Below are 72,089 nucleotides of genomic sequence, written 5' to 3'. Positions count from 1 at the left end.
TCTATTTCTTGAAGCAATCTTCTACTATACCTTAGGACAACAGACAGGGCCTAGAAGCAGCTGCATTTCAGAACAGGCATCCCAAAGCCAGTGTAAGGCCCACCCTTTCAGCCCCATCTCTGGAAGAGGTCGCATCCATCTTGAGACATCCCCACGGCTATCTCCAGTTACCTCTGCTATTGCTGCAAATGGATTTAGTTATTTTCTAAAGTTCTTTTCTCTATCTCTGTAGCAGAACTCTTTATCCATGTCCCTTATTATGTGATTCAGAAATACCTTACAATATAGAGAAGATGGTGTTGAATTTTATTAAATAATCTTTCCACTTTAATAATAGTAATATTTTGCTGTGCCAACTTATGTACCTGCTATCTACTTCCTGTATTTGCTCCCTTATCTCTTTTTTGGTGTGATCAATGGTTGCCTGTATTTGCTCTCTTTTCTCTTTGTTGAAGTGATCCGTTTTTGCCTGCATTTGCTCATTTAGGTTTTTCTTTAATTCACAGATTGTCTTAAGTATGTACATTCTGAACTCCTTCTCTGACACTTCATCCAGTGCACTGTTCACGGGGTTCTGTTATTGTAGTGTCCTGGTTTCTTTGCAGCACTTTTCTCCCTTGTTTTTTCATATTGTCCATGTGTCTTCCTCTCTTGCAGTGTGAATCTGAGATATGACAGTTTTTACCCTGTAATCTTGTAGTATCCATGTAGATTATCTGTACCTCACCTTGGGGTTGGGCTTTCAGACCCTGCAGTGTCCCAGGATAGATGCTACTGCAGACAGAACTGGAGATATCAGTGGGGATGTCTCAAGATGGATGCGACCTCTTCCAGAGATGGGGCTGAAAGGGTGGGCCTTACACTGGCTTTGGGATGCCTGTTCTGAAATGCAGCTGCTTCTAGGCCCTGTCTGTTGTCCTAAGGTATAGCTACTGCATGGAGAGGGCTATGGCAATGGCTGCAGTGTTCCAAAAAGGAGGTGGGTTAGGCCTGGCTCCTAGGAGCTGGGGGGTTGCAGGCCTATGTCTTCCCTGGGCCTGGGCTCCCGTGGTCCTGGTCCATGGCCTGAGCTCCTGAGTGGTTCTGCTGGTTGGAGGAGTGAACCTAGGCCTACCCTTGGCATGGTCTCCAACACAGGTCAGCCCATTTGCATTATTTTTGTGGAATATTTTTCTTTATAGTTTTAGTACAACTTAATTAAATTTCTAGAATTTTTCTTGCTTTTAGTAACTTCTTATACTAAGGATATTCACTTCTTTTTCTGTAGTATGAGTAATAAAAAAATTATAAAAATTATCAGTTTGCTAATGTCTTTTTCCTTTTAGTGTTTTTCTCATGCAAAATTGTTTTTAAGTTAAATGTATCCATACTTTCTCTTACTATTTTTAATTTGTATTTATAGACAGAAAAGTTGTTTTTATTCTAAAGTCACAAAAAAATTCACTCATGTTTCAAGGTAGTACCTGAAAGCTTTTGTTTTTCTTCTTTTGACTTTATAAGTCTCTGATTCATTGGAACTTAAACTAAAATAGAATGAAAAAAATCATCTAATTGTGTATTTTCCATAAAGCATATTACAATATCCCATGTTAAAACCTCCTTTCTCCAGTAATTGGAAAAGATACTTTTATTATATACAGAATTTCCATAAACAATTATTTTTAGTCTGTATTTTTTTGTTATTTTTTCATTAAGTCTGTTTAAAATTCTATTCAAGGACAAAAATCAAATAATTGTAGTTATAAAAAACATCAAAATATGTTCAATACTTAGCAAAGCTAGTCTTAGTCATTTCATGTTTCTATTTTTTCCCTCCGGGCTTTCACGGTAATTTCTGACTATTTAATATTTTAATAAAATATATAACCAACATTTTTGCTCAAAACAGGTTTTAGGTTTTTTTGTTATGTCTTTCAGGTGTGAAATGATATGTATCTTCTCTACACAGCTTTGTGACATCTTTTCTGGAGTGTACACCCAATATTTTATCTTCATTTATGTTATTTCAAAGTGGTGTTTTCTTTTCCATAATATTTTCCATTAGGTTTTGTTTGTATATTGGCTATTGATTTTAGTATGTATGTTATAATATTCATTTATTAAGTTGTTTTTATTATAGTATTATTCTATTTTATTTGGAATACTTATATGGGATATAATCCGATCATCTGTGAATAAAGGCCTTTTTACCTCTTTCCCTACAAATTTCGTGTCCTTTGCTTTCCTGTCTGACTGTATCGGTTTGTATCTCCATCACAATCCTAAGTGGTGCTGGAGGTAAATTGCTACCTTTTTCTTGTTCCCAACATTAGTAGGCAAGCCTCTAATGTTTCCACATGAAGGAAGATGTCAGCTGTGATGGATTTAGTTATTTTCCAAAGTTCTTTGCTCGATCCCTGTAGCAGAACTGTTTATCCACACCCCTTATTATGTGATTCAGAAATGCCTTACAATGTAGAGAAGATGGTGTTGAATTTTATTAAATGATCTTTCCACTTCTGTAATAATAATAATATTTTGCTGTTTCCACTTACACCCTTGCCCTGGAAACACAGAATTTCAAGACAATGATTCACTATAATATGAGATAATAGAAGTAGATTGGCCCAAATGGTCCCTGATTCTCTAACTTACCCTCGTTCACACCCAGGGGGTTTTGAGAATCATGCTGCCACACCTTTATACCAGACCACACTGTGGCTCCTGATGATGACAGCAATTATGCAAAGGCAGAGAGTGATTTGCTGCAGGAAAACAGGATCAGTTTTAAAACTTAATTTTAAATATCTACACATTTCCAAAGCAGCACTTTGAATCGTGTGGGTCAGGGGAAAAAAAATGTATTTTTGGCACAGGAAAAAAATCTCAAGCAGTACGTGATCCTGCTTTTCATTTTCAAGACCTCTGCTCCAGCTAAGTATCTCGGAAATGAGTTGTTTTCTTCATGTAACCTTCCATTTCCCTTTTGAGTTTTCACTTTTCCTTGTTCTATTGAAAATGAGATAGAAACAATGGGAAAAAAAATTTCTACATATTTTCATTTTCAGTCCAGGATTAGAATCAGATTAACTACGAAATGAGTTCCTGAGGTTCAAACTCTGCCTCCTCCATTCTTTAAAAAGAATACCAACACTCACTGCTCCTTGTTATTCATTTCCTTTCACATAGGTGTAGGGGTCACATTTTACCATTGACAGAGGGCATTCAAATATACCCATTGCTTAAACCTTCCTATTATCTCTAAACAGGAGTTTTTCTTCTCCTTTCCCAGCACAGGAAAAGGTTAAAGAAGAAACAGTTGGGCCACGCAGCTAGTTAGTTGCAGAGGTGAGATTCAAAGATAGGTCTCTGTCTTTTCTTTATTGTTCTTCTGTGCTCCTTCCTTCGAAGCAGCCAGAGATGCCTGCTAGTTTCTGTCCAAGTTTTCATACCTAATCAATGGTGGAGCCATCATCACAAAGAGCATTTGCCTTTTCACCATTCTTTGTGTTTGGATAAATCCCTCCACTCCATGAGTCTGTATGAAGACAAAGACCAGTTCTCAAAGAAATCAGGAAAGGCCAAATCATCATTTTCACAGTCCTATTTTCAACAAAAACGTGAGGGGATGAAGGGTGTATCACCCCATCAGACAGGGTCTATGAATCTGCACTTAGTTCTGCAGTGATCTTCCATGTCGGGGAATTCATTCCAGCACAAGAGATAGTGCCCAGGGGAACATGCAGGTGAAGTATGGTGGCTACACGGTCCCTCGACATTGTGGAAAGGGCGGTGCCCAATGTCTAATGGCAAGAGTGTGGTAAGCAGCAACGCCAAGCCAAGCTGGTCAGTGTGGACTTATGTGCCATGAAAACATGCAACTCTTTGTGTCGTGCCTACACCACAGTCTAATGTGAGGTGGAGTTTGGGCTTAGTGCTCAACAAAGTTATTTAGGGACCCAGGTTCCTTCCATCTAATAATTCAGTCACTCCCTGTGTATTTCTTGGGCTGCCATAACAAAGTCCCACAAACTGTGTGGCTTAGATGATAGAAATGTTTTTCCTCCCTGATAGAATAAAAGTTCAAGATCAAGATGTTCACACTGGATCGATTACTTCTTTTATTATTTTACATTTTTTTATTTGTTCTTTTTAGATATATATGACAATAGAGTGTATTTTGACATATCATATAAACATGGAGTAAAACTTCCTATTCTTTCGGTTGTGCCTGTTGTGGAGTTACCCTGGTTAGTGTCCATTTATGAACATAGGAAAGTTATGTCAGATTCATTCTACTGTCTTTCCTATTCCCACCCTCCCCCTTTCCCTTTATTGACCTTTGTCTACTCCAAAGAACTTCTGTTCTTTCCTCTCCCTCCCTTACTATGTGTTAGCATCCACATATGTAAGAGAACATTTGGTCTTTGGTTTTCACAATCTTTTCAATAAAATAGGAAAATTATTTCGGATACCTCAACTTGTAGAAGGCCTATTTCTTGTGCTTTTACATACTGTATTAGTTTGGGTTTTCTAGAGGAAGAGAATCAACAGGAAGTATAATTATAAAAGAGGGACTTATTAGGTTAGCCTACATGACCAGAAACTGGATAGTCCACAATGGCCGTCCACAGGCTGGAGAGTTGGAAGAAACCAGTAGTTACACAGCTCAAGAGGCTAAAGCCCAGAAAAAGAGGTATCAATGGTGCTACCATAATCCAAGACCAAAGGCTTCTGGAGAATCTTCTTTGGAAGAGTAAAGAAGTGAGAGTCTGATATCCTCAGAGGATAGCAAAACCACTTAAGAAGGATCATTCAAGAGGAATTGACCTTGCACCTGCTGCTGCTTCCTGTTCTTCCAACTTTAATTCCATCCAAGCCATCATCCTATTTGTTGGTACTGCCCACACTTAGGGAGGATCTCCATTTCAAGTGGCTGTCCCACATGCCAATCATTCCTAGACACACCTTCATTGATACACCCATAATCATCTTAATCATTGACATCTCATAATCCAATCAAGTTGATGATTCAAATTGACCATTAACATAGTCTTCCATCTGTATATGTCTGTGTCCTAATCCCCTCTTCTTATAAAGACAACAGTCAAATTGGCTTAGGGCCTACCCTAAATGACTATTTTAATTTAATCATTTATTTAAATACTTTATCTCCAAATACATTTATATCCAAAAGTATGCAGGGTTAGGAATTCAACATGAATTTTAGGTGGCACAACTTAGCCCATAAGATCATGGGACCTCAGAGTCTTCCACTGAGCCTCCTATCTCAGGCCAATAGATGGGAGAAAGAGGAGAGTGGTGGAGAATTATGAGGATTGTTTAGGGCCCAAGTGAGAAGTACCTCACATCACTTCTCACATTCCATTGACTAGGACTTAGTTTCATAATGTTCCACATAACTTAAGAAACATTGATCCTTTATAGGAACAGAGCAGTGTCTTTCTGATTACTGCCTCTACCACACAAAAACATTAAAGCCCTGTCCCCATAATAACAATGGTAATATTAGTAATAATCTTTCTCTTCAAGGGGATTTTATTTGCCTACTTTTCTTTTTCCAAAATGGCAAGTTTTTCAGTGTTTTCAAAATATTCTTTCAAAGACTTTGAATGAACAGTTTTCCAGATGCTACAAAATTGTTTTCTAGAAACCATAAAGGGATACAGATGACACTAAGATCTCCAAGTCTGAACAGTGTCACCAACAACTAGGGCCAAATATCAGAGGAGAGGGTAGAATGATCAAGCTAATGCACAGATTCCCTGCTATGGGCTCACCAGGCCTGCATATTCATATGCTGAAGTCCAAATCCTCAGTTTCTCAGAATGTGACTGTATTCAATGAGGTGATTAAGTTAAAGTAAGGTGAATAAGTTGAGCTCCTGGAACTTATAAGAATTTTGGACATGCAAGGGATATCAGGATGCATGCACCCACGAAAAGCCAATGTGAAGACACAGTGAGAAGGCAGTCCTCTACAATCTCAGCACAGAGGTTTCAAAAGAAAAAAAAAACCAACCCTGTAATTGCTTGATTTTGAGCTTCAAGTCTCCAGAAATGTGAAGTGGGAAAATATATCTATTGATTCAGACAATTTGTCTGAGGTATTTTGTTATTGTAGTCTTAGAGAATTCATGCACTCTATATTTTAGCCTATTTTGCATTGATACAACAAAAATCCTTAAAGCTGAACACTTGATAAAAAAATAAATTTATTTATCTCACAGTTCTGGAGGCTCAAGAGCATGGTGCAGGCATCTGCTTGGCTCTGGTGGTAACCTCAAAGCAGGTGGCATCATAATTGCAGAAGAATATGTGGAAATGAAATTAAGAGGAGATCTCAGGCCTGCCTATAATCCATTCTCATAGAAACTAATACAGTCCCACAAGACCTGACCAACTCCAGCAGGACAGCATGGACACATTCATGAGGTAGAACCCCATGACCTAACCACCTTCCCCTAGGAATCTGAAGGGTCTGAGGTCAGAACCTGGTTCAAGTCTCTCCCTATGGCTTCAGAAATCCTTCTTCCGCCCACATCTCTTCATCTTCCCTACATGCATGTTGCTATGTCCAAACTCTCGTTTATATAAGGACACTGCTCATTTTGGAATGGAGCTCACACTTATGACCTCAGTCGAACTTAAGGTACAGACCAAATACCCAAAGAAGGTGAAAGAAGGTCACATTCTGAGTTACTGAGGGTTAGAACCTCAGCATGTGAATTTATAGAGGGGACACAGTCGAACCCATTATACCGTATTTTGCTTTTGTTCTTTCTGGTTCTGTGAATTGAGCCCCAGGATGCTTTTCCACTGAAATATACCCAATCTATTTTTTTTTTTTAGAGGCAGGGTCTTGATAAGTGGCCCAGGCTGGCCTTAAACTTATGACCCTCAGCTTCCCAAGTCACTGGGATTACAGGAAGGTGCCACTGCACCCAGTTTATTTTTTCCTTATTTTCTGATGATTCCCAATTTTCTTCATTTTTTTCATGAGTTTTAAATCATATCAGTTTTGTACAATTTTCTTAATAAAAGCTTTAAAAATGTTAGCATCCTGTACCTCCAGTTAAATATACTCTCATACTCCATTATATTTATATTTTTTCCTGGCACTTATCTCCTGGCTCATACTGTAAGCTATTCTACAGTTTTCTTCTTCCTCTTAGTAGACAGTGGATGACTTCTGAATAATCTAACTCTGACCCCATCCACTGCTTGATGCTGGTCTTTAGACTTGAATAGGAAAGTGTTTGTGCACCTGACTCTTCATTAGCCAACAATTGAAGCAGCAGTTTAAATAAAAATAGTTATAATTAATTTGTATTTTTGTCTTTAATTGTGGACAAAGGTACATGATACTGAGTGAATGATTTTTCTAAAATGGATTATGCTAAGAAGAGCGGGGGGCAGAGGGAATAGCTGTGTGCTGGCCCATGAATCCTGCAGACCTCACTGCCATGTCCCTCTGACCTGTAGAGTAGAACTATGTCTGTTTTCATCAGCTTTTTCATTGCTGTGACTAAAAGACCTGATTAGAAAAATATTAGAGGAAGAAAATTTATTTGGGAGCTCACAGTTTCAGAGTTTTCACAATTTCCATAAACAGCAGATTCCATTCCTTGGGGCACAAGGTGAGACGGAACATCATGGCACAAGTGTACGGCAGAGGAAAGTGGCTCAGATGACATTCAGGAAGCAGAGAGAGACTCTAATCACCAGATACAGATATATACCCCAAACTCACCCCCAAAGACCACCTCCTCCAGCCACACCCCATCACTTTAGTTACCACTCAGTCAATCCCAGTCAGGGGATTAATTCACTATTGGGTTAAGACTATCACAATCTCATCATTTCTCCTCGGAGCCTTCTTGCCTTGCTGCACATGTGAACTTTTGGGGGACACCTCACATCAAAACCATAACAAAGTCCTAGACTAGTCTGAGCAAGCTACTGTGAGAAGAGGGTCCGTAGGGGTGACTTCAGCATGGAAGTGACTTTGGCGTGTTTGAGGTTCACATTGCCATGTGCAGAATAGCAGAATAAAATGACCAGGGCTATCTTGGTATGAGGATAAGAAGCCAACTGGGAATAACAGCATGAAGGAAGAGAAAGGTAGGGAGAAATAGCATTCCATTAACATAGTGGTTCTCCCCAATCAAGAGAGACAATTCAAAGAAGGGCAAAAACTCCATGTGCTGGCCTCATGGAGGTGCGGGCCTCTGCCTCACACTTTACACTCTCCTTCTGGTTCTGTGATGGTCAGAGAAGATGCAGAGGCTCCGAGCAGTATTTTTATATAAGTTTTCTTACTTCGATGCATTAAGGCACAGGAATCAGGAGATGACTGCTCTTGAAGAGACAGTTGGCTGTGCTCACAGGTCCCGAGAGGAGGGGGCACACCACACTTTGTGGGGGTAGGACACGTGGAAAGCACCAGGTCAGCGAGAAGGCAGAGGGAAGGGAGAGCTTGTGGGAAAGAGCCTTTGGGTGGTTTCTACAGAAAGTGCCACGTCAGGTAGAAAGTAGGACTGGCTGGTCAGGATGATTTCAGTGAGCGCTGGGACTACACTGTCCAGCCCCATTAGAGGAGGGGTTGAAGGTGTGGACTGTAAGTTGGTTTGTGTGAAAGGTGAGTTTTACTACTTCTGGGAACTAACAGATTCTAAGAAGGACTGTTTTTTAGAGTCCCCAAGGTCCATATGTGAAAGAATAAAATACAGGAAATCAAAGACTTGGTTAACACGAGGAGTCAGGTTCTGCAACACCCCCTGTGTTCCCATTATGGCCACTGAAATATGAATGCCATTAAGCTGCCCTGTTCCCTCTCACACTCATAATGGGCACTCAAGGCAGGTATCCCCAGCCCCATTTTATACTGGAGAGACACAGGCCTTGCACAGGTCAGACATTACCCCAAGTTCATGCAGCAAAGTGGAAAGCAGCTTAACTCACCTCTTCGGAGTCGATGGATCATTTGTTTTTCACCTACAATTTTATGCCCAGGCTGTTTGCTTACAATTTCCAGGGACTTTTAATATCAAACCTGTGTGAAATATATGGGAATCACAGCTTGTGTGACAGCAGAGACAGAAGCAACACCTGTATGGCTACCTGGACCTTCCTGTGCTCTTCTAACAGAGCCAACAGGAACCAGGCTCCAGAGCTGGCGGACCACAGGTTCTTCATTTGGGTTTGTTTTATTTTATTATGTTTTATAAGTTGTTGGCTCAAAGATTCTAGAAGTTCAAGTCCAAGATTACACAGCCTGCTTAGACCTCTGGTAAGCATAGCATATGATGGTGTGAGCACATGTGGTAAGTACTCATGTTTCCAGCCAGGAATCAGAGAGAGGAAAGGCTGACTCTCACAATAATGTGTGTGTGTGTGTGTGTGTGTGTGTGTGTGTGTGTGTGTGTGTTTGGTCCTAGGGATTGAACCCAGAAGTAGTCTATCACTGAGCCATATTTCTAGCTCTTTTTAAATTTATTTTTATTTTTGAGAAATCATCTTGCTAAGTTGTCAAGGTAGACCTTGAAGTTGTGATCCTCCTTCCTCAGTCTCCTGGTTGCTGAGATTACATGGCCTACAGTGACTTTTGAAGGCACATCCCCGACCTAAGGATCTCCCCTTAGGTTCTACCTGGTAATGGTGCAGAGCACCTGCAATACTGAGACCCAGTCTTCACAATGAACCTTTGAGAAAGATATGCAAACCATCCCACTGTTTGACTTCAGGAGTATGGCCTTTATTTGAAACAACTATCAAACTGAAATCATGTTTTTCAAAACTGATTTGAGAATTAAATGAATGTGTAGATGTCAGGAGCTTATTTCAGTGCCTGTGACAGGTCAAGAATTCAGAACTTTAGCTGCTGATAATAATGTATATTGGGGGGCAGCCTCTACTGAGAGTCAATAATAATACTTTTCACTTATTTATGTTTTTATATTTAACTTTGATTTTAAAGAGAGAAATTTAGTTGTTGTCTTCCTAGACAATGCAATTTGAATTTTGTTCAGGATTTTCCTGAATTTTAGAGCCAGCCTTTGGTTCGACCTTTTCATAGGTTACAAATAGAATGTAGAAAGCAGGGTTCACAGATCATTTAGTTACCGCTGAGAACGCAGAGTTAAAGATATACATATTGGTATTGTGGAGACCTGCAAGCCTTTGGCAGAGAGAGCATGAAGTCTGAAAGCTGATGAGTCCCAGAGCTACTTCCTTACAGCAGAAAGTGCCAGGGACTTAAAAGGAACAAAATTGAGCCTGTGTCTTAGCGACTTGCCTTATACTTGCTTGGAGAAACGCTCTTCCACTAAGCACAATGACTTCATCTGAGCCTGCCTCTGCGGTGTGTCTGATTCCTTCATGTTCTGACTTTGCTAGCCTACAGGGTTGTGGCTAAAGCAACATTCTGTAATGTTTGAAGGGAGGATAATTACTCTCTTGTTAGCCAGAAACTGAGGAGAAGCAGCTTCAACTTTGCTCAAGCAAACTCTTCCTTAGGGAATCTTGAATGTTGAAAAGTACTCCATAGAAACTCTGTTTCTTAGGACCCCAAGTCCACGCTGGTCTGTCCCATCTTCTGTTGTCAAACTGTATTAGGTAGATATAAGAAACAAAACTCCAGCTTTTCTATAGCTTAGAGAGTATGGAATGGTAGTATATAGGATGAGCAATGAAATCCAGTATTTCAACATGGACTCCAATCAAGATAGGATTATTTCCAAAAAGGAACTTAAAAATTTCTCTTTTTTTCCCCTCACAGTAACAAGGAACCAAAAGGAACTCATTGTATAATGGGAAAGATAGGTAAAGACAGGAGAGATTACAATGATGAGCCTGTGTCTGGAAGGCACATTGGTCTGTCCTGGGTGAAAAACTCACGGACTCAGGGCCTCTCACACTGATTCTCTGAAGTAGCTGTTGTGTAATTGCTGTAACTGTTTTCTGTCTTTCTTAATTCCTTGTATAGCCTCAAAACAAATAAAACACCATAATTATTCACTACGTCCATGTGGATTCCTATGGTTTAGGTACTGCCCAACCTCACCTCCTCCCATCCCTCCTCCACCCACACCTACTCTGGCCACAGGCTTCACAATGTGTCCCCCTCTAGCTCATTCCAGTTTCTATTCATTCTCCATATTTCACTTCCTCCAGGAGTCCTTCTCTGAACCACTGAACTATGTCACATGTTCACATGTATTCAATGGGCTCCAACCAGAGCCACTGAACCAGATATATGTGGCATATACACACACAGTATGAGTACATGTGCGGATACACATTCATACACATGCATGTGTATATGTATAGAGCATGTGTCTGTAATTGTGTGTGCGTATAGAACTGTTTCTAGGAATTGATTTATGCAAATAGTGCCTTAAGCCGAGCTAAAGGCAATCACAAAGGGAAGGTCCAGGTAGAAAAGAAGGCAACTTAAGGCCCAGATGATGCTTGGTCTATTTGATTATCAAGGTACATTTTAAAAGCTACATCCAACCAGAATAATTTCTGTAATCTCTCCTTTGACAAAATACACCTGGTTTGGAACTTTATATTACATTGGGTGTAATCTCTTTCCAAAAGCACTTAGACTCACATTTGAGTAATTAGAAAAAGGTGCATACAACTACAATGGCTATAGGTTCCCTTACTTCTCTTTAATCTGTCACAAAATCAAATCACTGTACACTTCTCTGCCAGCCTTCCCCAGGAATCTGTATGCTCCTTGAGGGAGAGTTCCACAGCTCTCTCATGTAACATAATTTCTCCCTCACCAGCTTAGTGCCTGCACAGAACAGGAGTTACAAATATCTGATGGATGAGTGAGTAAATACGTGATTATGTGAGTGTAGCTTGCAACTCTTTCTTCAATCTGAGATCTCTGACACAGGAACCTTGGAGATACTCCATGTGATGAGGGAAATAATTTCCAATTGATAAGTGAACACATAAAAATAAAACCCACATTCATTTTAGCTAATTCCTTTTCCATCTTTTCTTCCAGATAAGCACAATTCTTTTAAGCTAGCACAAGTAAAGATTTCTGAAAGAGAAATGGATCCAATAACTAATTCATGTGACCAATATTGATGGAGCACTCAGTCCATGCCAGCAGCTATGCTAGAGCCCTAAGAAACAAAGGTGATGTGGAACAAAGGCCCTGCTCTTAACTGGCTCCCAACTTGGAGAGGTTGGATCACTCACTAAAAGCTCCAGAGACTCACAGGATGTCCCTTCAGGGTATGATGAAGGAATGTTAAAATTATGCATTGTCTTTGCCAATGAATTAGAGAAAAAATGCTACAATAATTACATCTTAAAAAACGCTTTACTCGGGCCTGGGATTGTGGCTCAGCAGTAGAGTGCTCGCCTAGCATGTGCAAGGCTCTGGTTTTGATCCTCATCACCACATAAAACTAAAAAATTAAAGATATTGCGCCCAACTATAACTAAAAAGTAAATACTTTTTTTAAAAGAGAGAGTGTGTGTGTGTGTGTGTGTGTGTGTGTGTGTGAGAGAGAGAGAGAGAGAGAGAGAGAGAGAGAGAGAATTTCAATATTTATTTATTTATTTAGTTTTCGGCAGACACAACATCTTTGTTGGTATGTGGTGCTGAGGATCACACCCAGGCTGCACGCATGCCAGGCGAGCCCGCTACCACTTGAGCCACATCCCCAGCCCAACTAAAAAGTAAATACTTTTTAAAAAATGCTTCACTCTAGCCAAACACGTTGGCACATGCCTGTAATCACAGTGGCTCAGGAGGCTGAGGCAGGAGGTTCTCTAGTTCAAAATCAGCCTTAGCAACTTAGAGAGGCCCTGTCTCAAAAATAAATAAATAAATAAATAAATAAATAAATAAATAAATAAATAAATAAATAAATAAATAAACAAACGAAAGGATTGGGGATGTGGTTCGTGATTAAGCACCTCTGGGTTCAATTCCTGCTACCAAGAAAAAAAAAATTTACTCTAATTTGGTGCACATGGTGCAGAAGATGTTGACAGTAGAACAAGTAGCTTAAGCAAAGCCACAGAGCATTTGGAAAGTTGGGGAAGAAACATTTCATTAAAGGTTTATTAGTAAGGACTATGTTAAGAAAGGCTATATGTAGGGTCCATAGGAGGAATTGAGACAGGGGTTGGGAAAGCCAGCGTCCACTAAAAGCTTTCCCCCATTCTTTCTTGGAGCCCCTTGGATTCTTAACTAAGTCTGTATGATTTTCATTGCATAATTTCGGGATGTCACGTTCTGTCTACTGCCTACTCTCTGTGCCCAAAGGAGTTACTCTCTCTCACATTCTACAGGATCTGTTTCCTGGATGCCTGGGATCAGGTCGGGAAGATGTGCTCATCTTTTTTTAAAGAAATGAATTTTAAAAGTTCTAGTTTAATGAATAAATATTTACCAACTATGTTTTGAGGCAATCAGCCTAAGTCTAATTACTGAAATGTCTCCTGTCATCCTAATCAGAAGCCTTTAGTTAATTCAGAGCTTCTCATCCTCTCTTTATTGGTGCTATGAGTTCTATGCTTATTGGTCATGGTGGCTTCGCTGTGCATCATAGGATGCTCACCAGCACCCAGTGCTTCTACTCTCTACATCACTAGCACCCTCCTCCCTAAATCTTGGAAACCAGAACTATCTCCTGATTGTGTCTCCTGTGGAACAGATCACAGATAGTTAAAAACCATTAAGTATTTTCATATTTTGGTTCATATATAAAAATGACCTTTTCTTAAAAATAAGTTTATATAAGGAGTTTCTGATACTTTTCCTCAGGCATAGTTGATATTAATTAAGGGTTGCTTGCAAGACACCCTGTAAAGAAGTTGCTGCTATTAATATCATTTTTAAGATATGAAATTATGGTCACAGTGTTTAAACATTTTTTCTAAAGGCATAGAACAAGTGAGGAGTGAAGTGAGAATGTAAATTCAAATTACATAACTTCAAAATCTCTTAGCCATTCAGATTCACTATTATGTAAGCAAGACTCAGAAGAGAATTGTAGGGATGCCAGGAAACCTCTTAAAATCCAGTCTGTCTCATTCATGGGAGGAGGGAATAGAATCCTCAAGGTGTTCAATCATTTGCCTATTTGAATATTGAGTATTGAGAAAATGGTAGGAGAGATTGCATCTGCAGAAATGTCTTTGACGGACATCCCGTCAGGAGGGGTTGGGCTCATCCCTTCTGGAGGACTCTACTCCTGCTTTACAGCACCATCCTGGCCACCGACATGTTAGAGCATGCTCAGCAAAGACATATGTTCACTCCTCTTTTTGCAAATAGCAGAGAGCTTTTCACCCATATATTAGAAACTCAATCAAAGCTGATTGAATGAATGAACAAATAAATCCCAGATTGATAGAAAGCTCTAACCACGCAGGGTGGGAGTGACAAGCAGCTGCTGGAAGCCCAAGTAAAAATGAAAATGTGTCAAGTTAACCACTTCTATCAAGTGTTTTCTATTATCTAGACAGGAAGCCACTGGGAGCATAATACATGGATTTAAAGCAGCAAATAAAGTAAGAAAAAATTCACCCCAAATCAATAAAAATTGTCCATCCTCCCTCTTTTCAATCTCATAATTCAGGCTCTGGCTGATCCAAACCACCCAACTCAATTTCACTGCCATTTAGGACTATTACCTGCCCTTTTAAATATTCAGGGCACTGCCCCTCCGGAAAGGGCATAAGCACTTTAGCACCACAAATTGATCTGCCAGCACCTCTGGATGTGTTAAAAGAGATTACAAAGCACTGCTCCTGCTTTTTGACAAGTTTCCCAGACTTGGAGCTTGGCCGCTGGAGGCAATCAGGCAGCCTTCTCTGTTCCTGCCACTCACAACCCTGGACTTGGAGAACGGCTTCTTTATTCCTGGGATGAATTGCTGACATGGAAAATTTCCTGAAACTTATTCTTTCAATTTTCATTTTTGTCTTAGACAATGATCTTCAGAATCCTCTTTTGCCCAAGCCACCGGAGCCCAAAGTTATGCCCAGTCTTGATGAGTAGAAGGAGGGGATGTGACCTGCCCAAGACCCCAGAGGGAGGTAGCTGCAGACTGAGGTTGGCTCAGGAAATGTTGATGGACAGAATGAGTGGGATGAACCCATGGATCAGATGTTCCATTAACCATAAAGAGAGGCTCCTTAGAGACACTGAGGGAGGAAGCTGTAGCCAAGTTCAGAAATACTTGTAGATACTCAGGGTAACTTGAATTATTCATTCATTCACCTTTAATTTACTTTTAATTCAAAGTGGTTGAAATCATTCATTCATGTATTCCTTTATTCTTCCATGCATCCACAAAATATCATTGTGTGCCTGCTATGCCTGAATAATATGCAAATATCTAGAGATAAATGATGAGTCAAGTAGTCACAGAGAAAACGTTCTGCAGAAAATACAGACTGTATGACATATAATACAATACAATAGAATAAAATAGCATGTAAATATATTATTATGTAGTGTTTCATATATACTTGTTGTATATCATGTCACATGAAACCTACTATGTCTACTGTGCTGCTATAAAAACATACAATATAAGAAGTGGCTTAAACAATAGGAGTTTTTTTTTTCACAGTTATGGAGGCTGAGAGTTTAAGGTAAGGGTACTCACATGGTTAGGTTCTGGTAAGAACGTCTGTTATCAAATGACTGCCTTCTTTCTGTGTCTTGCGTAACAGAGGAGGTGGGAGGTGAGCACACACAAGTTCTTTGGTGTCTCTTCTTATAAGGAAACCAATCATCTTCTAAACTTAATTCCCTCTCAAAGGCTCCACTTAAGAATACCATCACTCTGAGTAACACATAAATTTAGGAGGCATACAATTCATCCATAGCGCATATAATTTGGACATATAATATGACATGGAATAGCATAGAAAATGGAGAATAAAGATGGAAAAGATCCTTGCAGGAAGCAACCTTTAAGCCAAATGTGTTCTCCAGTTCAATGGACAAATAGAAAGCCAGAAATTGGAGAATCATGCAAACAGTTGCTGAATAAATGTAAGACTAGATAGGGAAGCAAACAGGAATGAGCAAGTCCAGCCACTGAGTCATATAGACTACAGCATCAGGCAGAACTCAAGCATTTGCCACTTGTGACCACAGACAAATCATTCAAATTCTGAGTATCCATCTCCATAACTACAAAATGGAAAGAATAAGAATAGCTAATTAATAGGGTAGTTGTGAAAGTTGTGTGAGGCAATTTACATAAAGATATTGGCACTGAAGCTGTCAGAAGTACTTGATAAATGGGAGCTACTATTATTAAAACACTGAAAATTTTACATCAGGTCCTATCTTCAGGCTACATCTTCATTCAACCACACCCAGAGCCACCACCCTGGTCCAACTCACTAATTCCCCCCTGTGACCTTGGGCCAATGATTTAAACTCTCTGTGCCTCAGTTTCCTAATCTTTGAAATATATACAATATCAGGGCCTATTTCATAGAGATGCTGTGAGCACTTGCAAATAAAACATCAAGTACTTTAGAGGAAGCCTAGAGCCCAGCATGTGGTGAATGCTGAGAAGTGGCAACTATTATTGCCATCTCTGTCTGGATTTGCACAGTGACCTCAAACCTACTCATCTGCTCTAACCTTTCTCCTCATGTCTCTTCACGTGGCATCTGGAGTCAATTTTAAATAAGTAGGTTATATTACTTATTCTCTGCCCAACCACTCTCCAATAAATTAGGATCTCACTCACCTTGAAAGCAGTTTTCTCTTTGAGCTGTGCCTGCTTGCTCTTCTGACCTCATTCTCCAGAGCTGTGGCCTTGCTCTCCTGCCTCTGCACCCTGGTCCCCAGCTATTTCTCTATGAATAGCATCGTGCACACCCTTTTGTGAACTTTCAGTTCTCTCTGCTTCTGGCAGTGCTCTTGCTTGAAGAATGTCCTGCACCCTGATCCTGCTCTGGTCTCTGTTTAAATACCACAGGAGCAGAAAGACCTTCCCTGACTAATGAGCCTAAATAGCACATTCCACCCTAGCACAACCTATAACATTTCCCCTGTTAGAATTTATACTGATAATTCAAGAATTGTGTTAGGCACATGGTAGGAGTGGGACTTGTTCAGTAATCAAGGAATAAGACAGATTTTGTTGGGGCTGAGATGCTCAGTGTGCCTCCGATTATCATTGACCATATGGGTAAAGGTGGGCATGGTCCCAGGAGCTGGAATGCATGCTGACTCTGAGTCCACCTGAAGGACTCATGGGCACCGAGCCTCTGACCACCCAACTAGTGTCTTTTCTAGAAGCATCCTGGAAAATCTAACAGGATAATTCACAGAGGCAGAGGGCAAGTAATCTGCATTGTTTAGCAATTTAAGCTTTACCTTAATGACCCAGTAAATCACCACGGAAATCTAAATGTCTCTAAAATATGGTGATTCTGAGAAACTGCTGACTCCAGCGGTCTCTTGAGGGATGTTATTAGTGATCAGTTTAAAATGGGCCCTTTGTAGGCACTTTTATGTTCCACTTAGGTCAGGGTGCAAGGGAACAAGGTGTATTTCTTCTGCCTTTCATGTAGCAGAGTATAATCCATTCACAGGCAAGTTAGGGCTATAAATAAATCTTGTGTGTGTGTGTGTGTGTGTGAGAGAGAGAGAGAGAGAGAGAGAGAGAGAGAGAGAGAAAGCAAACAAGCATTTGTGGTATTCTTTTAAGCAGATACTTCAGTCAAGGGGAATCATGAGGCTATGTTGTTTTTTAATATATTTTTAATATTCATATCACAGGTTGTCTTCCAACGGCTTTTTTCCTTACCTCCTTATTCATGTTGAATTTCATTCTGAGTTCAGCCATTAACCACCAATTATTCCCTTTGTATTTCTACCCTTAACATGGGGGGCGGGGAGGCTTCAATGCTGGGCCCCATGCTTAAAACATATTAAAAAGACATTTATTAAAATAATTACATCACTGGGCATGGTGGTGCATGCCTGTCATCCCAGCAATTTAGGAGGCTGAGTTAGGAGGATCAGGAGTTCAAAGCCAGCCTCAGCAATTTGATGAAGCCTTGAGTAAGCTAGCGAGACCCTGTATCAAAATAAAATATAAAATAGGGCTAGGGATGTGACTCGGTGGCTAAGTGCTCCTGGGTTCAATCTCTGGTCCTAAATAAATAAATAATAAAAGAAAAGAAAAGACTAGGGCACCACATTTTCCTCTCAGCACCTTGTTCTCAGCTCTGTTGCAGCACGATGTTCATCCTGAACTTCCATTCTGTGCATGCTCAAGTTGCAGGGAAATGCTTCTTCCCATCTCTTGTTCTATGTCCTTGAAATGGAAGGTCAGTGCACCTGAATGCCGTGAGGGTTCGCAGGTGTGTTGCTGCCAATGTCACGCTGGGTACTGGAGCAGGAGACCCCGCAGCAAGACAAAAGAAAAACTAACTTTCCTCACAGGCAGTGCACATACAACAGACTGTGCAGGGCAAGGTGGCCAAGGGTCTTGCTTGTCTCCACAGTCATCTCACAGTTCCAGAAAGACAGGAGTTGTGACATTTTCACATCAGTTTCATAGAGATGCTAAGGAACATTTTCCTGTATTAAACTATTCCTATTTCTCTTAAGATTTTCTATGTGTTCTACATGGAACAGGAAGGAAGCACGATACTGAATCATTGCATTTGTAACTGGGTGAACATTACATGGCACAGTAAGGAATGATGTTATCTCTAAAAATCACTTGAGTAAGATTTAATCAAATTTGCAAACAAATTCAGCTTTATTTAAATAATTTAAATTGAATTGTTATTTGATTAAAATTATTATAATTTGAAGGTTTAATTCCAAGATATTCGAGTATTTTGGAAGAAAATTTTGAAAAATAAACAATCTTTTAAATTTTTTTTTACAATTTAATTTACAAATTTATAAAAATGCATTAAAAATTCACAAAGTGAATCCAATTATATTGTATGCTTCATTCTTTTTTAATCATTTAACATGAGGACAATTTGATAGAATCCAAAAGGATGAAAATCTAGATCAAGGAAGAAAATTGCTGAAAAGACAAAAGAAAGAAATATTTTTTAAAACAAAACTAGAAATAGCAAGGTTGAGTAGACTTTATTGGCAAGAATCACATAAAATTAAGTATTATGGTGCAAATTCTTGATGTAAAAAAAGAGACTTTTTAATTAAAACAATAAAAACTAGCAAGTTATTCTCATCAAATTTGGAATCTGAAGAAGTCAGATGAAATCCCTGGGACTTCATGCTACTTACTGAACTAAGAAATAATTACTGATCAAAAAATACAGACTCCTTTGGCCTCCATTTTTGCCCTGGGTCTGGATCCTGGGAGTCCTCCAAGATAAGCTGCAAACAGAGTGCGACAGCCTTAAATTTCACCTGGCCCACTGTCCCTACCTCAAATCCACCAGTCTCTTTTTGCACAGTGGTTATTCCAAGCAGCAGGACAGAATGCCACAGGAATGACAGCGTGGGGAAGCTGCAGGGTTGTAGGGCTGCGATGGTCAGTCCTCACCTAACAGTCAGTAGCACATACTCTGAGCTCCTTCCCTTCACTTAAAAGACTTCAGTCCCACCTGCATTGAGTATGTGCTATACAGATGGCTTTTGCCAAATGTCTGATTTATTGGATGTACAAATAACCCCATGGATAAGTTATTTTCTTCAAAGATGAAGAAATAGAAGTTTTGTCCCATATAACTAAGGTTAGTAGAATCTGAACTCACACAGTCTGGCTTGGAAGGCCATAAGTAATGAATGTTTTCCCCCATTAAACCAAACTACCTTCAGAATCAGTTGGGGGAGAGGTGCCTATCCTCTATACATTCTGGATTATTCTTTTTTTTTTTTTTTAAGAGAGAGTGAGAGGGGAGAGAGAGAGAGAGAGAGAATTTTTAATCTTTATTTTTTAGTTCTCGGCGGACACAACATCTTTGTTGGTATGTGGTGCTGAGGATCGAACCCGGGCCGCACGCATGCCAGGCGAGCGCGCTACCACTTGAGCCACATCCCCAGCCCTCTGGATTATTCTTGAGAAAAAAATCAAGGTAGAGGTCTCCTCAAAGAAGATCTTATTTCACTGTAATAAACAGTATTATCCAGTAACACTTGAGCTCCTCAAAGTATGGGATACACCTTGTTAGACTTTATATCCTCGTGCCTATGACAGGAGTTTTGTTTTAGGAGTTCAATAAGTTCACTGGTAAATGAGTAAATGAAAACAATTAGACTGGGGGTGTCACTCAGTGGTAGAGCACTTGCCTACCATGTGCCAAGTCTGAAATCCCAGCAGATCAGGACACTGAGGCACGAGTATCGAAAGTTTAAGGCCAGCCTCAGCAACTAAGGGAGGCCCTAAGCAACTTAGTGAGACCCTGTCTCGAAATAAGAACTGAGAATGAGGCTCAATGGTTAAGTGCCCCTGAATCCCAGGTTGAATCCCAAGTATAAATAATAAGTAAATAAATAAATAAAGACAAAGGTCTAGGAAGGTAGATCAGTGGTAAATTGCTTCTGGGTTAAATCCTCAGTACTCAAAAAAAAAAATTAACAAGCGAATGAAGACTGGGCAGGGTGTGACTCTTATCTCAAGCAATTAGTTGTACCTCAAAAGATCTTCAGGCAGGAGATATTGTTTGGAGGACTCCCTAAACTCACTTCACTGTGCTCCTGCTCTGGACCTTCTTGCAGAAAAGATTAGAAAGCAAGATTCAGACTTCAGGTCCCAGCCACATTCTCTAACCTACCTTAACCAACAGGAAAGCTGATATTTTGATCCCTGTTTGACTTCTGAGTATGTGTCTCAATTATTTCAGAATTCCCAAGAGCAAAGAGGTAAGGAAAACCCATTTCTTTAGAATGCTCCTAAGCAAGAATGGTTCGTTTCGGTCATGTCTCACAGGGTAGCTGTATAGCATTGTTGCAGGATATCCCCACTCTCATTTTATCTGGCCCACTCCTTAGAGAGAGGTCTTCCTTTATTCCCATATTATTCTGTACTCCCACTTTACCTCCATGACCTTTGCTCTCAGGTCATGGAGAGCAAAAGTCATGGAGTAAAGTGGTCAATATTACTTGTTTGTTCAGTCTTCATAACCCCAGGAACTAAGCCCCTTAGAAGCAGGGAGATGGAGACCCTTCTCTTATTCTTCTCTGCATTCCTTGCAGCTAACACAAGGCCCAGTACTTAGAGGACACTAAATTTAAAGGAAATTAATAAATGAGGAACTTAATAAATTAATATGCAACTCTAGTACCCTGGAACTATCTTAATGATCAGAAAATTTATTCAAAATATTTCAAGAATCTAAGCTGACATTTTAAAATATCACTGAACCGAGCGAGCTCCTTTGGGCTAGTGCTTCAATGGGAAGAGGCTCAGCCTGAGAGTATGAGGGCCCAGATGCTAGAGCTACTTTGCTTCCAGCTTGGGATGGAAACTTGAGAATGTGAACTCTTGGGAGCACAATTCTGGCCCATTTTTTCATTTTATTGGTATCCCTGGATTTTAATAAAATCATATGATTCTTGAATAAGAAGAGAAAACACAAAGGATCTTTTTACCTGGTGTTTCGCTGAATGAGAAAGTTGAAAATCAATATGAGTGGGACTCTTCATCCACATGAAGGCAGAACTAAGAACAGAAAATAGACGTTCTTGTCTGATGGGCCTGACTATCTCCATGTGCTGTCCAAGAAGCTCTCCTGACTCTGGTGACACACCCACATGCCAGGAGTTGGCAGCTGGTGAAGATTGAATATGACCCTGGAAGTTCACCATATAATGCAGGGGGGTGTTAATCCATTAATAATTGGGATCATGGGAAACATGAAGAAGAGCCTTCTAAGCTTGCCTAGAGAGAAGCGATGCCAGATTCCTCATTCCAGGGTGGTTCTTGATCTGTGTTGTTGCTTGAGTCATGATGGTGGATGAATGTGGGGGCAGGGGATGGCGGAAGGAGGGGGTCATTGCAGGTGCAATGGAGGTCCTGTGGAAGGAGACACTTCTCTCCCTTCCCCACCTTACTCTCTGTTTCCCAACTTCTCTAGTCCGTCAACACACCTGCCTTTCCCGTAGCCTTTATCCTCCACACATACTGGTCCCCTCAAACGGCCCTGCTCCTTCTTCACATGGCGGCTTCCTCAGTCTGTGCATTGGACTTACATGTAGAATCCACAAGAAGCCCTGCTCCATCTATTCCCAGTCCACAGCAGCTTCTCCCATCATTATTTCTCTCATATTTTAACTCAGACATTTAACACAAGTTTTAAAGAGGCATTTACTCATGGTTAAAGTTGTAATATCCATCTCCATACAGGACTCTAAAGCTCCAAGTACAGGGACCATCTCTGGCTTGTTGCCACAGATGTACTCAATGCCTTCTGTAGAATTTGGCCCATAATCAGTAGTCAGTAAACCTTTTGAATGAGTAGCTATGTTAGTGAATTAACCAGTTGTATCATTAGTGCTCCTGAACGTGTCGTATGAGTGAATAAATTGTCAGTTCACATTTGCTGAGTACCCACATTCCAAGTAAACACGTTCCAAGGGTTTTACAATTTGTCAAATCAGTTATTCACCTTAGCATCCTTATGAGATAGCCACTAATGTAACCCTGCTTTGATGGATGAGGGACTTGAAACACAAAGGGGTCAGTCACTTGTTCAAACTTGTAGCGTGGAAAATTGCTCAGACAAAATTAAAAGTGAAGAGCTCTAGCTGGAGAGTGGGTGCTGTTATCCTAGATGCCCTGCTGCTTCTGATGAATGAGTAGTGAGTGGGTGAATGAAAGAAGCATAAATATCACCCTGCCCAGGGAACTGCTAAAAGTTCAATACCTTGGAGTAAAGGCCAGCTGGGAGTCCAGGGAACGGGGTGGAGGAGGAGAGTGGGAGGGCAGTAGGACACAGCAACGTTAGTTCACCATAGAAAATAAGCCTCCTGGAGATCTAGAAGTATCCTTTGGCTTTAGAAATTGAATATATAAGGGATTTGTTTCGAGAGAAATGGGAAAGGGCATGGAAATAGGGGATAGAGTAATTCTCCAATATTTTTTTATTGTTAGAGATATGAAACAATTGTCTCTTAAGAAAACTACATGTTTATTTGACTTCTTTATAATCTTCAAGAAGAAAGATCTCTGAGACAATGAAGAGCCCTCAGAGATCACCAATGACTGGTCCCCAGGCCGAGGAGTGGCAGACTGTGCCCTTTTTGCAAGAAGGCATGTCAAAAATAAAAAGTAGAATATGGGGTGTGTGGAGCAAAGAAATTATGCTAAATCTACTTTATACTCTTCTCCTGAGTCATAGCCCTTGAGGAAACCAGAAATAAAACAAAACAAAATTAAACATAGCCAAGAAGTGGGGATGGAATGGGAATCTCTATTGTAATTAATTTTAATATGGAAGAACTGAGAAAACAGGAAGCTAACTGACCTTTCCAGACCTGATACACTTAAGACTTCAGGATCTCTAAAATAAACAGAAGCAGTTAATCCCTCTGTCTCAAGCATTTCTTAGGAATTTTTCCCCTTGGTCCAAATTAGTGGCATTCCTACATTCAGCCTCATTGCCTTCTTTACTCATGTGAGTTAACGATTCTCTTACATGGTCTACCTGACTTCTGCATCATCATGTCCGTAAGCTACCAACCCTCAGAAAAACCACATCCTGCTGAGACCCACGCACTAACCTGCCCTGGACCCGGAGTCCACAGCACTTTATCCCTCACATAACACAGAACCCTTGCTCTAACCCACCTCATCTGGGCAGGAGCTCAGGCAGATATGATCCAGGAGAGTCAAAAGAGGAGGTTTCAGCTAAATACGCTTGGCTCTGCTCTGAACTTCCAGAAAGAAATGAAGGAGACCTCATAGCTTCCAGACTGTCCTGCCTGGCTCCCCCACAGGAAAGGAAACCATGTGGTTCATTCAGAGAATATGTACATAGTTACCACAAACTTTGCAGATAATACAACAGTGAAGAAAACAGAACCAACCCCTAATTTAAAGGAATGTACAGGGTAATGGGGGAGATGGATATATTTTCAGCACATTCGCAATTCTGAAACTATGGTGCATGGTGAGGCAGTTCCCAGTCCGGCCTGGAGAGAAGAAGAGTGTGTGGGGAACATCTTCAAGGAGGTAAAGCTAGGACTCAGGCAATGGCACTCCTGAAGAACAGAATCACCTGTGGAGGCTCTGACATAAAACAAGCAAATAAAACAAACAGAAAGATCCAGCCAACCAAAAAGCAGCGGCAAGTAGTTGGGTGGCAACACAGAGGAAACCTCTAAGCTGAAGAGAAAGAAGGATGTGGTGACACCACAAGCAGAACACGGGGCCCGAGGAAGGTTTCAGTTCAGGAAAATCACTGATAAGAACTTGAACTCCATACAGAGAGACCTGCTAAAGGAGCCACAGAGTGGGAGGGAGAAGGAAATAGCCCTGAAACTACCAATTGGATTTTTACACAGTTTCTTTCAAGTGGATTGTGTGTCAGGAAGTGAGAGGCGAAAAAACAACATGGACTGCAATCATAAGCAGTCCCAAGTAGATTAGGTGTTGAGTCTTTATAATCGTAGCAACCACTTTGATTAATACGGAAGAAGCACTCTCTTCTGAGCCAGACCTAACTCTTCCACACACTGACTCTAGGAGGGTTAGAATTTCCCAGTATCCCTATCTCCTTTGCAAAATGAGGGAATTGATTGGAAGAATTCCATGATTCACTTTTATGGAACCATGGATTGACACCTCAAAAACAAATCTCCTTCTGTGTAAACTAACATTTAGAAGCCATTGCTATTTTTGATGACCAGCTTCCAAATAACACATGTGCATTTTAAACTGAGCGGCATGCTTAACCCAGAATTAGCCCAGCAGTCATAACCGATTGAGGCTTGGGTTGGTGCAGGATCCCCAACCTCCTCAGTCTATTGAAAATATATATATATATATATCAGAGTTTAGTAAGAACTCATCTTGGTGTTCAAGGGACTAAGAGAGCCTGGCATTTTGTTCATTTGGATGTTGAAAGTGAAGTATGTTGCCTGAGAAAATGTTGACTTCTGTGGCTGTAAGTGAAGGTGTGTGTAAGGGTGTATGCAAGAAAAAAGATTAAATCTGAAAATGGTTTCATTCCCCAAGATAAGATATTTTATGTTGATTGTATTTTACAACATTTTCAGGAAAATTTTGATTACTGTGAACAGCTATTGATTCATGTTTCTCAGAACTCAACAGGGTATGGAGCAAAGTCTTAGCCAATTGCAAATTCTTGAAAACGTTCTCAGGCAGCGTGGCTTACAACCAAAAGTACTAAGAATTCAAGCAAAGAACCAAAGGCTCTGTCCTACCCACTATAAATGAAGTAACTTACTCCTCCAAACTTGGCCTTCCTTAGTAAAATTCACTCCTCCTACATCAAATGACACAACTATGTAAAAATTTGTTCAGTGTGACCCTGGCATCTTCAATAAAAAATTCCAAGTTGAAAAAAAAGTATTAAAATGTTATCTTCCATCCATAATTAAAAACACTACAATGTACTCTTACCCTTTCTTTTCCCTAGTTGGCTCTGATGATCTTCAAAAATTAACATTCTAGGAACATATAGAAGAAAATGCAAGTGATCCATTAGTGTTCAATAGATCTGGGTTCAAATCCTACACCAAGAGGCCATGGAAAATTGTCTTAACCTATCAGAATGTCATAAGTGAAATAGAGATCACAAAAGGAGAAATGGAAACTCATTACAGACCACTTATTATGCATGAACATGTTCTTATTATAAGCAATTATTAAATATTATTTATGAGTATTAATTTATATAACAACCCTAAGAGTTTGAGTCTATTATCATTTCCTTTGATGGTAGAAAGCTAGTATCTTTTAAAAAACCCAAATCCAAGAGAAAGTGGGCAATTTTCTTAAGTAAGTAAATAATCATTTCAAGTATTACATATGTAAGAGACCATTCTTCTAAATATCCAGCTTGGTATGTAACTTTATTATATATCTGTGAATTTGACCTTAGACTACACTTATAATTTGAAGCCTTTACTAATTCCCATGCTATATCACATGCTTATACTTTTATTTATACAAAATTTTAATAGTATATAAACACGTGGTAAGCAAAGATGGAAGACCAAACTGAAACTTTGACTCTTACTGCACTCTTTTTCTCATCAAACCAGGGCTCTGCCTCCACTAACAGAATGTAGATAGTAATTGAAATCCTTTATTTATCATTCCCTTGTTTCTATTTTTATACAAACCATATATTTGGATTTACAAATATTATATGTAAAGCACATGGCTACATTTTATTAGTGCATATAAACTGTACAGAATAGTGTGTTTCGTTGTGGTATATTTATATATCTGAACAACATAATTTGGTCAATATTACTTTCTCAATACTTGTCCTTCTCCCCTCCCTTTCCTAGTCCTCTTCTTCTACCCTAATTACTATTATTACTATTATTATTATTATTATTATTTTGTACCAGGGGTGAGTCCAGAGGCACTTAACCACTGAGACACATCCCCAGCCCCAAGGCCTCGCTCAGCTTTTTTTAAATTTTGAGACAGGGTCTCACCTAAGTTGCTTGGGGCCTTGCTAATTTGCTGAGCTGGCTTTGAACTTTTGATCCTTGTACCTCAGACTCCTGAGCAGTTAGGATTACAGGCGTGAGCCACCAAACTCAGTTTCCCTTCTACTTTCATGACATCTCTTTTTTCCTTTTACCCCTTCAAGCTAGCTTCCACATATGGAAGCAAACGTGATTCTTGCCTTCCTGTGTCTGGCTTATTTCTCTTATGATGCTCTCTAGCTCCATCCATTTTCCTGCACATGACACACCTTCTTTGTGGCTAAATAACTCCCCATGGAAAATTTTATAAATGGCGTGAAAATTTTGAAAATTAGGGGTTTTTTTTCTTTTATGCCACTTAAATTCCAGATTTCTGCTGTAATGTTGACCCCTATAATAATCATAATCTATGTGCACCTATACCACAGGTCCATCTACCCCCTTGATAGTCTATAATTTCCTAATTTTCATTTTAATGTTCATAATAATATTCTTCATAGCACTCTTGTAAACATTTTCATATATGTCAGAAATTTTGCTATCCTTGAGAATTTCTCTTGCAATATTCTTTTGGAGTGAGGTTGTCTCAGTTAAACTGTATGACAATATTTAACTTTAGAAAATATTGTCAAACATTCTCCAGAGAGAATCTACCATTTTACATGCCAGCAAAAAATATGAGGAACTCTGTGAATCCATTTAATCTCCAAAACTTTGTGTTGTAATTTTATTTCAATTGTGCTAATCCTGTAAGTGCAAACTGATAGGTCATTGTGTGTGTGAATATGTATTTCCTCATTTATTAAGTAAATCTTTAAGTGTCTTTTGTATTTTTCTATGGGGTTATTGGAGTTTATATTGGTAACTGGAAAAAGATTCCTATCTTCTTTCATTGTTTAACTTAAAATTTTACTTTCTTTTAGAGTTTATTTTAATAAAACATTAATTTTATTGCTTTGTATTATGAAAGCTTATTTCTTCTAATTATACCTAAAACATAAAATGGTACATATGTATATGTATATTGAAATATCACCTAGTCTGTTAGCACCACGATTTTGTAATTTACAGAATGCTGTTCCAATCCCATCATCTTGTTTGTTTGTTTGTTTGTTTTTTGTACTGGGGATTGAACACAGGTGCATGTAACCACTGAGCCACATCCTCAGCACTTTTTATCTTTTTATTTTGAGACAGGATCTCATTAAGTTGCTTAGGGCCTCGCTAAATTTCTGAGGTTGGCTTTGGACTTGTGACTCTCCTGTCTCAGCCTTGGAGTCGCTGGGATTACAAGGGTTTACAACCATACCTGGCTTGGTTTCTTTTTCTTTTTTTTTTTTGGACTATTATAATGGATTACCCAGATAGGGTGTCTTATACAACAAATATTTATTTCTTACCCAGTTGTGAAGATAATCCTGCACATCAGTCTTTTTCTTATCATAAAGATTCTCTGGATATTAGTGGAGATCCAATCTCTGCCCACCAACTTTTCTCTTTCTCTCTTTATCCCCCTTCCCCTCTAGCATCTATCTTTAGAACTTAATGCAAGAGCTCAAGAATATCTATGCACTGAATTAAACAACCCTTATCAACTCTCACTCGTGTGCAGTGTTTTGCTACCAAGAGTTGTACGAGATATTTTATTTAACAAGTCACAATCCAAATCAACTAAGTCTTAAAAATATAAACAGCAAAACCAAACCAGTTAAGTTGATACAACATGACATTGAACTACATTTTGTGTTTTGGGGTAGCGAGCGAATATATTTTATGTGAGAGGATAAAGAGGGCTGAGCAAAGGGAAAGGAAGAAGAGGACACATGGAGAGAACTGGTTTACCAACCAAATGCAGGCAGAGTGCGCTGCATGGCACTGTCCACGGTTCTGACAACATCTTAACTTTGGGAATTTCCTAACAAGGTAATTGAAGAAATCATGAATGGTAGTAGAAGCCACAAGCCATGTTTATATGGCTCTCAGGAGTTTTGGAAAACTTAAGTTAAAAAAAATTGTTTAAAAATAAATAATTATATGAGCATCATTGCTAAGAAATTTAAAGTTGCTAAGAAAGAAGCCACTAAATGTCATTATTGAAATTTAAAAATAACTATAGAATAATAAATATATAAGACAATGAAATATAATTTGTATTACTGTTGGCTTAAGTCAACTTTCCACAATGAAAATGCTGAAGCTACATCATCAGTAGTTGCTTTTTAAAATTTCCATTCTTATTTTTATAAGTCGCATTTTTTCTTATTGAATTACAAGCTGAATCATGACTCATATTTTGAAATATTTATTACTGATTTTGCATTAGTTTGATGGTTTTGTCATATTATTGACTATTCCATTCTCTTTCAAATTGGTAATTGTTTCATGTTTGGAGTGTATGTGGAAGATTCTGCCTTTTCTTTGTCTACCCTGTATCTCACGGTTATGTGTGGGCTGTCAGCAATAGATCATCTTTCTCCTACTGTGCTTCTAGCACATATTATTATCAACTATTAGCATAAAGATAGAAGTCATCCTCAACATATTCTGTTGAAATTGCTTCCTGATAGACCTTTCCACACATATACCAGTACTTTCCTTACAAGTACTTTATTTATAATGAAAAGAAAGACCTGGGCAATTTGAACAAGACCTATACTTTCATTCTCATTACTCACTACTCTGATTAAACTATTCTAGTCTACTCACTGTGCCAAAAATACACCATGCATTTCAAGACAATTTTAAGTCTGTGCTGATGCTGTTTTCTCTTCTAACAATATCCTTTTGCTTTATTTATGTAAAACTCCAGTCTTTTTCAAAGACCCAGTCAAAATATGTTAAAATGTCTCAGAATTACTTTCTTCTTTGATAATATACTTCTACCATTCTTGGCTAGAAGAATTATAGAATGCAATTATAGAATTATAGAATTATAGAATGCAATTAATCAATGTTGTGAAATAAGAGAAAGCATGGACCAAAGAATTTAAAAATGTGAGTTCCAAGTCAGTATTCATTCACTCAGCAAATATATACTGAAATCCTTTGAGGACTAGGCACTTTTCTAAGCATTGGGAATGTGAAAGAAATATGAAATACACTTATCTTCACACTGCCAAATTTCTAGTCATAAATGGTAGATAATAATTATGTAAATGAAAATAAATGAATAAATACTTTCATATAACATACTCTCAGAATGTTAGTGTTCATCGCTGTGACTCAAATAACTGTCAAGAACTAATTAAGAGGAGGAAAAGTTTATTTAGACTGGTAGCTTCAGATGTTCAGTCCATGGTCAGCCAGTTACACTTCTTTAGCCTTGAGGTGAGGCAGGGCATCATGGTGGAAGGGCACAGAGGAAAGGTGCTCAGCTCATGTCAGCTGGGAAGGAGAGAGAGAGAGAGAGAGAGAGAGAGAGAGAGAGAGAGAGACAGACAGAGAGAGAGGGGGGGGGGAACATAAGTATGCAGGGAACCAGGGACAAGATATAATCCTCAAGGCCACACCCAGTGGTTTACTTCTTCCATCCATGTCCTACCTGCCTACAGTTGCTATCTAATAGTCCATTCAAAGTATTAACCCATCAAATGGATTAATTCGCTGCTGAGGTTACAGCTCTCGTGATCTCATCCTTTCATCTCTGCATATGCTTGCATTGCCTAACATATGAGCTTTTTGGAGGCCATTAAAGCTTAAAACCATAACAGATAGTGGAAAATATAAAGATAATAAGGCAGAGTAGCAGGTAGAGAATCCCCAAGCAAGGGGAATAGTTTTCTAAGGTGCTTGGACTATGCTCCTTTGAGAAGAAATTTCATTCTCTCTTCTCTGTTACTCTGACTCTTTCTCCCTCCCACACTGTGTGTGTGTGTGTGTGTGTGTGTGTGTGCGCGCGCGCACATGTACACGCACCTGAGAACCTGAGTTATAATAAGAGTCAAAATGGAAAGATGATGGTAAGGAGGTCAAGCAAGAGGAGAAGGAGGAGAAAGATTTGTGTAACAGCCATTATGCTAAAAAATATCTATTACAACCTTAGTATCTTCCAATCACCTGATTAAAATCACACAATTCTATGAGCTGAGAACTACTAATACCTACATTTTGTGACTGAGGAAGAAAATGAGCTCTCAAAGACTCCAAGTTCAACGGGAGTCAAACAGCACATTAGGGCTGCTCCAAAAGCTACTTTTGTCTCAAGATTACCATAATGGCCAGAAACGAGGGGCAATGTCTCACGTCTTCTAAAGGTTCTCATTTGTAGCTAGGATTTTTATAGCCAACAATTTACTGGTGATGTTAGCAAAAGATGTAAAGAATAGGAAAGGAATACAAAAATGAAAGAAATGTTCAAGATAGAGAAACAATTATAAATTATTTAAGGCTGAATATGCACATACTACCATTTCAAAAGTGTGCTTGTATGCATTTTATATGCAAAGAGACTGACTTCATATGGAGAAAAATATATTTTAGCAGGTAAATAAAAAATCATTAAAAATTATACTGAAGATGTTTATACTCAAAATATAATAAAATAGGACATTTAGACACTACACATAATTTTTTAAAAATGGATATTATAGGTCAAATTTAAAAAGGATAAGAATATGTGTGTGAGTGTGTGTGTGTGTGTGTGTGTGTGTGTGTGTGTGTAAAGAGAGACAGTTATTTATATATGTGGTTGTGCATTCCAAGAAATTATCTCTTAAACTGCAAGGAGTTGGTGCTAAACAGATAACCTTAGGAGAACTTAGGCATTCTGCTATATTCAGATGATATTTTTTTAAGTTTTCCATCAATCTTGAATATTGTCCTCCTAGATCTAAGGCAAGTTATTTTCAAATCCTGAGGTTTGCCAAGGTTTCTTTTTAAAGAATTGCTTCTCATGTGATTCATTAACCTAGGTTTTCATTTCTCAGAAGGGCTCTGGGTCAATCTTTTCAATCCCTGGTGGATATTGCCTGTTGTTACTAATAGCTAAGTGTTGAGACCCAGATATATTTGAGATTTTTCTTGCATAGATCTAGAAATTGATGGAGATAAAGTGTTTATACCTCTTGTCTTCTAGTATGTGACATAAAATGCAGTGTTTTCTTGCATGGCTGTTGATTCTTTTCTTTAAGTTGATATACTTAGAGATGCTGAGGTTTTTCTCAGTTCTGAACTATTGGCTTTAAGTCATAAAAATCATTATTTCATAGTCTATTTTCATATCATAAGTGAACATAATGCCAGCGCATCATGCCGTTTTATGCTTCCCAAAATGGCAAAATACATAGTGAGAAAAACTACTCATTAATATTTGTAGTTTGAAGATCATGTAGTAATTTCACTGACTGATGTCTAAATTCGCCATAGAAAAGAAACTTAAATTGTCTTTAGTGTGGTTTCTGCACATGAGAGTAGTACAGATTTTATTCTTTGTTCAACCCCATTTCGAATTCAAAATCAAATATTTGCAAATAAGGACTTCACACTTATTATGTTAACATTTAAGTCACTTTGTAGATTAGCTGATTTTAATTTCCAGAAATGTGCCTTTAAAGTAATTCTCATAATCTCCAACAATGCTTTTAGAAATGTCCTACATGCAAAAGCATCATTTCTTGCAAAAAGGAAATGTCAGATGGAAAAACACTAGCTTAGAAGTTTGTTTCCTGTTCATTCTGGAGTAAACATATGAATAATGATATATATAGTTTAAGGTGGCTAAAGATACGTGAAAGATAAAAATAAAGGTACACTGTTTTAACAGTCCCCATTTCCAGAAACTAAACATAAGAAAAATGTATTAGTCAAGGTTCTCTAGAGGAACAGAATCAACAAGAAGAAGAATGATAAAAGGGGACTTATTAGGTTGGTAAGTGACCAGAAGCTGGATAGTCTACAGTGGCCATCTGCAGGCTGGGGAGCTAGAAGAACCAGTAGCTGCAGAGTCAAGAGGCTGAAGCCCCGGAACAAGAGTGATCAACAGTGCTACCCTAATTCAAGAGCAAAGGGTTCTGGAGAATCTGCTTTGGAAGAGTGAAGAAGCGAGAGTCTGCTATTCTCAGAGGATTAAAGCAGCAATCAAGAACCCATTCAAGAAGAAGTGAGTTTGCATCTGCTGCTGCTTCCTTGCTCTTCCAACTTTTAGTCCATCCAAGCCATCATCCTATTGGTTGGTGCTGCCCATGCCTAGTGAGGGTCTCCATTTCAGTTGGCTAACCCACATGCCAATCATTCCTAGATACACCTTCACTGACACACCCACAATCTTCCTAATCCTGAACATCTCTTAATCTAATCAAGTTGACAATTCAAATTAACCATAACAAAAAATAAGTGTATGTGTTTCTCATATTAAAAAACCTCAAGAATTATCAGGTGAAAGGGGATATGATTATTTTCTTTTGATCTAATTGCATGTTTGTGGGCAGAAAAAAAAACACTCCATTACTCACTTTTTTATTTTCTGTGACTACTAGAAGCTTCTGTTGTCTTTTATGATGAGAAACATTGATACACAGTAGGAAAGTGGTTTTTTAAAAGTTAAATAAAAAGTGGATCAGTCAAAAGGAAAAAAATACAACAAAAAGGAAGATTTCGGCTTAATATGAAAAAGTAATTAAGCTGGGTGTGGTGGTGAAGCCTCTAATCTCAGCAACTCGAGAGGCTGAGGCAGAAAGATTGCACGTTTGAAGCCAGCCTGGGTAATTCATTGAGGCTTTGAACAACTTAGCGAGAAATAAAAGTTCTGGGGATGTGGCTCTGTTACCACCAGAACTGACCAAAGAGAAAGTAAGTTGCTACTCTAGGTTGCTGGAGCCCCACTGCTGGGAGTGTCTGAGCTCCAGCTTCCAGACGGAAGGGCCCATGCCTTCTTTTCATGTATGGGTCAGACTGGATTGGGGCCGTGGAACTCTGTGTCCTGGTGTTCCTGATTCTCACGTTCTCATCAAGACACATTCCATTATAACGTCTTTTCAGAGGATTTCCATTTGGAACAAGAGTGGGTTGATTAAAGTGAACCCAGGGGCATGATGTGATCAATGCACTTTGGAGCATGAATATCTAACAGCAACCCCTAGACAACCACAGCTGAGGAGAACATCTCACAACACAGAAAAAAACAAAACAAAACTTCTTAACATTATGGAGAATTTTTTTATATTTACAAAACCTTTTATTTTTTTTTAGAGTACAGCCAATGAGTTTCTTCTGTTCTTAATCAAATGCAGAGATTATCAATGAAAGTAAAAGTCCTTTTAATGCAGACACAATCCTATGTAACCTATAATGTTCTTAGCTCATTTTTTCTGGTTATCAGAATTTTGATTTCCTTGTTAGGAATAGTCTGTTTGAATTAGGTAACACTGCCTGAAAAGAATGTCAGGTCTTAAACATGGGCACATGTAAAATGCTTTATTGGATATGAGAGATCCCAAAAATGGAATGAAATGCATACCATTTATTAGTTATCAGAAAGGTATATAAACATGTAGGATATAAATGCACAGAATAAATATACTCAGGCACAAGCACACATATTCACATAGTCTGTCATATATCTGATACTAACAGACAATCTCACCTCTCTACTACACTGGTTAACAAACAAGTATCAGTGAAGATATTACAGGCGAAAAGACTAGGAATCATTGTCATTACTAACACATAAATTAATGAAGTGTCTAATGTGATAGACCAAGTAAGGTGAAGTTGTGAGGAATCATAAAATGCAGCAGACAGAATTGGAAATATAATTATATTAGAAGTGAGAGAGAAAGTTCTAGAAATGACTTTGAATTATCTAGCTCCATAAACAAGTAGAATAATATGTTAGTGAGATTTTGTGTCTTTATGTTAGTCAGATTTCCATCACTGTGACAAAATGCCTGAGATAAAAAAAACTTAAAAGAAGAAAGATTTGTTTTGACTCATAGTTTCAAAGGTGTCAGTCCATAGTCACTTGGCTCTATTCATGGTGAAGAGGGTGTGGTAGAGCAGACCTATTCACCTCATGGTGGCCAGAAAGCATAGAAAAAGAGAGATAGAGAGAGGGAAAAGGCCTGGGGACAAAAATTAACCATTCAGGAGTACACCTTCAATAACCTACTTCCTCCCACTAAGGCCCACTTTTCACATTTCCTACGACCTCCCTGTAGCCCATGAAGCTGTGAATTCATAAGTGGGTTAATTTCTTCTTGAAATCAAAGCCCTCATGATTCTATGACAAAGACCCTACTTCTGAATAGTGTTTCATTGGGGACCAAGCCATTAACACATAAATTTTAGGGGCCATTTTTGATCCAAACCCAATAGTTACTATAACAAATACCTGAGATAGCCGATCTATAAAAACAAAAAGGTCATTTTGGCTAATAGTTTTGGAGGCTTCAGTTCATGATTGGCAGGCTCTGTTGCTTTTGAACATGTGGTAAGGTAGCATGGCAAATAAAACCCCCTTTCTCATGGCTGGGGAATGAAAGAGAAGAGGTGACTCAGGTCCCAGGATATCTTCAAGACACTCCCACCCATCACATAAGCCCCTCCCACTAGGGCCCATCTCTTAAAGGTCCCGCCCCGCTGTCTCCCTCTGGCGTCAAGCAGAGGACCAAGCCTCTACCACATGGAAATTTGGGGCACATGTAAGACGAAAAGCATAGCAATAAGGAAAGAAAAGAGGAGCGCTCGTTATTAGCTGCCAGTATTCCTATTCTGGAGTTCAAGGAGCATTTCTGAAAAGAATGCAAGACCACTCCTGTGTCAGTCAGGAGGCCACGGTAGGTTAGAAGAACAAGTGACCAAGTGACCCCAAATCTTAAGGGCTAAAATGACAATTACGTATTTCTTATTCATGCTGCATGTCACAGTAGGACAGAAGGCAAGGGGTGTGGGTCAGGGGTTTTTCATTGAACCCCTGAGAAACCTGGGCTGATGCAAAGGCCAGTCAACATACCCACAGAGTGGAGAACTGGAGGGTCTGCACTTGTAATCGAATACTAGCCCCTTGTCACGGCTGCTCATAGTCCCTGGACCAGAAGTGTTCACGTGGGCTCTGCAAAGGTATCAAAATTTCAACTCTGCCCTGTTCCCCAAAAGAAGAGGGTTAGAGATACCCAGAAAACAGAATCAGATATTACCACAAATCTCCTGCTTCACTATTGTGAACACTCCAATTTTACCTATAAATAAAACTCTCCTTTGATTTGCATTAAAGCTTTTGTGTGGCAAGCGCTGATTCCCCAAATGAAAGGAAGTGGTTTTCTTTGTTCATATTTATATTTAGCAACAGAATACAAGACATCTTTGCTAGGACAGTTGTCCTTATTTCCTATTCTACCCAGAGCCTGATCTAATTATCAGTGATATTAGCAGAACCAAAAAGAAAAAGACCAAAGCTTTCATAATCATATCACGCTAATCCCTTGATTTTCACTGCTGCCTGTCATCAATCTGCACAATGACATGCATTTAGGAAGAAAAGAGAAATTTAGTCTTTATCCCTAAGAGCTGATACTGCAGTGCTCCCTGAGCCCCCAGAAATAATCTCCTCTTCTGATGAATGTCTTTCTCTAGGGCTGGCCATTTGATGTAGTAGGATAACCCAGGATTGAGAGTTAAAAGGGTCTGAATCTCATTCCTAGCTATATCACTTACTAGCTATGGAATCTCGAGCAGAATAGCTTACTTCCCTGTATCTTCATTTTCTCTGTGTACAACCAGAGTGGAAAAATGGCCTTTCATACATAGAAGATATGCAATGAGATTTCATTTGGTTCCTGCATTCATTCATTTTTCTCTCCTGCTTCCTTCTTTCCTTCCTTCCTAACTTCCCTCCAACCCTTACCACTGTAGCTTGACTTTTTTTTTTTTGGCAGGGGGATTGAACTCAGAAGCACTCAACCATTGAGTCACATCCTCAGCCTTATTTTGCATTTTATTTAGAGATAGGGTCTCACTGAGTTGCTTAGCACCTTGTTTTGGCTGAGGCTGCTTTGAACTTGTAATCTTCCTGCCCCAGCCTCCCAAGCCTCTAAGATTACAGGTGTGTGCCACATCGTCCAGCTCAATTTTTAATTACATTTTTAACTTCATGATAATCATTTTGGCATATGTATGCATAAGGTCACATTATCTGCTGCTTACTACAGCACCTGGCAATCCTGTGCCAGATGCTGTATCAATGGGAATCCATTTTACAGATGGAGAACCTAGAGCAAGCTCTTGTTGACCTCGCAAGGTAAATGAAATGACAATATTTGGTAACATAAGTCATTGTAAATTGTACAGCACTGTTTTCTTAATAATTATAAACCCTTGCAGGAAGACTCTAAGTCTATTTCATTTTTTTTATCCTCTAAGAATCTAAGTCTATTTCATTTGTTTATATCTAGACTAAGATGTCATCATAGCAGGACCCCAAGCAGTGGTTGTTATCACCTAGCTTTTGCAATTCCATTCATGAGAAGCTCTGGGAGGTGAGGATATATATTACAATGTTTTAACCATCTGCACACTTTTGGGTGTTAGGGTGAGTTAGTATGAATAGTGAAAATGGCAGTCTTTAGTCACATACTTGACCGCAAATTCTGTTTCTGCTTCTAAAAACTTAAGAGTTTTTGAAAAATTTGAATCTTATTCCAATTCTAGAAGAATAATTAAAAGCATGCATATTAAATGCTCTGCACAGTCCATGGCACATAGTAGGACCAGTTTAATGATAGGCCTCATCATTATATGACTATTTTATAATGTGTAAAAGGAATTAATATAAGCCATTCATTAACAGTGACAGCTTTACAGTTACACAATATGTTAGAGTGAGTGATTAATTTTTTTGTTCCTGATCAGTATCTATAATCTTGAATTTGCTATGTGAATATTGATAGTTTTTATTTATTTAATCACATGTTTGAAGAAAAAGATTAAATACAATTGGTCCAAGGAAATGTGTTCACAGATACTAAGTAAATTACTTGTAGAACCACTTGATTTACATCAACCCAAATAAATCTAAAAAGGGAAAAGAGAAAACTTCATGTTTTGGATTTCCACTTTGTAGAGGAATTACCTGCTCAAATCTGTTCTGTAGAAATAAATTCTGTATTAACTTGCTTTAGGTCCTTCTAAAAACCTGATCACCTAAATTTGTCATTGTGATTTTACCCACTTTAGTGTAAATTGTTAGATAAATGGCAGTGTGGAGAATAGTGGGCTTAGTGTTCTTTCATGTATTAATTAAGCTGAAATTTTGTCCTCTTTAAAGTGGGAATGATGGTTGGTTGCACCTGTCTTAAGAATTTCTAATGATTCTTTATTTTAAAGAAAATTAGAAGTACTTTGAATAGTGATTACACAAACCTTGTAATTTTTCAATGAAACATTCTTCTTATTGCTATTATCATTCCCAGATCCAAGGAATGTTCCACAGAGAACCTAACCTGTCAGCACTCTTTAAGTGTTGCTTCAGCTAGAGAGAAAGCACCTGCCCAAACTCATGTCTCCTTCCTGGGACAGTGTACACTTGCTCAAGGCAAGGGTGCTGATAAAATTGCTACTATCTAGCTAGTACATTTCCACAGCGAACTTAATCTATTTCAGGTTGAGTATACCTTATCTGAAATGCTTAAGACAGAAAAGTTTGAGATTTTTGGATTTGAAGGCAGGGGATTTGAAATACTTGTGTTACATAATGAGGTATCTGGGAGAACAACACTGGGCATATTCATGTTTCATGTACACCTCATACACATAGGCAGAAGAAAATTTCATACAATATTTTATTATATATAATATTTTACTGTATTTTTTCCACATTCTTATGGATGTATTATAGTTGGGATTTGTTGTTGCATATACTTACATATACACCTGTGACTCAACTTTGACCTGAGGACAGATGCAGAATTTTCTACTTGTGGTATCAAGTGGGCACTCAGAAAGTTTTGTATTTTGGATAACTTTAGATTTCTGATATTCAGATTAGGATACTCAACCTGTATATAATGACAATTGGAAAACTCATCACCCCCGCATGGTTCCCCAACAGGAGCCAGTATCAGAAAGTGTGAGTCCCATCCAGGCCCTATGGAATAAGCTATTGTCACTTGACTTCTGCTTTGTGTCTCTTTTCTGTATTTCTTGAATCGTGAATATCCCCATCTCTTTTGCTTCTAGTCCACAAGAAACTCAGTCTTGGTCATGACTCTTAACCCAAAACACAATATTCAGTTATTCCTGTACTTGTTTCATTAGTTATATCATTTCTAAAAAAGCAAAAGTCAAAATAACATGAAGAGGTTCTGTTAATGAAACAGTGATGCAAACAGTGAGTCTCTGACCACGTATATTTCCTTGAAACACTAGCATTCATCCTGATTGTACCAAGATCTTGCTGATCAGACTCTCAATCACTGGGAGTTTTCTAACTCTTGTTTTGAGATGCTCAATTTGACAAGTACAATACAAAGTGACTGCAGAGGAGCTGAACATCTTATAAGTGATTTCATAGAATTGATGAGTGTGATCTTGGAGGGAGAAGGGCCGGATATCAAAATGCAAAATCATCAATAGGTGGCAGAATTAAATCAATGTACTGTACTCAAATTAGTCTTTGTTCTGATTCTATGAATTAGATCATGACTGCATTTGTAACTTTTACTTTAGTAAAAGAAAAGATAAACAATTGTCACTTTCATTTATCATACATTTTCTCAGACTTGCTTTTCTTATTTTCTCCATATTATGCCCCATTTTTTTTCAATTATAGATGGGACACAATACCTTTATTTTATTTATTTTGTGGGTGAGGCAAGTGTCCTATCAATGAGCTACAACCCCAACCCTTAGGCCCCAATTTTTGTGGATTCACTTTAAGAAGCCTTTTGTCAGTTTGAATTACCCTGAAATAATGAGACCCTTCTCTTCTGCACCCTTTGGGCTTCTCCCAGACCTCTTCTGTTGGTTCTTATTGCTACTACATTTCTGATCTCTAAGCCACATCTATTCACGGACTCTGACTCTTTGTAGAATCACCTTTCCATCCAGGCACTTGATGTCTTAACAAACCCAGAAGTTTTCTACTGATATTTCTCTCAGCATCTGGAACTGGACCCCAGGATGCAGCATGGAAAAAAATATATATATAATACATATATATAATATACATAAGCTTGTACCTAAATGAACAAAACAGTCACAATCACTGCTATTTTATCCATTTAAACATCTATGACAAAAATGTATCTGTGTGTGTATGTTAAATGTTATAGAATATAAATTAGATGAATATAATTAAAGGGGCTTTATTTCTCTCAAATCCTGGGTTATAACAAAACTAAATGACTAGAGTAACTATGGGAATGTGGGCAGTCACCAGAGTTGGCTGAAAAATGCTGTGACAGGGAGATCTTGCTTGCATGACAAACAACCAGAACATTCATCAAATTAAAATCATGTTCAAGTGAAATCCCATTTGCATGACAAACAGCAGAGCATCCATCAGAACAAACACCAGCATTAAGGACTTGGTAAAAAATTATGCAAAGAGAAAAGGCAGCAGAAGAAAACCGGACACCAAATGCAGGGTAAAAAGAGAAAGTCCGAGACACAAGGCTTTTGGGTAAAATGAACTCCATCTATAAGTTTCAGCAAAATGCTTGTGAACAGTATGTTTTGGTAATGCTTTGTCAATCCTTGTAAAATGAGAACAAAGTCCAACCTAAAAGACAGAGGAAAAGGGAGGACAGAGGGATAGAGAAAGAGTGACAGGGGTTCTGCCGTAGCAGAGAGGGAGAGGGCGATTTTTCTTCTCTGGAAAGAACACACAGGCGCAGGGTCTGAAGGGAGATGATCAGCCAGCCAGCAGCCAGCAGCTAAAGAGATTGGCAGGCTGCAGGAAGCAGGTGTGCTTGGCTGTAGAACAAGCATTGCCCTCCAGGACCTGGCATCTTCCCAGATACATGTGTATCATGCAGGCATATGGGGAGGTGATGAGGAGGGACTAGCCAATGGGGAGGTGGGAGGCCAGAGTCGGGGGCCTCAGCAGAACCCAGGTATCTCACACATCCTCAGGGGCCCTCGAGCTCTCTGCTCCTGGGAGCTTTAGAAGAGACCTCCAGAGTTCACCCCATGCTTCTCTTGGTCCAGTTTTAAGGAATCAGATGACGTGGCTCAATCTTGTCTGTGATCTTTGTTATCTCCCTGAGCCTCGGAGTCCTCCTCATCTAAGAGAGAAGACAAAAGTAGGATATTGTGAGGATTACATGATGGTACATGAGACTGTGTCTGACACACACACGGTGCTTGCTTGTCTTGGATACTAGGAGACCCTTCTTCTCTCCCCATCCAGACACATTCATGGCTGCCAAGCCCATATTTTATTATTTTATGAAAAATACTCAGATTTTTCTTTCTCTTCCTCTTTAATTATGAAGCAGCATTTATTACTGGGAGGCTGTAGGAAGTGAAGAATCCTACAGGAGGAGTCCTGGACTGGGAGCCAAGAAAACAGGGTACTATCCTGCTTCCTCCTCTGGGTTCTAGCTCAACCTTGGGATGGCCACACCTCTATATTCTGGTATCCTGTTCTGTATGGGGGTTGTCCAGAGATACAGAATCAACAGGATGCTATGTGAATGCGTAAGATAAGGAATGGCTTGCCCACTTATGAAAGCTGATGGTCTCCTCTTGGAGACCCAAGAGAACCAGCATGGTCAGTTTCCATCTTGAAAGCTGGAAACCTCAAGACCCAAGAAGAGCCAACGTTTTCATTCAAATCCACAGGAAGAAAAGGCCACATCATGGGGTGTGGTGGCACACGCCTGTATTCCTAGAGGCTCAGGAGGCTGAGGCAGGAGGATCACGATTTCAAAACCAACCTCAACTAAAGTGAGGGGCTAAGCAACTCAGTGAGACCCTGTCTTTAAAAAAAAAAAAAAAAACATATAAAATAGGGCTGGGGATGTGGCTCAATAGTCATGTACCCCTGAGTTCAATCTCCAATCCCACCCCACCCCCCCAAAAAAAGGCCACATCCCACTCAGCTCAAGGTGATTATCCAAGGAGCATAAAGCCTATTGTTCCATTCAGATTTTCAACTGATTGGATGAGGCCTGCTCACATTGAGAAGGCAATCTGCTTTGCTCAGTCCTCTAATTCAAATGTTAATCTCATCCAGAAACACTCCCACAGAATCATACAACATAATGTTTGAACAAATGTCTGGGCACACTGAACCCAGTCAAGTTTATAACAGAATTCATCATTATATCCACCCAGAAGTGTATGACCCAGTGCCCTGCAAAGCGGCTGCTATTCATCATCCTTCAGGAGATAAGGTGCAACCTCTGGATTCTATGGAGTTATGATTTGGATGTGAGGTGTCCTCCAAAAGCTCACATATGAGAAAAGGCAAGAAGGTTCAGAGGAGAAATGACTGGGTTATGAGAGTCTTAACCCAATCATTGAGTTATTCCCCTGATAGGGATTAACTGAATGGCAGGGTGTGGCTGGAGGAGGTGGGAATTGGGGTGTGGCTTTGGGATATATATTTGTATCTGTCAAGTGGTGTTAAGGTCTGTAGACAAGTCAAAATAACACCTGGTATTTTGCCAGGGGAATGTTAGAGTTCCTAAACAAGTCTGCATGGTGTTTGGCAAAATGCCAGAGGGAGTGGTTTGAGAAGTAACAAAAGCAAGCCATTAAGTGTGGAGATTCCTTATTGGTTGACTGATGTATCTAGTTTATGCTAATTAAGATAAGCTGTGTGAAATGTATAAATACCTCTGTTGTCCTACAATAAATGGCTCCCACTCCTGCTGTATCAACGTATGCAAGTTATTCGTCACCCCCCGGTTATTTTGCTGCAGCCAGACTGCGGCAAAGTGGAGTCTGTCTCTCTGCTTCCTGATCTCATGTGAGCTGCTTCCCTCCACCCCACACTCTGCCATGATGTTCAGCTTCACCTCAAACCCCATGGAATGGAGCCAGCCTTCTATGGACTTAGACCTCTGAAACCGTGAACCCCTAAATAAACCTAACTGCCTCTACAGTTGTTCTGGTCAGGTTCTTTAGTCACAGCAGTGAAAAAGCTGACTACAACATACAGCATGCTGAGGAGGCATGGAGGGAGATGGCTCGCTACCCCATTGGGAAGAAAGCTGGACATGGGCTTCATAAAGAAAGCCATATCCTTCAGGAGGAAGAGAAGGATCAGAACTGTGTAAGTGTATGCCTGCCGTGAGGTGAGCTAGGAATTTAACATGCATTCCTATCTCCTCCTCACAGTGATCCTCAGAGCTGAGCTTCATTATGTCTACACCGGAGAAAGAAGTGGAGACACAGAGGGTTGAGTAACATGCCCCAGGTCTCTTAGTGAGTGAGTAACGATGCTGAAATTTGCCTGCCAGCCAGGCTTCTGCTCCCTTACGTACCTCTTGCTTGCTTCCTTGCCTCCAGTGCTGTGTCCTGGGCAGCAGGAAATGGCAGGGACTCAGCAAACATGCGCTGGATGCATAGGTTTTTGTTTGGTTGGTTTTGTTTTATTGATTCATCTTAGTCATACATGACAATAGAATCCATTTTGACAAAATTATACCAGCATAGGATGTATCTTACTGGAATAGGACCCTTTCTTGTGGGTGGGCACGAAGGTGGAGTTCACTTAGGTAATTTTGTATGTGTCCATAGAAAATTTAGATCACATTCATTCTACAGTCTTTTCTATTCCTAGGCACCCCCTTTCTTTCATTTTCCTTTTTCTAATCTACTGAACTTCTCTTCTTCCCTCCTTGATTGTGGTTTATCTTCAGGGAAAACACCCAACCTTTGTTTAGGGGAGACTGGTTTAGTTCACTTAGCGTGATATTCTCCAGATCCATCCATTTACTGCAGAAGCCTTCGTTCTCCTGCCTTTGTCCACACCTGTTCTTTCACCAGAACACCTGGGCAACGTTACCTGCTTTTGCTCTGTTTCTGAGCCAGCCAATCCCAAACAAAGGAAGAAGAATATCCTCAACCTCAGGCTCATCAGTTGAGGTGGGCTGTGTATTTCTTCTACAAAAGATTGTGCTTTCTCCAAGATAGAAAAGGACTCTGGTAGCTCAGGAAATCCCCAAGTTCGAGTGCTTCAAGTCTGTCTTCCTGTAGGATACACCAAACAACACTCACCTTCCTCCCTGGATCTCTCTTGTGAAGAGGCTTACCACACACTGTGGAGCACTCACATATGTGATATCCAGGATAACACTGACGCCAAAAAGGCTCGAGTTTGCATTCTGGTCTTCCACTTTGCATTTATGAATTTGAGCAAAGCAAACTTGTAGAGTGCAAATTGTATATGATTGCATCTAGCATATAAGACTGACATGCAGTTTTAATCTGTCAATTCATGCAAAGTACTTAGTATAGTGCCTGGCACATGGGACAGGAGAAGTGAAGATGAGAGAAGATCTATCAGCTTTTACTATCAACCAATATAAACCTTCCATGTCATCTTATAAGAGATGCTTTGGCTACTCTGAAAAGAAATTTCCTGTGCTTATATTTTTTGCATTCTGCATCAGAATGTGGAGCCATGACATGGTGTGTTTTGCTAGCTGAGTTGGCTCTCCTGCCTCATGCCCCTCCTCTTGGCTTATACACATTGACTTAAGAGAATACCCGAACCCTGAGTCCCTCTCACCCACTGCCTGCACTGTCTGCCAGCCATAGGTGCTGTGTCTCCATATTTACACAGAGACGTATCACTTTTTTTTTTTCAAAAAGTTCCCTTTCACTTGAATTAATAGCCTAATTGTCCCAGTTCACCACTTCCAAAGCCACTACAGTAAGCAGAAACCAGAACATTTGGATATCGCCTCAGGCCTCACTGTGAGAGTTTCCATTGGAAATCTCCGGCTGCTGCCTGTTTTCTTAATGACCTTCCATTGCTGCTCGGAGAATGTATAATTCATTCTCCACCTATCCTCACTAATCCTACTTTCCTAAAATAAATATTAACTCAACTTATCTGCTAAAACAAGCCCAAATCAAGTCCGTTATCAAATGAACTCAGAGGCAAAACAGAATGCAGGGAATAGGGGCCTGTGGAAATTCCCTTTCTTGGAAGGGCAGGTCCCAAATCCCCTTTGCCCTGTAGTTCCACTCAACAAGCCTTTCCTGAACAGAGGTTCAGGACAGAACACTGGCTTCATACTGGATTCAGGGTTAGAAGACCTGATAGCAACAGTTGAATCCAAGTTCCATCCTTATTCATTATCCCCCTCCCTGCCACTGCTTTTTAGTGAGGTTCTGGGGACTGAACCTGGGGTGTTGTGCCTCCTGGGCAAGCACTTTACCCCTGAGCTATACCTCTAAACCCCATTTTTATTCTTGACTGACAATATCCGGAAAATTATTCTGAGGTTCTGTTGAGGTGGGATTAATAGCATCATTACAATCAGTGCCTCTGAACTTCACCCTAGAGGCAGCCTGGCACACACAATTTAAAGTTTCTCTAGGATTTGTCAGTGATAGGACAGTGAGTGACTTGTAGAATATTAGAAACCATAGACATCTTAGGCATGGATGGATGGTGGGGATAGAAGTTGAATGGCTCTACCTCAATTGAAGAATTAATTTGTTGTCATATTGCCTGGAAATGTTTAGGCCCCATTAACTATAAAGATATCTTTCTCAGTCCAGTTCTATTTTAGCTGGCTTTGGTCCTAATACCCTAACAGCACACCTGTTTGCTGCTAGCACAGGAGACTGGAGGAGAAAGGCTAGAAATGTCACTTGCAGCCCAAATTCAGAGGAGTTTGTGTGCAAAGCACCATTCTAGAGATCTCGCCTTTCTGTCTGAACTCTGGGATAGTATAATTTGGGAAAGTCTTTCTCCTTCTGGATTAGACCACTTGGATCTTCATAGCACCATATTAAGCCATGAACCTCTGACCCATTCTTAGCATCAGTAGCCATGGAGAGAACCAAGACCACAGAGATGGCACATAGGAAATGACTCCAGTTCTGCCATGCCGATCCACAACTACAAATTCCATTGTCAAATATTTTATGAGAATTGTGCATTCAGGATTGCCTGTATTGAACTTCACCCCAATAAATGATAATGTCTACATATAGAACAGACCCTCTCTGGTAAACAAAAGGCAGAGTGTACCAAAGCACAATGTCAGGAATGGGTTGAGAAAACTGCTGATTGAACTCCACCTCCAATCTGACTGCCCAATCATCTTCCTAACGCTCTTTTCCCTTTTATCATCCCACCCAATAAATCCCTCTCCTACTTCCTTCCCAGGGATGTGATGACATATTGAACAAATATGTTAGGAAGGACCAGATAGATCATTAAGTCCTGAAGATGCCAGAGGTCATTGCCATTATTAGCCACTGCAATAGCTGCTACAAAGCGTCCAAAGATGAAGTTCTTGTGACTGCCTCCACGCAAGGCTGTGAACTGGAAATAGGCTCTTTAGGAAGAAAGATTCAGAGTTGTAGAAGAGGAATGATAATGGACTAAAATGCGAATGTTTAGGAAGATGCCTGTGTTATTAAAGCAAAATCAAATCCAAACAGGGCAATTATGGAGAAAAAGTTACCAAAGCCTTAGAAATCCTCAAAGAAATATTTTTGCCCTCTGCAGGGACCTATCAATGCACTCTGAATACAGCATCATTAAACCTGCATGGGCCTAATGAGGTGACTCCACATCACCCAGTTAGTAAACAAACAAAAAGGTCTGCTCCAGTTTCCCAGAGAGCTCTCCAACCCACACACCTTCTCCTGAGCTCAAATTAAGGAATTAAGTATTTCAAATCCTGAACCAGCTTATATTCAAATCCTTAATTGACAGAGTTGGAGCCAGAGGAAGGAAGGGAGGGTGTATGCTACCAATTTATTTCTCTCATCAGCTTCTACTCCCTAATGCTGTTTTTCATCAAGAGGATAGGAACTAAAAACATAGTTCTTTGTTCTAAATACTTTAAGAATAAAATAAAAATAGAAAATATGACCAGAAAAAAAAAAAGATAAACTACATAGATGGCTATCAGATTATAGTGTTTGGTCCTCCATTATTCACTGATAGTTTTGAACTATGTTTTGGTAGCATGGAAATATACGATTTTAAAAATACCCTCCAAACTATTCTAGAAGTGGGTAATTAAACAACATGGCAAATTGGATTTTAAAGTTGATAATGCACTATATGCAAAAGGTCTGCTCCTAGCATCTCCCTAATGAGTAAGAAACAAAAGCCAAAGATGCATGAAGGTATTATCAGTTTCCTTAACTGGGAAAACTCTTAAAATACTTCAGCTGTGTGATAAAACTTGAGAGGACTTCAACATGAGAATTCTAGATACAGTGAATGCAGTTACATTTCCTTTCCTTCCTCTTCTCCTGCTCCTTTCTAAAGGAATAGAAACTGTTCCTTCTCAAATACTTGTCAGTATTGTGGGTTGCTAACTGGGCTGACAATGTTTCTGCTTGCACACTGTAACTCCTAGCATCCTGATTATACAGAAAGCCACAGTTGCTTCTCTATTCATCTAGGTGAATGAAATTCTCCAAATAACCCAAGAGCAAAACATACCAATTTTAATTCTACTCCCCAATATGCATGCATTTAGGTCATTTTTCCCTGTTTATTTATTTATTTTTGTTCTAAGAATCTCTGATGGAGAACATTTTTTAATACAAGTCTTGATCTGGTTTTCTGCATCTGGAATGGACCATTCCTGAACATTCTAAGTAGAGTAACGGATGCAAAGCCACAAAGATGGAATTATTACCCTGGGACAAGTAGGCACTTGGAAAGTCCTTAATTTGAAGTTTTAATTCCATATACAGGTTTAATCAAGGTATACATGGTGGGAAAATGGTGTTCCAGAAAGAATGACTCAGAGGAGACCAAGGCCAGGCTGGTGGGCTGAGACCAGTCCACATGGGCAGGCAAGAGTCAACTGAATGTCCCTTTTCCCAATCCCATGATCAATGGCTTTCTTGATGAGAGCTTGAAATTGGTTCTGTGAAAGCATTTACACCAGGAGAATCAACTATGACTACAAATCAAAGTGTTTTATAGTGTCCCACAGAGTACATTTTTAAGCACAATATGCCTGAAGGCTTAAGAAGGTCAGTCTTTTAGACTTATCTGATGGGAAAGGCATTATATGAAAGGCCTCTTATTTCCAGTGTTTCTTAAAGAAGTCCAGTGAGGTAGGGAAATCCATCCCGGGATGGTTTTGCTTTCAAGGCATTAACGCATCCCAATGCAGAGTTTTGGGCAAAACTGTCAATTCTCCTGTCAATTCTCCATGTAGGGATGAGGTTCAAAGTACTTAGATTACTTTAACCACATAGCTTATTACAGCTTTGTTGTGTCATAATGGGTCTTGTCTAGCTTTGGAATCAGTCTGTGAATAAATCAGTATAAATTTCCCTCTTTCTGTTACCTCCAACCCCTGATTTCCACCCCTTCCAAACAAATCTTCTCCAAAGTGGCCTCTCATATACACAGGCCCCTTACCCCTTACTCCTGGCCATGGGTTCAAAGCTCTCTGGCTCATCTGGGGTAGCTCTCCCTTCCCTTCTCCCTCTACTTTAGGAGTCAAGCCCCTACAAGTCCTTACTGTGCTGCTACAGCTAAATAGCCTAAATAGCGGTTCTCAGGCTAAACTTTTGATTGGTTTTCTCTCTTCCTGGTTGGAGTGTTTCCTATTTCTAGTTTCTGGTCTCAGGTTTCTCAAGGAGTCTAGGATAGGCACTGGTCATTAGGTTGGCATGACCCTTGAAGCCTCTTTTATACCAGTTGATATTTTTGTTTGTAAATAAAGTATGTTTTCTAAGCAAGGCAAGCAAGCACTCTACCAACTGAGCCATATCCCCAGCCAAGGTATGTTTTGTGGTCAAACACAGATGCCTTAAGAACAAGAAGCAGGGTCAAATGGTGGTTCAAATCCAAGTTTTCTGAGGACTCTCCATACCACTTTCCACAGTGGTTGCACCAATTTGAATTGCCACCAGCAATGTATAAGTGAACCTTTTTCCCCATACCCTCTACTAAATTTTATTACTTTTGTATTCTTTATAATATTGCCATTCTGGCTGTAATAAAATGAAATCTTAGAGTAGTTGTGATTTGGATTTCTCTAATTGCTATAGATGTTGAACATTTTTTCACATATTTGTTGGTGGATTATTTCTTCTTCTATGAAGTGTCTGTTCAGTTCCTTTGCCCATTCATTAATTGATTACGTTGTTATTGTTGTTGTTGTTATTTTAGTGATAAGTTTTTTGAGTTATCCTGGATTTTAATGCCCTGAGTGCATGTGGTAAAGATTTTCTCCCATTCTGTGGGCTCTCTCTTTGTGTTATTGACTGTTTCCTTTGCTGAGAAGCTTTGTATAAAAACAGCATGGCATTTGTAGCAAAACAGATATGTAGGCCAATGGTACAGACTAGAAGTCACAGACAAACCCACATAAATACAGTTTATCTCATACTAGATAAAGGCGTCAAAAATATTCACTGGGGAAAAGATAGCCTCTTCCACAAACGGTGCTGGGAAAATTGGAAATCCATATGTAATAAAATGAAATTAAATCCCTATCTTTCATCATGCACAAAACTCAACTGAAAGTGGATCAAAGATCTAGGAACTAGAATAAGAGGTAAAATCAAGAATCAATAAATGGGATGGATTCAAACTATGATACAACTTCTTGAAAGAGGTTTGTCCCTGATTTGTCCCTGAAGGGTCATTTGACAAAGTCTGAGCATGATTTTTATCTCCACAACTATGGTGAGCATGCTACCAACCTCTGGGAGTTAAAGATCATAGATACTGCTAACTGTTCCACAATATAGAGAATAACCTCCCCAGCAGCAACAACAACAAAAATGTTTAGCTTGAAATGGCCATCTTATTTCAGGCTCCCACACTCTTCAGCTCCCTGGCTCATGGGAATAAAGGGTGGGTGACAGCTAACTAAGTGCCACTTATAGAGTCACTTGTTCTAGAGACATAAAAATCTAATTGTATTTTCTCAATCCCTTCGGTCAACCCGGGTAACCACTGAATGCATCATACCATAAGGTTTAGTGTACCCGTGTGTTTATTTCAATTCAAGGACAGGAAGTTTCCCTCTTGACCCTCCATAAGATCTTGGTTCTGATTCCCAGTCCTCGGTTTATATAGCAAAGCCCCTCACTCAGTCCTTGTATGTACAGCATCAAGATTGTCTAAATATGGGTGTTGGGAATCTTCATCTCTCACAAGCACACCAACTATATCCTAAGGGTGCTTACCCTTGATGATCACTAATTCAGGCTCAGTTTAAGTAGGTGACTAAAAATGAAGAGACCAAAGGCTGAGGGCATCTAAGCTCCCACCTGCTTGAGTGATTCTGAATATTTGCTAAATCTCAGTCAGTTTTCAGATGTATAAAATGAGGGTGCTATTAAAATGCACTTCCTGAAGTTCTGAAAACTAAGCAAGGTGGACAAGTCAAGTGTCTAGCAAGATGTCTAGCAACTACCAACTATTTGGCAGATCTGAGGTGTGGGAATAAGTCAGCTTTAGGTTCTTTACGGTTAAAAAGAGATGGAAGCCAAAAGATTCTTTTCACATTAGGCAATTATAAAATATCATTAAACTGATAACCTACTTACTATATGTACTCCATCAATGTTTTATGAGTTGAATTAAAATAGACTGATTTGAGTATACACGTATCCCATAATTTGTAACCCAGCAACAATCAAGTAGAACAATACAGTGTTTGAAAGGAATAATCCTTGAGTCTTTAAAGCAGTAAGGAAGGGGAAAAGGGGAATGTAGTTCATAAAACACAAGAGGTATTTCTGGGAGGCAGATCTTGGATATCACCTCTTTCTACATTAACTGTGTCTCGGGAGTCCAAAGTGTCTTGCTAACCTGATGACTCCCCACAGCATCCCAATATGATCATTCCAATGTGTTGAAATTTGAGCAAACGGAACCACAGAAAAATGGATTGAATTGACCAAGGTCACATGGAAGTCAAGCCTAGAATAGCACTGATGTGTGCTGGTTTCCCGTTCAGCTCTGACCCTTCTCAATTCACCTGTTTGAAGCAGTCTGGTTGGAAATATTTAATGGCATCGACATTTTTGAACCATTAACATTTTTTTTTTCTGGCAGACTTCCTTCTTTTCCAGAGTGAGAGAGATTTCTTAAAATAGAGTCTTTGGATAATGTTGATTGTCAATCTAAGAGTAGTTATTCTAAAAGCAGTGAATCGATTTTAACCTAAAAATGTGCATTTTTGGACTAAGCAAAGAGAAAAGTTTTATACCAATATCATGATTCTTGAGAGCTAGAAATGCTGAATGAAGAGTATTGAATATCCAGGTAAGAGTTCTACCAACTTGGAAAACCTGCGTTCAGAATAAGAGCAAACTGTTAGTGCTGAGCTTGAGTTCCTGCCAGAAAATGCAGTCCCCCTTGGCACCCTGCCCTGACCTTACAATCCTGGGCATTGGCTTATAGCTCATGCTACAGCCAACTCATTTCCTCCAGCCCAATCGATGGCTTTCTAATAGCTGAGCATCCTGCTCCGAATCACTTGCAAACCGCTAAGACACACTTTCACTGTTTATTTTCTGACTTGAGATACAGAAGAGCAAGGTCAGTTGATTTCTTTCAATGATTGCTCCTAAAATAAAAACATTCACTTCAGTCTTCTGAACTTCTGAAAACCAATGTCTGATAATACTGCCAGTTCAGCAAATTCAAATTTCACAGTTTCATAGTTTTTCCATAACTTTGCCTTCTATGTCTGTCTGTCTGTCTATCTATCTATCTATCTATCTAAATGAATTTATTACTAGTTAGATAATGGATAGTTCTTTTACACCTACTAAATCCTAAATGTAGGGTTTTGTGCTACATATGCCCTTAGTGAACATTTAAAAGAAAAAAAGAAACTGCATAACAGGCAATGTCGTTATAATAAGGAGCTCACTTTTCATGACAGCTAGAATGTGCAGTTTTTGGTCAGAATAACTCCATATTGATCATACAACAGTAAACAAAAAGATTTTTCAAATGGGAAGGTATCTGTTCAAGAGCTATAGAAAACAGAACTGAATAGGTTTGTAAGTTAGGCAGAGAACATTTTCTTAATATTACAAGGTAGTGAGAGAAAAAGAATAAATAGAAGTGAAATCACCGTATGAAAGTTTGGGTATGGAATTGCAATGGGCAATAACTTCACTACTCACATCCTCTTTGGCAGTCGATGTTTGCATAAACTGCTACACCACCACCACCACCACCACCACCACCACCACCACCATCTAACAAATACAAGTCAAAGAGAAGAGAAATGCTCATCAGCAAGTCAGGAAACCAGAGCACAAATATCATTATCAATTATTACTATCAGAATCCCTTGTCCTTTTTATGTCTATCTGAGACCACTATGACATCAAGATAAGGTTGCTTACTTTCTCAGGATTTGAAATGCCATAAAGTATGCTGCAGAGTACTTTGTTTGAAAGTGATGAATCAGCAGACATGGACCAAAGGACAGATTAAATTTTGCTGACCAACTATCGGCAAGAAGTGGGAAAGTATGCAGTATGACCAGTTCGTCTATCTTAAATCTGTGTTGTCATTCACTTAATGTTCTTTTAAATGGAAAATTCTATTTTCAGATGCTGGCCTTCTTTGAAAAAGTAACTGGAATAATCTGAGGTTTTTTTCTTTTTTTAAGCTCCAAATTCTGTTTCAGACGTTAGTTGCTTGTTGCTAAGACACCATTATAGGCCAATTATCATTAAAACAGCCTCTGAAATTAGATATCGGATGGAAGAGAATTGTTCTCTTTTTTTCTAAAAGCAGATGCTTGAACAAAACCTTTCTCTAGTTAGAAAAGCCTGTTTGGGTTCAGGCAACTTTTCCTTTTCATGTCGTGGACAAATGGTGAAGGACACAAGATTTAAGAAGTAAAAGAAAAACATAGATAAGCGAATGCTACATGATTGATAAGCCCTTGAAGTCGGGTTACAGCCATGAGAGCTGTAGATAGATACAGTTTGAAGGCTGAGATGCAGAAAGTTATATTTAAACTTGAGAAATGGTTCAAAGCCTTTACTTTTACCTTTAAAAAAAGGGGGTATAATTGACATATAATAAAATGTAAATTTCCTGTGTATATTAACCAGCTTTAACCAAGGTATCCATTTGTGCCACCCACCTCCAATTGATGATATGGAACACGGCCAACATCCCAGGAAGCCTCCTCCTAGTACCACTTTCCAGCCCTGTCTCACCCCCCAGCAACAGCCATAATCATATCCATATATGACCACAATTGTTTTCCTATTCTGGAACTTCATGTAGGTGAAACCATGTAGTCTATGCTCTTTTCTTCTGGCTTCCTTTGCCCAACTTCAAGGTTTTCGAAATTTTCTCAAGTTACCTTTTTCCGTAGTATGTTACTTTTTACTGCCAAGTAGTACTCCACTAAATGAATACACCACATTTCTGAGTCTACAACCTCTTGATGAACATTTATTTTGACTTTAGGTACTGTGAAGAAAGCTATGAGTGTTCTTTTATTTATCTGTGAACATGTGTTTTCCCTTCCATTTTAAGATTTATTCATAGGACTGTACTCCCCACAACTCTGTTTAGAAAGACTTAAGCGTCTTGTGCCCCTAGAAGCTCATTTTAATTTGAAGGTACTGTAAGTCAAAAATATACATAGCATCACTTTTCTACCAAACTTGGCTTAGCTTAGTCTACCTGAAATACCTTCACAACACTGACATTAGCCAAAAAAACAGAGCGAAATCATCTAACACGCAGCCTATTTAAATAAAGCGTTGAGTCTTTTGTATCTCTTATGGAATACTATGGCAATACAGTTCATTGAAGTATGTGGTTTGCCCCCTGCATAATGGCATAGCTGACTGGGAGCTGCAACTCACAGGTGATGCCCAGCACCGACAGTGTTGGACACATATCCCTAGGCTGGGAAAAGACCAAAAACTTAGTGTAAGCTTGATACTGAGTACATATCCCTCCCTCGTGGTCTGACAGTTGAAAAATCACAAGTCAACCATTGGAAACTGGATATGACTTAGCATGTGATAAGTTCAAGGCCCTTCCTCCTTCTCATTTTCCTTTGAATGATTAAGATCTCCTTTTAACGATCCCAACAGTTTCATCAGGTGAAGGGCACAATAGCAATACCATCAATTAAATTAAAAAGTGCCTGGGTGCAGTGGTGCATGCCTGTAATTCCAGCTGCTGAGGGGGCTGAGGCAGGAGGATCATGAGTTTAAACCAGATTCAGCAACTTAATGAGGCCCTAGGTGACTTAGGAAGACCCTGCCTCCAAATTAAAATATATATGCATTTATATGTATAAATACACACATACATATATATACACATATAGATGTCTGTGTGTGTGTGTGTGTGTGTGTGTGTGTGTGTGTGTGTGTCGCTAGGGATATGTCTCAGAGGTTAAGTGTCCTTGGGTTCAATCCCCTGTACCTCCCTCCCCCCAAAAACATTGAAAAACAATCTCAAATTTTCAGGGTCGTTGCTTCTGAGTTGCTTCTGGATCTCACCTAGGTGGGGCCCTGGGCACTGTTTCTAGGTTCCATAGATTACCACTTGCATGTATTCAAGTCATAATAAAAGAGGATGCAGTTTTTGACATTCCACCTCCAACGAGGATTTGGTGAGCCTCTCCATGTTTTCAGAGCTATAGGAGGGTCTGTTGATAAGGTCATGCTTAAAATTCACTCAGGTGCTGCTAGGAGATCCTGCTGATGGAGATTGGTTTGTTTGCTGTCATCCACTAGGACTCTTCTGAAGCCTGGTGGACTCTGTGGCACTGGATGCTCGATTGGAGGATGGTGGTCTGGGTGCAGGTTCACTAGTGCATGTATTTTGGCCCATGGGGTGGTGAGCATACTATCAGCACCTTGGCTCTGGCATGCCCAGGTTACACCTGAAGTTCCCCCACATTTCTTATGCGTCTTGGGATGGAACACCCTCCCTGATTCAATCCCAACTTTTGTTTCTTTTTGTTCCTTTTCTTGAGATGAGCTGATATGCAGAGGACACCATTTGAATGCCCTTAACTGATTTATCTCCTCTTGGCTATGATTTTTTTTCTGTTAGGTTCGGTCCTAATTTTACCCACCCTCTTGGCTTTCTTGACTCTTGAGCATGGCATGCTGGCATGGTTTGAAGGTCCCTCCCAAACTCATGCTGAACCATAATCCCAAATGTGAGGTATTATGAGATGGGGCCAGATGGAGCAGTTAAGAAACTACTATGACATGAGAGTTCTATCATAATGAATGGATTAATCCACTAATGGATTAACCAGGCTAGTGTGTTATCTCAAAAATTGGTCTGTGATAAAAGACACTTTGGTTCTGTCTTGTGTATGTACCTTCTTGCCATATGGTGCCCTGTGCGTCCTCAGAATTTTGCAGAAGAGAAAGAAGTCCCTCCTCAGGTGCAGCCTGTTGACCTTAGACCTCCCAGCTCAGAACTATGGTTAGAGTAAGCTGTTATTCTTTATGAATTATAGTTTCTAATATTTTATAAAAATGAGAACAGGACTAAGGTAAGTGCCATGCCCATTTTATAGATGATAGAAAGAAACAGATTAAGTGGTTGGTCATTTTACGTCTATACAGCTGTGAGTATAACACCAGCTTCTCCCCAGTCTAGGAGGAGGTAGCACAATGAGAGAAATCACTAGAGTGGTCCTAAATTCCCAGAGCAAAAAACAAAGGATATTCCTATAAGTTATGAGGTGTGCCCCTTCAGTTCCCTTCAGTACCTGTAGCTGGCCACTTAGGGGTCAGGAATTATGTATAGGAACCAAGAAAGCTCCTGGGAAGAAAAGGTTCTAGATTCTGCCCCCTCTTCCTTTCAGGGGTCGGCACTTGAGAGTTTATCTGAAGAATTAGAATGTAGAATGATCAGAACAAAAGGTTGCAGGCTGCAAAATCTCAAAGGTCACAAAAGAGGAAATCACCAGGGTAAGGAAGTCATATGGACCAGATACTTGGAAATACCAAAGTCTAAACTAGCAATATCCAAGTGAGATACAATGCAAGTCACATGCAATTTTGAGGGTTTTTTTATAGTTGCATTTTAAAAAGTAGAGGGAAGGTGAAATTAATTTTAATATTATATTATATTAACTTACCATATAAGTTCCATAAATAATGGACATAAAAACTAACAATGAAATATTTAATACTCTTCTTTGTATATTGAATCTTTCAAATCCAGGGTATATTTTAAATGTACAGCATATCTTCATTTAGAGAAGCCATATTTCAGAAACTCCAGTCCTTGAGTGACCCATAATGGACAGTGCAGTTCTGGATGCTTATGGGAGAAAATGGGGTATGTCTTCTTACCAGCTACTCTCAAAAGGTGGATGTGCTGGGGAACGCAGGCTGGCACTGGGGTGACAGCCATAGTTTGTGAACTGGTGAAGTATGAGGAGCTGTACATCAGGGACACAAAAGTCAGTGAGGAAGGCACAAGGGACCTGCAAAATAATAATAATGATAACAACAACTACAAGAGAACAGTGATCTTTTCTTCCTCTCTTTCTGTTTTATGTAAATAGAATTGATCCTAGAATACTTGAGTTGGTATAAGCAGAAGTCAGGAGAGGATTGATCTTATGACAAATTGAAGAAAAGAAAACTTCAGCTAAGTATCTGAAAATCAAGAGACATGCAAGGTCCTTTTTCTGGATTGAATCCATCATAATTATCTGCTGTGAATCAGCCTTTCCCTTTCAGTTTGCCATCGTACCCTCAGGGAAAGGGTTAAATCTTATGCTTCTCCTGCAGTCTCTGAACCTGACATAGCACCTCAGTTGTGGGAAGTAATTCAGCATCTTCCTAGATGTTGACCCAAAAGAGGTCGTGGCACAGAGTCAAATGCATTTGAAGTTGCCAAAGAATTCACCAGAGACACTTGATCTCCTTCATTGTCTAATTGCAGTTACTTTCTTGAGAAATTGACGTAACCAGCTAGTTCGCTCTGTTCGCATCTCAACTAAGTCACTGAGCAGATGAAGATTTTACTATCTTTCACTGGAAGAAAAGAGCTGGGGATGAAAATGTTTCACTTGCATTGCATTTTAGATCCTATAAACATTCTTATATGCAAATTCCACTTAAATGTCCATAGTTCACATACAGAGAAGGTTAAACACTTCCTCAGATCAAATGACGAACAGGTCATTCAGTTGGAAATTGAACCTAGAATGTCCAATTGCAAATCCAACTCATCCTCAGTCTGCCTTGCCCTGGATCAAGGCTGCTGCCAAATACAGAACGACATTTGCTGACAATAAAATGCTTCACACAAATGCAGAGTATTTCTATCATGTTATCAGGAGGGGCTCAGTAATCCCTGACTAAGAAAATGTCATCATTATTTGAAACTGCCTTTGATCTATCTTTATGTATATTAAATACTGCTATTGACCCATCAGAAAACTCAGAGTGGTTCTAAATAAAGATTTTCATTTTCCAAGTTGTACCATGATAGTTTGTCTTCTAGAATAAAATGACTTCTTTGGAAGCAGGGGAAAATTGATTTCTTAAATCTGATCCAGACGTCGGTTTGGTGTGCTTTATTGGATGAGTCTAACTGAATGTTTTCATAGCAGGATCTCCTGTTACCAGAGCAAGTAGATTTTGCACAATATATTCATCAAAGCAATAGGGAAAAATAGGCCAGACCACACAGATGGCTAAGAAAACAATGTAAATGTTTTTTTGTTGTTGTTGTTTTATTCAGTAAACAATTGAAAAGGGGAAAATAATTTCCTCCCAAGACAACAGAAAGTGGGAACGGACAAACATTTGCTCTTTTCAAATTCAGTCTGAATAATTTATGATCAGCTACAGATTGGGGTATGCTAATAATATTGTAAGAAGCAGTAAAGTTCTGCTACCTTCTCAAGAGAAGGTTTATGAGTATCGATAAATGACTGCACATCAGCCATTTCGAGGATTGGGTTATGGACAGTTGTGACCATCAGTGTAATGTTGTAGGATCTACATTTTGGTGAAAACAAACGTTAACTCTTCTCAATAAGGTGTTAAGAAAGATTAGTGGACTTGAAGCTCAAAGACCCAGTTTCACTTTGTAGCTATTTCATCTTACAGAAATTACTGAAACATTGTTAATGTTTTCTACTTCACAGAGTTATGAGAAGGATTTAGTAAGATAATAGAAGTGAAATCCTGGTGCAATATTGATCCATAGTAGAAACATCTACAGACAACTGAAGCATAGTGATATATAATCATAAATCTGAGTTTTCTTATGTAAATGTAAGTATTTAACATTTGGTAAACTGTTATCACATCTTCTCCAACATTGAACTTGGAATGATGCAACAACATTCATTCTTTCACTCTCATAGTCTTTAGGAATGATTTAATTTACTCCCTGCTATGTGCAATCACTGTACTAGTCCCTAAAGACACATTGGTTAACAGGTAGTTGATATATCTATCTTCTATAGACTAAAATTTACAGTTACCATTTGGGAACAGGAGGTATAATGCAAAGAGCCTGTCTTCCTGTCCTCCTTATGTGGAATGCAGATTTTAACCTCCACTATAAACAGAAAAAGACCTTGCGCAAAAGGGTCTCTAAGCACCTAGTGACCCTATTTTTCCATTCTTTTAAATCATGGACTATACCGGGCTGGACAGAGCTGTATACCCTGCAGCAGTTTGTTTTTGACACTCCCAATAGTAAGTTTCTATTTCACGTGGGGTTTTAGGAAGCAAGAGATCATCCCAAGTTATAAGAGCTCTATACTTAAACCATATTATCTGAGCAAAAGCAAAACTAAACTCTAAGATCTCACTACTATTAATAATCAATACCCTGCAGCAGAAGGCATATGTCCCAGGAAACGGCAACCAAGACAAACCCCAAGCAAAGATGGACTTTTTAACAAATGGTGCTAGGATAATTGAGTAACCATTTGGAAAAAAGATAAAATTAAATTCATTTCTCACTCTATACACAAGAGTACAGTCCAAATGGATTACAGATCCAAATATTTTAAAAAATGGAACCATACAAGTATTACATGGGTTGAATTCCTCTTTAAATTCAGGGTAGAGACTATGTAACTGTGATTAAAAATCCAAAGGGAAGAAAACAAAGATTGGTAAGTTTATAGAATTTTTTTTAAATGCAGAGCACAAAATCTATTCACAAAATCAAAGACAGTTGCAAAATGAAAAAAAAATAATACTTATAGTGTGCACCATATGTAACTGTTTAAGATTCCCAATATTTAAATAACTCTAAAAAATTAAGGGACAAAGGACCAAAAAACACAAAAAAAGTATATAAATTCCCTCAAATTCATATAAAAATGTTGATCTAACATATTTAAAGAAATGCAAGTTGTAATGACACTAAGGTACAATTTCTCACATCTCTGAGTAACAAAAATTGAAATATAGAACAGATAATGCCAGAACATTTGGACATTCACATTCAAGACAATGAATCTATACACAAACTTTCTCTGCCTTTCACAAAAATCAACTAAAAATTGATCTCAGATCTAACTGTAAAATGCAAAACTATGAAGTTCCTAGAAAACAAAATAGGGGAAAACCTACATGACCTGGAGTAGGTAATGTCTTTTCAGATACACCACCAAAAGTATAATCCAGGAAAGAAACAGTGTTGAATTGGATTTCCCCCAAATTAAAAGCTTCTGCTCTGTAAAACACAGTGTCCAGAGAATAAGATGGTAAAGAAGAGACTAAAAGCAGTGTTTATAAAACACACACACAATACAGGACTGTGATATAAAATGTCATGAAATTCAACAATAAGAAAATGAACATCCTAATTTAAATATATATAACTAAATTACAGATACACACACACACACACACACACACACACACACACACACACATAGGCCCATGACTTTATCACCATACAAAAGACATACATATGGTCAATAAACATGTAAAACAATGCCCCATCATATGTCATTAGGGGAATTGCAAATTGAAACAACAGGGAGCTACCCCTTCATATCTATTAGAATGGCCAGAAAACCAAAGCACTGACCACACACCAAACACTGGTAAGGAGGTAGAGTGACACTGGGAATGCATGTGGTCCTTTCCCTGTGGAAGGTAGATTAGCAGTTTCTTTCAAAAACAAATATGCTCTTACCATGCAATCCAGAGATCTCCCTCCTTGGCATTTACCCAAAAGATTTGAGAACTTATGTCCACAAAAACGCTTGTTGTCTACATGAATATTTATAATTGCTTCATTGATAATTGCCAAAAGTTGGAAATAATCAAGCTGTCTGTCCTTCAGAAGGTGAATGTTTGGATAAACATTCGTGGTCCATCCAAACAGTGCACTATCATTCAGTATTAAAAAGAAATGAGCTATTAAGCCATGAAAAGTCTTAGGAGACACTTAAATGTATATTACAAACAGAGAGAAACCAATTGGAAAGAGCTGCAAACGGCATGATTCCATTTTCTAGACCATGACATTATACAGAAGGCAAAACTACAGACATATGAGAAAGGTCACTGGTTGCCAGGGGCTGGGGGAAGGAGGGACGAGTCAGTGGAACAAAGAGGATTTACAGGGCAGTGAAGCGATTTTGTGTGAGACAATGTTGGAAATGTGTCATCATGCAGCACTAAGTGAGGACCCTAATGGAAACTGGATTTGGGGTCAAAATGATGTGTCACCATATGTTCATGGACTAACTGCTATACTGCTCTGGTGGAGGAGGGTGATAGTGGAGGCGTCTGCATGTTTTGCTGTGAACCTAAAACTACTCTAAAAATAAGGTGTATATTTTAAAGGTAAGACAACACATTCTGTTAGTAAAGCTATGAGGACACAAGCTCTCTCCAAGTACTACCAGTGGATATGCAGAACCAACATACAGCCTTTCTGTAGGGTAAGACCCAATAAAACTACATACTCACTTGTCTTTTGATTCCACAATTCTACTCCTTGGAATCTACAATACACAGATACCCAAAAGCACAAGGCTAGTCATGCAGCATTGTTTATTATTACAAAATATTATGAATGTCTTAAATAGCCATACATAGGAGAGTTTTAGAAAATATAATTGTTTATCAACACTATGCAATAATAAATAATTTTAACAAAAAATAAAGGAAGATCTCTACTGAATAATATCGACTGATTTTCAGGGTCAATGTTAAGTGGAAAAAGAAAATACAAAGGTATAGTATAGAGCTGGGGTTGTGGCTCAGCGGTAGAGCGCTCACCTTGCATGTGTGAGGACCTAGGTTTGATCCTCAGCACCACATAAAAATAAATAAATAAAATAAAGGTATAATTTTTTTAAAAAAAAGATACAGTGTATCTACACCCTTTATATAAGAAGGAGATATAGGAAAATAAAAAGATATGTATTTTGTGCAAAAAATACAACAGGAAGGGTAACTCAAAAGGTAAAGAGATAGGGAGGTCACAGGCAGCAGATGGGGAGAAAAAAAAACTGAAAAGAAGCAGGAACAGGAACTGGCAGCAGGGCGGAGAGGAGAGGAACACTACTCTGAGCAGACACTTTGTACAGCTCTAACTCAGAATCGCAGGAGTATTTTACAAACTCCAAAATTAAATCATGAATCTATCAGAATGCAGGGGAATCCAAATTAAAGGAATTGAATAGAGATGAAACAAAACAAGTTAAATTGCATGACCATGAATAACAAAGCCACACTGAAAGGGGTGAGGAAACAGAACTAACTGGAGCAATTTTGAAAAACTATTTTTTTAAATTATTGGACAAAAATACTTTTTAAAGCAAAAGACAATAAAAGAATGGTACATCAATGCTTTAAGGTAGTTAGTAAATTTGTTTCTCATGAGGACATCCATTAGCAGTTCTGAAACTATGTATATAATAGGGTTGGGTAAGGATTGTGTATTGCAATCAGCAAACATTTACATCTGATGAGAGCCAGGTTTCATGCAGCTAGGAGCATGGTGATGAGTACAGGGCCCCTCTCCACACTAGCTGTGCAACTTCCTGTGAATATATAATTACTTTTAAAAAAGAAAAAGGTAAAAAGAAATAAATAAAATGGCAAAGGCAGCAAGAGACTCTAAAGACCAGGGTGAGATGTTTATTGTGATGCTAGAGTACAGAACAGCATTTTTAATGAGTCACACTTCCTTTTGTGAGAAGTGTGTGTGTGTATACACATATACATATGCATATGGAAATATGTGTAGAAAGGTGATAATTTCAGAAGGGCTTTTTAATTTTTTAAAATCTCTTCAGTTTCTCATTTTTCTATAATTTTCACACATTATTTTTAATAGGGGAAAGGTGGGATATTTTAATGAAAGCTAAAGAAAATTTCAAAAATTACTAGTTCAGGTAAACAACTTAAAAATGGGGAAATAGAGACCCAGACTCTGAAGTCCAAGTCCCTGGATCCCAGAGTTGTGGCCATCCGTCCAGTTACTTTGTCCACTGGTCTTATGACATACTCTGTCACATGAGACTTTTCTCTTCCCAGAGCTCATGTTTTTAAAGGAAATCTGAATTTTCCATTGCAAAGGTAGCAACTAAAAGTATCCAAACATTCTGACTGCCTATCAAATCAAATCCCAGCATACTTAATCAATATGCCAATTTTTATTGATGAAACTTCTTTCCATGTAAGGCAAATAATACATGTAAGTCACAGTAAAGCAAAAGTTTTCAAAAATTTTACAAGTTTTCAACATACTTACTCTTCTTTACATAAGGCTATTTTATTTCCTAAAACTCCAATTCTAAAATGATTTTTAAAAACGATTTCTAAAATTAAGTAGAAAAATAAATAGTATTCTTTCATTGAAATTCTTCAAGTGAGAGATCTTGGCTATGTTTGAATGCAGGAACAAAGAATTTTTGGAATAAAGAACAGTTTTGAGCATCAGAGATATCCTCATTGTCTTTAGAAACTGCTCAGACTATTACCACTACAGGTTAAAAATCTGACACCAAAGCATCATCTTAAAAAAAATCAGTCATTTTTAATTTGTAAAGAAAAATACTTTATACAATTTAAAATTAATACAGCATTTCCTAAATAAAATTGCTTTGCTTACAGGTTCCGAGCACTCCACAGACTTACTACCCATCTGCTGTGGACTGGCCACACTTTGAGCCACACTTTGAGCCCAGGCATGAATGTGTGAGCCCAGCAAAGCTCAACTGGGGGAAACTCTTACAGGTTCCAACCCTGGCAATTTGGAAAGCAGAATGTTTCCCTGAGATCAAAGGAGGAGTGGTGGTGAGTGTAGGCAGAGTCTTCATCCAACGTTTTCCCTGACCCCAAAGGAAAGAATCCTAATATTGACTGCAGATCCAATCACAGGCTACATACTCCTTAAGGTCTCTGTCATCCCTGCAACCATCCCCTCCTGCAGGAAGTATCCCTTCTGTATGATTCTGGACATGGACTCAGAGAGCTCAAACAAATAAAGAGATTTAGATGGAAGTAGGTACAGAGATGGTGAAAGAATGGCAAGAGTGTTACTGCTTTCATCTTGTTACTCCTGATGACCTGCATGACCTTGGTAGATTCATCAGTGTCTTATATTTGAAAATCTCATTTGTAAAATACCGACTACTTACTGAAACATAACAGAAAAGTGAGGGGGACAAAAAGTTAGCAGTTGGTACCGAGTTAACATTGTCTCCCTCCATAGGTCTTCACCTGAGGTCAGAGTAGGACCATTAGAAGGACTGACTTTGGTTTCCTTGAACTTCTAAACAAGAACTGGAACAAGTCCAGGTCTGGGGGCTTGAGGGGAAGAAGCTGAGGGAAACGAATCCAAGCGGGCAGAATCCGCGCAGTTGATGCGGCTCTGATGTCCTGATTGAAATTTGAGGCCGTCCTCTGAAGGTCTTTAAGAGTCACACTGAAGCTAATCAAAGGAGGTTTCACCTGGAAGAAGCAGATGGTCCTCAGGACCCCTTCTAGCCCTCAGGTTCCATGATGGAATCGTCTTCAAACTAGCCAAAAACTTGATTGTTTTTCCAAGGCTTTCTTCTGCAGTCAGAGAGTGCAACTGATGGCTTACCTTCCCCTGCCTCTCAGTGGGGTTTATTTATAGAACAACCACATGACAGCCAGAAATACCTTCAGACCAGGAGGGACCCGGCCATCTGTTCCTCTGATAAAATGCTTCCAGCGATTTCTCCAGGATTCGGGTACTTAACAAAATGTTGCTGCAGCAGCATCCAATCTGTGTATTTATAGGAGGAGATGTGTGTATGTTACATATTTGGACTTGTTTCTTTCAGCAGGAGAAATATAGCCTGTGCCATATGTTTGCCACACACATAATTACCTCCCTACTCCATCCAGCCAATTCTAAATATTTCACCATTCAGATAGCAGCAGGTTAGACTCTCCCCCTTGAGTCCAGGTATTTGTAAACCCATCATCTAGGAACTTTGTGGGATGGTCATTAATTGAACAATTGCTAACATTCAAGCTGATTCTCTCAATAAACTCCCCCTATCTTGTGCTATCACTTGGAGCTTGCAGAGAAAGCCATGATTCCATGTTGGTCTCAGGGTCCTTTCCAGCATCCCCTGAACTCTTCCTGCTCAACACGTGTGAATAAAGGAGGGACTAATAGTAGGGAAATTGGGTGCATTTACAGCTGTCGGACTGGGCTGAATGTGTTTTTCTGCATTGTCTCATTTCACTTTTCACAACAAATTTGGGTGGTGGGACTCTTATTAATCTCACAAATGGGGCCAGGCCACTTTTCCTCCTGGTCTCCGTTCACCTCTCCTTCAAGTGGAAGCAGCCACAGGACCCCCTCCGTATTGGCCTGCATTTCATCCTTTATTCTTACCTGCGATTACCTCCCTTGTCTATGGTCTAGCTTCTTATATAAGGATTATGGGTCCTGTGGAAGAGGGGACTCCACTTTCTCTGTGGAATCTAAAGCAGGGTGTGTTGACTAAAGACTTTCAGTAAATATTGGCTGAATCTATGAAGGTTGGTATTACTGAACAACATTGTCCACCTTTGGAGAGAAAAGCCTGAGCTCAGAAAGCCATCTCTGTTGTTTACAAGCTTCTGCATGCGAAAGAGCATTCCATGAAGAGGAAGCAGCCCATGGCTCGGGCTGGAAGGCTGGTGGGACCAGAGCCAAGTGAGGGAGGAGAGCTCAGTATGGACAGAAGTTCCAGTGGCAAGCAGCACCATGTCATGCAGGCACTGGAGGACAGGGAGGAACTTGACTTTTGTAAGGTGTTTGTGTAATTATTGGCTGGACTGGAGGTTTGGGGGTGGGGGGTTAGTAATCTGATTTGCATTTCTCATGTTCAGAATAAATTCCTGGCAGATTGCAGAGTGAACATAAGCACAGGAAGAACTGTGAAGAAGTGAGACACGGCAACAGCAGACCAGCACAGGGAGGGTTATTTCTGCCTAAGAAGGGAGTGTCTGGGTAGAGGGCAGAACATGCTTCTCATTTGAAATCTATCTAGAAAGAGGACACGAGTTGATCAGGCACAGAAAAAACAAAGGCTACTCTAGCTAGAAAGAATAATGAGTGCAATTGTATATAGGTCTGTAAGTACAGAGTATTTTAGGGAAACAATGACTGTTTACCTACAGATTGTGGTGGCAAAAGTTGGGAGCAGACTGTGAGGAACTTCAGGCAGGTGCACCCTGTCCATATGGTCTCCCCCAACACAGGGATGAGCAAAAGGTGCCATTTTCTCCTGGTAGGTAGAGCTGTCCTCCAGAGTATTACATGGGAAAGAATCATAGGAATTATGATCCATACTGGACCTTCTTCCTGGTCTCAATCTGAGCTACGTCAAGAACAGTATACAGAAATGTCTGCTCTCTCTCACTCAGCCTCTCCCCTACCCCATCTCCTGCCCCCTCTAGGTACTTGCTCAGTCAACTGGGATCCATGCTGAGTCATGCCCAATGGAATAAATATGTGCCCTATATATCACATGCTTATCCAGACCCAGCTTATCCAGACCCATGCTTATCCAGACCCAAAACTGATGCCAAGGATTTTATCTTAGGTGGCTCCATTTCAGATATTTTTCTGGATTTGGCTTATCAGAGTATGGCTCATAGAATAGCAGCATTCACTTCACCCAGGAGTATGTTAGAAATGCAGAATCTTAGTCTCCACTCTAGAACAATGAAATAGAATCTGCATCTTAACATTGAAAAGTGTGTTGCATGCACATTTTAGTCTGAGAAACAGTGGTCCAGACAAACCTATCCATGTTAACTTGTGCCTGGCAAAACCAGAATAGGCCTGCACTGTGCAGAAGTGCACAGTGGAATGGCCTGAGGTGGCCAGTGTTCAATCAGGGCACAGATGGTCACTAGGTATTTAGATTTCCACTTCCAGCTGTGAATAGCAGAAAAGTTCTCTTAGTACTGCCTAATCTTCTTTGCCTGTGTCCAGCTGGGAAGTTGCTTGTTTAAATGAATAGAAACAATGGTTTAAATTTTGTACTAATACATGCATGAAATTCCCTCAAGAAAAATCTAAAATTTACCTGATTGTCATCAGAAAACTTTAAAGAATACCAAAAGTAAAGGGTCAATGTATAAAGCGAGAAACTATCTAAATTACTTTCAGTCTGTAAGAAATGTCTAGTGAATTCTCTACCTATGGAGTTTTAGTCACTCTTGTGCACAATTTTTTTTAGAACATTACCATCTTTTAACACACCATGTCATTTTCTAATTTTAACATTAGGATCTGCATGTCTTGAGAAGGATCTTAGACTGAGGTGGGCTTCACTTGGAGGTGTCAGATCAGAGAAAAAAGAATCAAAAAGACTCAAACATTCAATTACCACTCATTATATGTGAAATGTGTCTTTGAAGCTCACACAAGTTTTTTTTTTTTTTTCCAATCCTGGATGGCATGTCACTCAGTCTTAAATCTTTGCAAGAAAAAATTCAATTAGCATCATAGGGGTGGTAATTCTACACTATATTCTGCAACAAGGGGAATGACAGAGAAAGAGCAATTTAGGCTGATAGCTACATCAACCGCAGTACAGTTGATTAAAAATTTAACAGTTTTTCTGATGAATGTCCTAGCTCAGATTTGGAAAACACTGACGGATTTAATTTTCCACTGACTAAATAATCATTTTATAAGCCATGTATAATTCATGTAATGGCAATGTTATGGGCTTGTTAAAAATGACTGCTACTAAACAGTTAACACTCTCTAGCAAGCAGAGGCTTGTAAAGGACCATTATTGAAATTAGTTGGCACCCGTTGACTGAGAATGGGTTTTGCCTTATGAGTCTTTAAAATGAAATAAGTTCAGCCTTTCAGTACAAGTCACACCCCAATCTCCAACTCATGCCAAAAAAAAAAAAAAAACCCACAAAATGTGTGTTGGGAAAAAGGAGGGTTTGTTTCATTCTAAAATAGCTTTATTGGCTGTGACCACTAAACAAGATCTTCAGCTTTCTCAAGTTCAGGTTCCTAAACGGGAACATGGAGATAGTGGCACCTACTAGCAGGGCTGTTGGGAAAGTGAAGGAGGCGATGCTTCTGAGTTCATCTGGTCTCCATGCACTCACCAGTGGGGTGAGGTACAGGCTGGTGTTTGCTGCCCAGATCATGCCGTCCCTTGCTGCTGGGATTTGTTCAAATGACTCTTTCACCATGACACGTGTACAGAGGAGCTCAATTAGAATCACAACTGTGTGGCCCTGCCAGTCCCTCCAGTAGACCTGGGCTATGGTATTCATCACACTCACCATCTTTTAGCAGACTGGAGAACTTTCTTCTTCTTCTTCTCATGTAGTCATGCACCACATCATAATGCTTCAGTCAACCGTGGATCCCATGGACCACAGTAGTCCCTTAAGACTATAATGGAACAGAGAAATTCCTCTCATCTGGTGATGCTGCATCTGTCCTAAGATCATGGTGCCATGCAGTATGGAACTGTGAGTCATGTAAAAGTGTACCACATACAATTATATATTGTTACTCAATACTTGGTATTGATAGTTATTGTCATGTTACTAGTTTATGTGTTCACTGGACTATATTTCTTTGGAATGTATGTCTACTTATGAAAAGAGGTTAAAATATATGCCATGTTCCTCTGGTAGCAGTAGCCCCAGAGTGCCCATTTGCTGTGCATCTTGAGTGTTTCAACAGCCCACGGTTGACATAGACTGTCTGAATCTGTGGGAGGGCACTTGAAGTAATTCACACTATGACATAATCATTCTCAGAACGAATCTCCATTATTGAGCAAGGAAGGACTGCATTCATTATTTTTATTAATTATATTATTTTGTCATTTTTGTCTTCCCAAAGAAAAAGATAAGCTGCACAAAGGCAGATAATTTTGCCGGTTTTAGTTCTTGATATGCTTCAGCACGAGGCTTGGGATATAATAAGTAATCAAAAAATCTTTAATGAAGGTATGGCTATTTCAAACATTTGAGTAATCATTTAAACACTGTAATCATTGCACTCACTAGGTGGAGCTGTAGAAAATGTAATTTCTTTTTTTACTATTAGTTTATTTATTTTAATTAGGTATATATGACAGCAGAATGCATTTTGATTCATAGTACACAATTGCAGCACAACTTTTCATTTCTCTGGTTGTACACAATGCAAGGTCACATCATATGTGCAGTCACACATGTACTCAGGGTACTGATGTTCATTTTATTCCACCATCTTTCCTGCACCCATGTCCCCTCCCCATCCTTCCCTCCCCTTTTCCCAAAGTTTCTCCATTTTCCCGATGCTCTCCCCATTTTGAATTAGAATCTACTTATCAGAGAGAACATTTGGCCTCTGGTTTTGGGGGATTCGCTTACTTCACTTAGCATGATATTCTCCAACTCCATCCATTTACTTGAAAATGCCATAATTTTATTCTCATTTTAATGTTGAGTAATATTCTATTGTGTATATATACCACAGTTTCTTTATCCATTCATCTATGGAAGGGCATCTGAGTTGGTTCCACAGTTTAGCTATTGTGAATTGAGCTGCTATGAACATTGATGTGGCTGCATTACTGTAGTATGTTATTTTTAAGTCCTTTATGTATAGACCAAGGAGTGGGATAGCTGGGTCAAATGGTGGTTGCATTCCAAGTTTTCTAGGGAATCTCTATACCGCTTTCCAGATTGGTTGCACCAATTTACAGTCCCACCAGCAATGTATGAGTGTTCCTTTTTCCCCACATCCTCACCAACACTTATTGTTGTTTGTATTCTTGATAATTGCCATTCTGACTGGCATGAGATAAAATCTTAGTTTTGATCTCCATTTCTTTAATAACTAGAGATGTTGAACATTTTTTCATATAATTGTTGATCAAATGTGTATCTTCTTCTGAGAAGTGTCTATTCAGCTCCTTAGCCCATTTATTGATTTTGTTTGTTTTTGATGTTAAGTTTTCTGACTTCTTTATATATCCCGGAGATTAGTACTCTATCTAACATGTGTGTGGCAAAAATTTGCTCCAAAAATGTAGGCTCTCTCTTTACCTTTTTGATTGTTTTTTTTTTTTTGCTGAAAAGAAATTTTTCAGTTTGAATCCATCCCATTTATTAATTCTTCATTTTATTTCTTGAGCTTTAGGAGTCTTGTTAAGAAAGTCAGAGCCTAATCCAACATGATGAAAATTTGGGCCTACTTTTTCCTCTATTATTCATAGGGTTCTCTGGTCTAATTCCTAGGTCCTTGATCCACTTGGAGTTGAATTTTGTACATTGTGAGAAATAGGGGTTTAGTTTCATTTTGCTGCGTATGTATTTCCAGTTCTCCCAGCACCATTTGTTGAAGAGGCCATCTTTTCTCCAATGTATTTTTTTGGTGCCTTTGTCTAATATGAGATAATTATATTTATGTGACTTTGTCTCTGTGTCTTCTATTCTGTGGCATTGCTCTCCATGTCTATTTTGGTGCCAATACCATGTCATTTTTGTTACTATTGCTTTGTAGTATAGTTCATTCAAGGGATGCAAGGTTGATTCAACATACAGAAATCAATAAATATAATCCATCACCTCAATAGACTTAAAAAATAAGAATCATATGATTATATCAATTGATGCAGAGAAAGCATTTGACAAAATATAGCACCCTTTCATGTTCAAAACACTAAAAAAAACTAGGCATAGTAGGAACATACCTCAACATTGTAAAAGCTATCTATGCTAAACCCAAGGCCAGGATCATTCTAAATGGAGAAAGATTGGAACCATTCCTGCTAAAACCTGGAACAAGCCAGGGATGGCTAGTTTCACTACTTCTATTCAACATAGTCCTTGAAACTCTAGCCAGAGGAATTAGACAGACAGAAGAAATTAAAGGACACAAATAGGAAAAGAAGAACTCAAACTATCATTATTTGCTGAGGACATGATTCTACACTTAGAGGATCCAAAAATCTCCACCAGAAAACTTCTAGAATGAATTAATAATTCAGCAAAATAGCAGGGTATAAAATTAATATCCATAAATCAAATGCATTTCTATACATCAGTGATGAATCCTCTGAAAGAGAATTTCTCTGAAAGAGAAATTAGAAAAACTACCCCATTCACAGTAGCCTCAAAATAAAATACTTGGGAATCAACTTAACAAAATAGGTGAAAGACCTCTAAAATGAAAACTACAGAACACTAAAGAAAAAAAATTGTAGAAGACCTTAGAAGATGGAAAGATCTTCCATGCTCTTGGATAGGCAGAAATAATATTGTCAAAATGGCCCTAGTATCTAAAGCACTATACAGATTCAATAAATTTCCAATTAAAATCCCAAAGTTATTCCTTATAGAAATTGAAAAAAATGATCATGAAATTCATTTGGAAAAATATAAGAGACACAGAACAGACAAAGCAATTCTTAGCAAGATGGGTGAAGCAGGAGGCATCACAATACCAGACCTTAAACTATACTAGAAAATATTGTTTCTTGGGAAGCATTCCCAGGCACTGCATAGCCTAGGTGCTATTCAAGAATCAACATTTTTGTTGGAATGGTGAAGTGCCACAGTTTGGGGAACATTACAACCTTGGCCATGAATCAATCAATCTCTCTCTCTCTCTCTCTCTCTCTCTCTCTCTCTCTCTCTCTCTGCTCACTGAACAATGCAGGGTCTGGAACATGCAGATTCACCAACCTGTGACCAGTTTTTAATGTTACTTTTTCAGTAACATCTGTACCATGGGGTAGGTGTAAATTTGGACTCCACACCAATATACGATCAAACTTTAATTTCTCAGTGAAGACCTCACCACCACCACTCAGAACCCTAAGCAGACACAAACATTTCTCTTCCATACTCTACCAATGGATGGGGAAACAGTCTAAACAGAAAAGACAAGGGGACTCAGACTCTGTTACCACATCTCAAATCCCTTACAATACGCCCTTGTCATCTTCATTATAATTTTGAAGTCAGAACTTGGCTGTTTGGACTTGGTCAAATCATTGAATTCTCAAAGTCTTTGATTCATTTATGAAAAGTGCCTGATGATTCCAGGTTTTCCTCCTTTGTTTCCAGGATTGTCACAAAGATCAAAATATTTTAAATGACCCGTTCTACATAAAAGCAATATAAACTGTAATGTGTGAAACAGTAATTTCACAGTGGGTTCTGAATTGGAGCCCAGTAGATTAATTGCCCCATGAATTCTTTTCTGACAACTAGGAACCATGGAGTTTGGGAGATCTTTCTGTTCAGTGCCCTCAGACATGGCTGCACAGAGCTCCATCTCACAGAGATTCCAGGGCTCCAGCTCAGAGATGCTCAGTCAATTGGTCTGGAACAATGCTTTGAATCTCTGTTTTGAGTCATCACTTCTCATGGCCAATGCTAAAGCCTAGGGTTTAGAATCAAAATTATAGATCACAGTTTGCCAAACCTGATGCTGAACAAATGTCCTTCTCCTACAAAGGAGAAGACAAACACAAAGAAGGGGTGTCATATGCAACAAGGACAAAGCACATTAGGAACAGAATAACAAGAATGAACTGAGTATTTCATGTCAGATTCTGGTTCACCTTTGAGTTCCACTGAAGATTAAAACAGGTGACTCTATCTGGAGAAATGATACCACAAGGCAGAAAACAAAGATTGCAATATAGGGCCCCAAACTAAGGAGAACGATCTTTCTTGCTTTGGTATAGAAATTGGGGCACATAAGGAATGTTTTGGCTGTGTGAACACCATCAGATAGGACAAAGGGGAACCCCTGAGGGTGCACTAACCTACCTACCTCAATGCACCCAGGCAAAGACTTGTAAAAAGGAAACTATATAAATATATATCTGGGAAACACACCTGGG

General features: G+C 39.1%; 1 long non-coding RNA gene across 1 annotated transcript; it reads right to left on the bottom strand.

The window, feature by feature from the left end:
* Nucleotides 1-39,912: 39,912 nt before the first annotated feature.
* LOC144366615 (uncharacterized) lies at nucleotides 39,913-60,197 on the bottom strand. Its single transcript, XR_013425697.1, has 3 exons — nucleotides 59,906-60,197; nucleotides 59,335-59,437; nucleotides 39,913-40,853 (listed from the first exon to the last, which is right to left on the bottom strand). It is a non-coding gene; the product is annotated as an uncharacterized LOC144366615 (long non-coding RNA).
* Between the last annotated feature and the right edge of the window lie 11,892 nt (nucleotides 60,198-72,089).

This window comes from Ictidomys tridecemlineatus, chromosome 9 (genome assembly GCF_052094955.1).
Source record: "Ictidomys tridecemlineatus isolate mIctTri1 chromosome 9, mIctTri1.hap1, whole genome shotgun sequence".
Lineage (NCBI taxonomy): Eukaryota > Metazoa > Chordata > Mammalia > Rodentia > Sciuridae > Ictidomys > Ictidomys tridecemlineatus.
Note: the sequence above shows the minus strand (reverse complement) of the source record. Positions and strands in the feature narration are given on the sequence as shown.